We start from the raw sequence: 72,089 nt of genomic DNA, 5'->3' as shown, positions 1-72,089 counted from the left end.
ACAGGCTGAAATAAACCTTAAAAAAAATTAAAAGTATAATTTATCTTTTACTATATTTACTTTATTAAAAAAAAACACTAAAAATTTTAAATTCAAATATATATATAGTAAAACAGAAATTTAAAATTCATTAATAGTGATAAAATCTCTTCATGTTCAATATATTAAAAATATCGCAAATATATTTTTAGATTTTTTTTTATTTTTCGATACAGTCAAACATAAATTCAGACGATAAATTTTAGAAAAGGTTTAAAATTACTAAATTTTAAATTCATAAAAATTAATTTTATAACTACTTGAATCAAGAATAAAAAAAATTAAGTAACCTTTCAGAAAATATATTTTATAATTAGAAAACAGAAATGACAATTATTTATATATCATAAATGTTGATTATAGAAAATATATTATAATTAATGTTTATTGATTATTTCATGACATTATTTATATGATATTTTATTTATTGTATCATTAATGATAGATTAAATTGAAAAATAACTATAATTCATAATTGAATTAATATTTACGAAGCAAATATATATTGAAAAATCATGTCTAAATTTATGTAAATTTGACACATGTTATGTAAATTTATTTATAAATTTGTAAATGTATTTATACATTATTTATATATAATATGGTATGATTGAATTCTAGAATTTAAAATTTAAAGTTGTGGAAGAAAAGAAAATAAAGTTGTACGTGTGTGGAAACAGTTGAATTGGATTGCACCACTTTCTGAAATGGAAGGGAAATCATATGCCAACTGAAAGATACAACTACAAGGGTCACTAAAATTGGAGAAGCAAGAGTGACAAAGAAGAACGGTGAAAGATAAAAAGGGATAATTTATTAGTTTTTAGTAATTTAATCAAAACTATTACTATTCAAACTCTTATGATAAATATGAAATAAATTATATTAGAAAAGAAATATTTATTTTATGTATATTTTTTTTTATGAAGATTAGTTATTGATGATGAATATTTCTTTTTAATATCATTGTTATTAAAAATAATTTCTAATTTTGTTGTTTAGGGGTAGTTTAGGGTTTTCAATGTAATTATAAAAATATTTGAATAGTGAAAAGGCTCGTGATATATATACTTTATTTTTTTAATAAGTACCCTCCTTTATTTCTTTTTAAAATAAAATATTTTTAGTTTTTTTTAAATTTTTCTAATTTTACACCTTTAACTTTCAATTTGTTACTTTTTTCTTCTTTTTCACACACCTTTTTTTCCTCTTTCAGTTTTCACCTACATCATCTCGTCTTCTTTCAATTTCTCACCTAGGTAGTTTTAACTTTCTCGATTTTTACATTATTCTGTTCTTTCCTCACCTTTTTTACTTTATCATATGTATCCAGACCGTATAAATGGTACATGACAATATTGTAGTAAAAGCGGGGAAAGAGGAGATAATAGTAAGGAAATTGAAAGAGGAGAGAGAAAGAGAGTAATATAAAACTAAAAAAAAATAAAATTACCTATCAAAATAGGTGGGGTGAAGGAAAGGTAAGGGGGTGCATGTGAAAATTGAAAAAATAAGAGAAAATGTGAAAAAAAAAAGTACTAAATTAAATATTGTAGATGTAAAATTTAAAAATTAAAAATTAAAAATTAAGAATATTTTAAAATTTTAATTATTTTTTTAAAAAAAAGGAGGTGTACTTATATATATATATATATATAAAATAAAAAAAATAAATAAATAAAAAGTGTATATATCATGAACCTAGTGAAAATGGTATGAATTTGTAACCTCGTCCTTTGAACCAACTGGTCCATTTAAACCTCAGAGCCCAAATAAAAAAAAAAGTCCAAACAAAGAAACATTCTGATAAAGTCCTAATTGACCATGCAAACAAAATGTGTCAAAAAGACAAACAAAAAAAAATTCATACAAGATAATAGTATGCTCTTATTTATTAAATTGGGGTACATAATATTTTAACACTCTTTTCCTAAACTAATATCATAGACATGAATATGGGAAAATTGTTATTCTTTGCTCACTTTTTTTTTTCACTCTTTTTTATATTACAGAAAAAATTAAGAATAACGAGTCCATATAAAAAAAAACTTGAAATAATGATATGCACATTGTAATGAATAATATTGATTAATTTGTTAAACATTCAAAAAGAGAGGGATTCGAATTAACGAGTGTCATTTTTTTTAATCTAACAATTATAACTATGACTTTTTTTCTTCTTTGCACATTTAATATTTTTTTGCGTTGATTTATAAATATAACTAGTATTTTAATTTATGTAATCCACATATTTAATATTTATTATATTTATCTAAAATTTATAATAAATTATATATAAATAAATATTATATTGAATGTATAAATTATTTTTAAAATTTGTATAAATAGATTCTCTTAAACATATAAATTGTACTTTAAATTTATGATAAATAATTTATATTGTAGTATAATATTTTTTTATTTATTGATAATTTATTTTAAAAATACTAAAATTTAATTTATAAATAATTATGATAAATAAAAAATTGAATTAGATAAGAAGTTAAAAAAGTTAAAAACCCTCTCATAAAAAAATTCTAAAAATATTCTCACAGAATCTAGAAATTCGTATTTAATATATAAAAGTTGATATCTTCAATCTTAAATATCTTTTTTTTTATGTAAATTTATTAATTTTATACGAATATAGAAGAAAAGAAATGTTAGTTTAAATAATATTCACTAAATACAATAATTTTTTTTAGCTTGAACAACATAGAGCGTGTTTGAAAAATCATTTTTTTTAACGAAAACGTAAAAACACACTTTTCAAAGCATCAAAATACAAAGCAACTATTTCTATCTTTTCCGTTCAACGTACGTTTGTGAAATTTTAACAATAAAACAAACACGCTGATAATATATCATATACAACGTATATTTTAATTGATATTTCAAGAATTTATTTTATAAAATTAATTTAGTTCCTTGTCAAAATTGATAGTCTTTTGGGACTCAAATATTAAAAATAAAAAAGTCACATAATTGGTGGATTCAAATACAAGTTAACCTTAATTAATATATCTATCCACGGGTCAAAGGTGGTCCTTATTTTGTTTTTCTTTTTTTTGATTAAAAAAGATGGTCCTTATTTTGTTTTAGAATTAGAGATTAGAAAATCAAGTAACATATGTAACATAAGAGCCAAATTTCTTGGAAATAACGCGTTAGTAGCATTGTGTGGTGGAAACAGTTATCCTTCCGTGTATCCTTCATTTCATAATTTGACATGTCCACGTTACATATTTCATATTTCTCATTCATTTGTAAAATTTTATACTTTTGACCAATCATTGCAACCCACATCATTATCCTTTTCTGAATCTTGGTCTTCTTCCACTTTCATCCACGTGATTTAAATGGAGAACGTTTACCTTATTCCAATCAATCCTCATAGCAACAAACAAAACACAAATGATAAAAGATACATCTAAACCAAAAAGTTCAGCTCATAAATACCCACGTGACCAATATCATGCATACATAAATTAAATGCAAGAGTTCATTTTTGGTCCAATGTATCCTAGTATAACATGGTGATGGAGAATTGGAGAAGATGGTTTTGGGGGCACACCGACAAGTACGTTGTTAAGGTTAGCCAATTGAGGTTGCAATTTGGAGAAGCAAATGTGGGTGTTGATGCAAATGATGAAATAGCCATTCAGATTATGGGAATAGCTATGAAGAAACAAAAAGCTTCATCTTCTTATTCTTATTCTTCAACTTCTAAAACCTCTCTTCCTTTTCATGCTACCCAGAAACTAGGATCCACTCACACTCACACCACTTTCCCCCAAAGATTCCTCAATTCTATGACTCCAACCCTCGTCTGGGACGCACGTGACCTCCACGACTTTAATCTCATCCTCAAACACGTGTCGGAAATTGGCACGTGCCACATGACATTTCATGTCTTATATGTAAGTAAGAATATATTACCTTTAATCTTAGATGCAAGTAATAGATTATTTTTTTAATTCTAAGTAATAATCGTTAATTTTTTAAGTTATTTAAAATTAAATTTCCTTTATACTCTTTATTTATCATTATATATTCACTTATAACTAACTTGAATTATGATAATTGTTTTAAAAAAAAATAGTATATTTAGAATAAAATTTGAATTTATGATGGAATTAATTAAAAAATAATCATATTAGTTTTTTTTCTTGTTTTCGATAATTTGTCCTATGATGTTTATAAGGCTTAAATATGTTTTTAATCCCTCAAATTTAAGATAAATTTGTTTTTGGTCCCTCAAATTTAAAACTGTTGTTTTTAGTCCCTATAATTTTCAAAAATATTGTTTTAGTCCCTTAGGTCACCAATAACATATTTGAAAGTGACTAATTAAGACAGCTATGCAATATCATCCAGATTTAATGTGATATTTTCACTAATAGGGATACCAATAGGTAGATTTTATGCAATAATGTTTGATAAATTTTTTAACAAAATTTGAATATAAGGACTAAATTAAGATTTTTTGAAATTACAAGGACTAAAAATAACAATTTTAAATTTGAGAGATCAAAAATAAATTTATCCTAAATTTGAGGGACTAAAAATATATTTAAACCTGTTTATAATTAGGATTGGAAATAGATGTAATATTATGTTTCTAAATGTTTACTGTTAGATTTTTAGTTGATGGCATATATATCGATTCAAGTTTAATTTTAAAAGCCAATTAGAAATCACTATAGTTTATTCTATAAAAAGTAAGAATTTTGGGTTCATGAATGAATCTCGATGTAAAAAAAGTTGTGGTACGTTCCCATTAAATTCTCTTCTTTTACTTTATACGTGTATGATTAAAATTTGTCCAAAATTGAAATGCAGGGAGAAGGCGATGTAGTAGAATATAAGCCTGAAATGGTGGTGGTTGGAGAGGTTTCCTTGAGCGTTACTATGACGGAATTGATGGTGGGGGAAGAGATGAAGAATGTTCAAAGAACACTTCCAATCCAATTGAAGGTGCATGGTTTGTTCATGGAAGCTACACTTTCGGTATGATCCCATGTTCCAATTTCTATTCAACACATTTTCAATTAACTTAATTAATTGTACTACTTCTATGTTCATATGTTAATTTCTTAGTTGTTTACTTGTTGATTTCCTTTAATTATATGTGTCTTTGGATAATTAATTGATTATTATTACATTTGATCAGGTTTCATTGAGTTTATTGAAACTGGGGAATTATCACGATGACTTGCCGAGAACATTTGTAGACAAAGTGATAAGTCTTGTGGAGGTTGATCAAGTTGAGGAACCGAGTTCTTATGAATCAGACGAGTTAGCCGAATTTGACTCGGATGACTCATCTGATGAGTCCACCACAACCACAAGTAGTGACAGTAGCAGCAATAGCATTGTAATACACAATGCAGAGTCAAGAGTTACAAATGGGTCAGAGAGGTTTATGGACTCAGAGACAGAGACCCTTTTGGACACAATGCAGAGGAGTTGGTCCATGTTGCCATGGAGTAGAAGCTTCAAGGGATGGAGTTTTAAAAGAACCACCTCAAGGAAACAAGAGCCTTTGAACTCACATTTAAGTCATTGCATGGTATGTGACAATAACATTAACATCATTCAATTTTCCATTTTAGTTTACTTTTCATAAATTGTGACTCTCAAATTCATCATTTGGATGACTCTTGAAGAAATTATTATAAAAATTAACAAACTAATCATATACAGTAACTTATGATAGAATGGTAGTATAAACACTTTACAAGCTTAGTACATTTTAATTAAACTGTTTCTTTTTTACTAAAATTTATCCATGTACTTATCAGTCTCTATGGATGGTCTCATTTGTTAACATTTTTCAATGAGCCTAAGAAATGGTTACTTTTGTTTACATACGAATTATTTATTAGTATTGTTAACTTCTTGCAGGAACCACACTTTGATCACAAAAACTGTAGTTCAAATGGCTGGGAAAATAGGGAACTTTGGAGTAGAGATGCCCAAACAAGGGTCAAAACCAAAGTGTTTTTTGCTTCCTTTGATCAAAGGAGCAAAGAAGCTTGTGGTGAGAGTGCATGTACATCACTAGTTGTGTTCATAGCTCACTGGCTTCATTCCAACCATAACATGCCATCAAAGGAACAATTTGATAACCTTATCAAAAGGGGTTCCTCTGAATGGAAAAGGCTAAGCCACATTGATCACTACCTAAAGCTCTTCCCAGATAAGCATTTTGATCTAGACACAATCTTGGAAGCCAACATTAGGCCTCTAGTTGTTCTCCCTCGAAATTCCTACACAGGATTTTTCTCCCCTGAGAAATTTCAGTGCTTGGAAGGAGCCATGTCCTTTGATGACATTTGGGATGAGATAACAAGAGATGATGTGGTTGATCATGAGCCAAGAGTTTACATAGTGAGTTGGAATGATCATTTCTTTGTCTTAAAGGTGGAAGTTGATGCTTGCTATATTATTGACACTCTAGGGGAGAGGATTTTTGAGGGGTGCCAAAAGGCATTCATAATGAAGTTTGATGATTCAAGTTTGATGCATGAAAAGGGTGGCAGTAGTAAGGAAGAAAGTGTTGAGATAGTTTGCAATGGAAGAGAGTGTTGTAAAGAGTTCATCAAACGCTTTCTTGCTGCCATACCACTTAGGCAACTAGAAGAGGAGCAAAATAAAGGGACTGATTATAATCTTTATTTTCACAAGAAACTGCAGATTGACTTCCATTATAGCTTGTTATCATCCATGCCTTCAGCTTCTTCTTCTATTGGTGAACCTTTAAAATCCCATTTTATATAGATAGGCATTATATAACTAAGAAGACATTATTAGTCTCGTAACAAATTATTAGATAGTTCTGGGCTATCAAGTGTCTATGATCTCAACTAATCTCTACATGACATGTATTTAAGTTTCTTAACTTAAGAAAAAAAGTAATTACACTAAATTATATGTTATGTAGAGACTAGATAGAGATAATGTAATTCAAAACTGCGAAAATTTTGGCTACCAACCATAGTCCATAGAAAATTTTGTTGGGTATTGGGCTCCCTTCCTATGTGGAGAAAAGACCCAAAATTGAGAAGCTCATTTAATGTCTCACTTAACTAAGTGGAGAGAGGGTCTGAAGCACAAGAGTCAGAAAGAGGGAAAGTCAAAAGTTACTTTGAACACCAACACTTTGAGAGAGAGGAAGAGAGAAAGTCATTCTCGTTTTTACACAAGGTTGCGACAGTAAAATTGATACTGAAGGTTCGTTCACCGTTGGATCGGGCTGAAAATTTGACAGCAGGTTCATAACATTCGGTTCTTCATTCTGACCAGTTGAATCGTTGAAACGAGGTCTAAGTAGGGAGATATTCAGTTTGCACTGTAGCTGTGTATTTGGGGTTTTTCATCTTCTTTGTTCTCTATTTGTAAGCTTTATTGCTTTGTTGCTTGGCTGGGTGTTAGCACTATTTTGTACAGTTGATTGAGACTCCTTTGTACTTTTTATTGATCATAGTGGAGCTATTTCTTTGGTTTGGATGACTCGTGATTTTTGCCCTTGCTTTGAGGGGTTTTTCACATTAAAAATCTTGGTGTCTTTGTGTGTGATTTTGGTGATTTATTATTGTTGTTCATTGGTTGTTGCTCCTCACAGATTCTTGCAAGTTAGGGAAATTTATTTTCGCTACGGTAACTGTTTGAGTTTGCTCTGTGTTGTTATTGTGTTGCTATTTCCCCATCAGAGTGGCATCAGAGCTCTTGTTAGCTTTGGTTTGGGGCTATTTGACTTGCTTGAATGATGGAGGCAAATACTAAAATGATTGCTTTGAATGGCACTAATTATCACTTGTAGAAGGGAAAGATGAAAGACTTGCTATTTGTGAAGAAAATGCATCTTCCTGTCTTTACTACTCAAAAGCCGGATTCTATGTCTAAAGAAGATTGGGACTTTGAACACCAACAGGTGTGTGGTTTTATTCAAAAATTTGTAGAAGACAATGTTTATAATCACATTGCTAATGAGACACATGCTAGAACTTTATGGGAGAAGATTAAGTCCTTGTGTGCTTCTAAATCAGGAAATAATAAATTGTATTTGTTGAATTGTCTGATAAATTTGAGGTACAGAGAGAGTTCTTCCATTTTAGATCACTTGAATAAATTTCAAGGGCTCTTAGATCAGTTATCCAGAATGGGTATCAAATTCGATGATGAAATTTTGGGACTATGGCTACTGAATACTTTACCTGAGTCTTGGGAGACATTTCGGGTTTCCATTACCAACTCGGCCCCTAATGATGTTGTTTCTTTACAAGCAACAAAGAGTGGTGCTCTTAATGAAGAGATGAGAAGGAAGGCACAGGGTTCTTCATCTCAGTCTGAGGTGCTTGTCACTAAAAATAGGGGGAGAAGTCAGAAAAAAGAACCGAAGGGTTGTAGAGAAAAGAGTAGGAGTAAGTTCAGGTCCAGATACAAGAATGTGGAGTATCATTATTGTCACAAAATAGGGCATATATAGAGGAATTATTTTCTGTGGAAAAAAGAGAATTAAGGCAAGAAGGGTAAGTAGAAAGAAAAGGATCATGATGATGATGATCATGTGTCTACTGCTACTTGTGGTGATCTTGTTATTCTCAGTGACCATGGGTAGTTAATCTTGTATTAGATGAGAGCATGTGGATTGTTGATAGTGGTGCTACACTGCATGTTACACCAAGGAAAGAATTCTTCACATCTTACTCTTCTGGTGATTTTGGAGTGTTGAAAATGGGTAATGATGGTGTGTCTAAAGTGATTGGTGTTGGTGATGTTTGCCTGCAAACCAACATGAAAATGCAATTGTTGCTTAGAGGAGTCAAACATGCTCCTGATGTTACTTTTAATTTGATCTCTATGCAGATGCTTGATGGTGGTGGTTATGATAACCACTTTGGTTCTAGAAAGTGCAAACTCACCAAAGGTAACTTGGTTGTGGCTAGAGGGAAGAAATCATCTAAATTGTATTGGACAAAAGCTTTGGTTGCTAAAGACAATGTGAATGCCATGGACATGGAGACATCTTTGTGGCACCGAAGGCTTAGTCATATTAGTGAAAAAAGAGTGAATTGCTTAGCTAAAAAGGATGTTCTTCAAGGGTTAAAGAGTGTAGAATTGGAGAAATGTTCTCATTGCATGGATGGCAAGCAAACTAGAGTATCCTTCAAGAAGCATCCTCCCTCAAGGAAGTCAGAGTTGTTGCAATTGGTACATTTTGATGTTTGTGGTCCATTGAAGGTGAAATCCTTTAGTGGTGCAATTGCTTTTCATCAATTTCTCTTGATGGAAGAGAAATGGAGAAGTGGAAGATGTAGCTTCTCCTTAGCTTTCCTTATGCACGGATCTTCAATCAAGGAGATAGGACCGAAAACTTGAACACCTTTAGAAGAGGAATTCGTGAGGATTAGAAGCTCTAATCCATGGACGGAAGCATCCAAGCACAAGTCTCAAGGGATTGCACACTTCAAAGAGAAGGAAGCTAGGTTTCCTAAGGGGATTGAAGGCACTCTCTTAAGGTTTTCTCTCTTGGATGGTTTCGGTGACTCTTGAGGGAATTTGGCTGAATACAAGTTCAGAAAATTCATATATTCAAAAGTGTTTACAAAAGGTGGGAAAAGATACACTTATAGGAAGCAATTAGGTTAACTTTGGGCGGCAATTTCAAATCAACCAAATTGGCGCCTAGTTTGAATTTCAAGTTTGAATTTGAAATTCAAACTTTGGCTTCCAACGTGACTAATTCAGATGCTACCCTCATTTAGGAGTCATTTAGAAGTGATTTGAGGTGAATTTGGAGCTCACATGGCCGGATCCATCCCATGCAAACCATGTGACTCAAATTCAACTCAAATTACTTCTAAATGATGTCTAAATGAAACCTAATTCTCCTATTAATGTTTTCTTCATATAATCCTATTCTAATGACCGAAATACATTGGTCTAATGAATACAATGAATAGAGAAAAATATAAGAAGAAGAATGAGCCCAATATTGGGTATCAAAAGCCCAAAGCCCAAGAAGCCCAAAATTAAGCCCAAAACACCTAAACCCTAATCTATGGTCAAAATACAAGACCAACATGAAAATAGATTCCTATACTAAGAAAGTACAATTAGACATGGTGTATAATCAATCAAGCCCAAGTGAGAAGCACCCTAGGCCCACCAAGCCCATTGGGCCCACTAAGCTCTGAAGCAGTCAAATCTTCAAGTAACCTCCTGGCCATAGCTCTAGTGGTTGGGCCTTTAGCCCATGCTCTTCCATCATAAAGACAATGTGAATGTCATGGACATGGAGACATCTTTGTGGCACTGAAGGCTTAGTCATATTAGTGAAAAAAGAGTGAATTGCTTAGCTAAAAAGGATGTTCTTCAAGGGTTAAAGAGTGTAGAATTGGAGAAATGTTCTCATTGCATGGATGGCAAGCAAACCAGAGTATCCTTCAAGAAGCATCCTCCCTCAAGGAAGTCAGAGTTGTTGCAATTGGTACATTTTGATGTTTGTGGTCCATTGAAGGTGAAATCCTTTAGTGGTGCACTTTACTTTGTTACCTTTATTGGTGATTGTTCCAGGAAACTATGGGTCTATGCTTTGCAGAGAAAAGACAAGTTGTTGGAGAGGTTCAAACAATTTCATGCCTTGGTTGAAAGACAGTCAGGCAAGAAGCTGAAATGCATTCGTACTAACAATGGTGGTGAGTATTGTGGACCCTTTAATGTTTATTGCAAGCAACATGGTATTGCACATGAGAAGACTCCTCCTAAAACTCCTCAGTTGAATGGTTTAGTAAAGAGGATGAATAGGACATTGCTTGAGAGGGTGAAATGTATGCTCTCAGATGCTAAATTACCCAAGCATTTCTAGGGTGAGGCACTATACATGACGGTGCATGTTATTAATCTCACTCCTACTATTATTCTTAACAGTGAGGTGCTAGATAAAATTTGGTTTGGCAAGAATGCAAGCTATGATCATTTGTGTGTCTTTAGTTGCAAGGAATTTATTCATATTATAAGGAATGAAGATCCAAGTTGGATGCGAAGACAAGGTAGTGCATCTTCATTGGTCATGGAAGACCAAACCATTGAAGACATTGATAAGGTGGAAAAGACTACACACGAAAAAGATAGAAATCTGACTGATGTTGATCCTATGCGATTACCTATTCACAATCTAGATAATGTTGATGGTAGTGTTCAACTTGGTGAACAACATGATAATGTTGATAATCAACAACTTGGAGATGGAGTAGATGTTCCTATTGATGATGACCAGGAGGAGCATGAAATGTCTCATGATGAGAATATTGATGATGCACCTGAACCACATCAAGTTCAACTCAAGAGGTCTAATAGATAGAGACAACCTTCAACAAGGTATTCTTCTGATGAATATGTGACCTTGACTGATGGTGGAGAACCTGAATGTTTTGAAGAGGCTTTGGAAAGTGAAGAAAAGCAACAGTGGTTGGATGCAATGCAAGATGAGATGAAATCCTTGCATGATAATCACACTTATGACTTGGTAAAATTGCCTAAGGGCAAGAGGGCCTTAGAAAACATGTGGATTTTCAGGGTGAAGCAAGAAAGTAATTCTACATCTCCAAGGTACAAAGGTAGATTAGTGGTGAAAGGCTTCAAGCAGAGAAAGGGTGTTGATTTCAATGAGATTTTCTTACCTGTGGTGAAGATGTCATCCATTAGAGCAGGTTTGAGTTTGGCAGCTACTCTTGATTTAAAGGTAGAGTAAATGGATGTGAAAATTGCTTTCCTTCATGGTGATTTAGAGGAAGAGATTTATATGAAATAACCTGATGGCTTTCAAGTTAAAGGTAAGGAAGACTGTGTATGTAGGCTGAGAAAGAGTTTATATGGTTTGAAGTAGGCTCCAAGACAGTGGTATAAGAAGTTTGAGTCTCTTATGTGTGAGTAAGGCTTCAAGAAGACTACTTCATGAGGAAAACAGGTAATGAATTATGTTGCACATCCAACGCAAGCAATTCCTGGGAAAGCTCCAAATTCGACTACAGGACCCGGTAGAGTCTCGATTGGAGGCTATGGGCGTGGCTTTCGACAGCCTTTCAACAATCTAACCAAAACCCAGTGGAGGAGACAGCAAAGGATGCGCAAGGCTACCTTCGAAGGCGTCAGGGGAAACCGTTTCTCAGTTCCTGTACCTCAGAAAGGGGAATCATCTCGAAAGTTCCTTGAGGATGATGAAGACATGATAACCGATTGTTTCGAGAGTGGTTTTGAGGACTCCCTAGAAGACATTTGTGGGATAGTTTCCATTCTGCCTTCTGAGTATGCTGGGGCCATGGAGGCCGTGAATGAACAAGAGGATATTCATCGAGAAGACTTCTTTGATGACCCCAACTATGAATCCAAAATCATATAGGTCAATCAAATCTCGAGGGTTATCCCCAAATTCAATTCTGCTGTGTTCGACTCTCCCATAGAGGAAATGAAAGGACACCTTAAGCCCTTATTGTTGACATTGATGATCGAGGGGCAAAAGGTGAATAAGGTCTTGGTTGATGGAGGTGCAGCTGTGAACATCTTACCCAAGACAATGCTGAAGAGGTTTGGGAAATCCTTGGCTGATTTGAAGCCTCACAATATAATGATCTCGGACTATGCAGGAAAATCTTCGCATCCTGAAGGCATGATTTTGCTTGATGTGCAGATTGGGAGTGTAAAGAGGACCACTATGTTTATAGTGACGCCATCCAAGGCGAATTTCAATGTCTTGCTAGGTTGAGAGTGGATTCATGGGGTAGGTGCTGTTCCTTCCACGGTGCATCAAAAGATCTTCTTCTGGAACGATGACGAAGGGTTGGAGGTCCTCGAGGCTGACCAGAAAACATATGAAGTTGGTATGTATTTTGCTGATCAACAATTGACAGCATTTGCAAAGACCAAACCTTTCGATGCTTACAATTCTAGAGTGATGGATGAAGAAGAAGGGATTAAGAAAACTTTCTGCTGGGACGTGAAAAAAGGGTTTGTGATTCGAGCCGAAAAAGATTCGGCTCCACTCGATGAATGAAGGGTGAAGATCCTTACTCGAGCTTTTTAGCTCGAATATCGACCTATGTGGCCGATCGAACGGCCAACATGGCCGAGGGAAATGAAGGTGAGGAGGCATGTTTAAAGGAAATTGGAAAAAATAGCACGGTCATTTTGGCCGAAGAAAAACAAAAAAAAGAAAGGGAAAATAGCTTTCGAGGTCGAAAAAGATAAAAAACAAAGAAGAGAAGAAAAAGAAATAGACTTCGGAATCGAAAAGAATGAAGGAAAAGAAAAAATAGAGAAAAACTGAGAGGACCAAGTTGCCTCGAGACAAACAGAAAAAGAAAAAATAGAAAGAGACCAGGAGGTCGAAAAAACCAAAGAATGCAAAGAGCAAGAACTAGAACCCAAGTTAGACTGTATTTTTGATGATTCACCCCTGGGATTCGAAAGGGCTGCCAATGAAGAACATAAGCTAGAATCCCAAGACCCACTTGAAGAAATTAATCTGGGAACTGTCAAAAATAGGAAAGTAACTTATATTAGCAAGTTCTTGCAAGGGGAGTTAAAGGAGGAAATAATTCGAGTTTTGCATGAATACAAAGATTGCTTTGCATGGGATTACGATGAAATGCCAGGATTAGATCGAGAGTTGGTAGAGCATAGGCTACCCATGATCCCAGGAAAGAAACCTGTGAAGCAAAGTCCTCAAAGATTCGCTCCTGAAGTAATTGAAAAAATCAAGGGAGAAATTGAGAGATTACTAAAAGCGAAGTTCATCAGAACTTCAAGATATCCTGAGTGGATCTCAAATATAGTGCCGATTATGAAGAAAAACGGGAAACTCAGAGTATGCATTGACTTTCGAGATCTTAACATGGCAACTCCCAAAGATGAGTATCCTATGCCCATTGCTGAAACTATGATAGACGCTGCTGCAGGTAATGAAATTATGACTTTGCTCGATGGTTATTCTGGATATAACCAAATTTATATTGCAGCTAATGATGTATCGAAAACTGCTTTTTTATGTCCAGGTGCTCTAGGCGTCTATGAATAGGTGATGATGCCATTTGGATTAAAAAATGCAGGTGCTACTTATCAGAGGGAAATGAATTTAATATTCCATGATTTAATTGGTAAGTTTGTACAAGTATATATTGATGATATGATTGTTGGGTCGAAGCAAAAAGACGATCACCTAAACCATTTAAAATTATCTTTTGAGAGAATGAGAAAACATGGTTTGAAAATGAATCCTCTAAAATGTGCTTTTGGTATTACAGCAGGAGAATTTCTGGGGTTTGTCATACATTAGAAAGGAATTGAAGTTAATCGAAATAAGACGAAAGCTATCATGGAGACTAAACCTCCATCGAACAAGAAAGAACTTCAATCTCTCTTAGGTAAAGTAAACTTTCTGAGAAGATTCATATCGAACTTGTCTGGTAAAACTAAAATATTTTCTCCTCTTCTACGTTTAAAAAAGGAGCAGGAATTTCGATGGAATGAGGAGCACCATAAAGCGTTAGATGTAATCAAAGTTTACTTGGCTCATCCTCCAGTGCTTGCACCACTCTCTAAAGGGAAGCAACTAAAGTTGTACATTTCAGCTAGCGATTCGACTATTGCGGGCATGCTGGCGCAAGATGATGATAATGGCATCGAGAGAGTCATTTATTATTTAAGTCAAATGTTAGTAGGAGCAGAAACTAGATATACCCCTTTAGAGAAATTATGTTTAAGTCTTTATGTTGCCTGTACTAAGTTAAAGTACTATATTAGGACTTGTGATGTTGTAATATTTTGTCGAAGTAATATAATTAAGTATATGTTGTGTAAACCTGTGTTACATTCTCGAGTTGGCAAATGGGCACTTGCGTTAACTGAATATTCATTAATTTTCGAGCCGTTAAAATCAATTAAGGGGCAAGTAATTGCAGACTTTCTTGCAGATCACTCGAAAGAAACTGAGGAAATTAATTACTTAACCACCAAGCCTTGGGAATTATTTTTCGATGGCTCGAAATATGAATTAGGCACTGGGATAGGGTTATTAATTATTTCACCTGAAGGGATTCCTACTAAGTTATCATTCAAAACAGATAGAGGATACTCGAATAATGAAACTGAATATCAAGCAGTCATTACTGGACTCGAGATCCTTAAAGAGTTAGGTGCTAAGAATGTAATAATTCGAGGTGATTCACAACTGGTCATCAAACAATTAACTCAAGAGTACAAGTGTTTAAACAAAAAATTAATTGAATTCAAAACTCGAGTTGTGCAGTTACTTAACGCATTTGATGAAGTGCAACTACAACATATTCCTCGAGACTCGAATATCATTGCGAATGAATTGGCTCAGATGGCATCAGGGTATAAAGTAAGTAAGGAATGTCTAGAGTATCTAATTCATACCGAAAATGAATTGATAGGCCATCTAGAGGTTCTAAGTGTTGGTTCTTTGAATCAACAAGATTGGAGAAGCAAATTGGTCGAATATTTGCAAAATCCCAATTTGAAGGTCGAAAGAAAAATCAGACTCCAAGCCCTCAATTATGTCTTGCTAAATAATGAATTATATAGAAGAGGTTTCGATGGAGTTTTATTCAAATGCCTTGGAAATCATGAAAGTTATATAACTATGGCAGAAATACATGAAGGCATCTGTGGAGCATATCAAGCAGGTGAAAAGATGAAATGGGTGTTGTCGAGGAAAGGTTTTTATTGGCCAACTATGATTAAAGATTGTATTGAATTCGCAAAAACCTGTGAGGAGTGCCAAAAATATGGACCAATACAAAAGGTACCTGCAAGTGAACTGCATTCGATTATTAAACCTTGGCCATTTCGAGGTTGGGCAATCGATATAATAGGGAAAATACATCCACCTTCCTCGAAAAATCATAAATATATATATTGGTGGCCATAGATTATTTTACGAAATGGGTTGAAGCTATTCCATTAAAAGAAGTTGAGCAAAAAGATATAATCAATTTTGTCGAAGATCATATTGTTACAAGGTTTGGGATTCCCCAAACAATCACTTCTGATCAAGGCACAGTGTTTACAGGTCGAAAAGTTGCTCAATATGCTGAATCTCGAGGAATTAAATGGATGACTTCAACACCATATTATGCACAAGCAAATGGTCAAGTAGAAGCCGCGAATAAAGTGGTGATTGGTTTAATAAGAAAACATATCTCGGGTAAGCCTCGAAGCTGGCATGAGACTCTTGTTCAAGTATTATAGGATTACAGAAATTCTCCGAGAGATGCTACCAAAACTACCCCATATAAACTAGTGTACGGGCACGAGGCTATTCTTCCTATATATATTAACTTGCAATCAATTCATATACAGAAACAGAATGAATTACCGATTGAGGATTATTGGAATTTAATGTATGATGAATTGATTTCTTTAGAGGAGGAAAGATTAATTGCATTGCAAAACCTAGTTCAACAAAAAGAAAGAGTCGAGAAATCGTACAACAAGAGGGTTAAAACACAATGATTTCGAGTTGGGGACTTAGTGTTAAAGGTGATTCTTCCCATGGATCAAAAATCTCGATACCTAGGTAAATGGTCTTATAATTGGGAAGGTCCCTTTGTAATCGAACAAGCATATTCGAAAAATGCATACGTTATTAAAGAGATAAACTCGAGTATGAGCAAAGTAATGAATGGGAAATACTTGAAACATTTTCATAAGAGGGCAGAATATTAATTGTTCGATACAAGCCAAACATAAATTAAAGGAAATCGAAGAGCAGAAAAGAAAATCTAATTATTACAGAATTTGGACTTAAAATCTTTAAAAGCTGGGTAAGCCTCGTCCAAACTTTTTCTTCGAGAATTGCATTGGGTTTCCAAGTGTTTCTTTTGTTCCAATGTCCTCGCAAGTCGAGAGGATATGACCTTGCCTTCCTCCTTAAGACCTGTCTGACGCTGCTTGATGTCTTGACTTTGAACTTTAATGGCATCCTTCTTCGAGCGAGTCTTATCTAACTCATGCTGTAGAGCCTTGATAGTGGTTTCAATGTCTGCTTCTTCTTTTTGTAATTGTTGCAAAGAAGAAATTATTTCTACGGTTGAATTCTTGATTGAAATCAAGTTATTATGGAGGTTCTCGAGCTTAGCCCGGTCTCCTTCGCTTTCAAACTCAACATGAGCTACTTCTTGAAATGCAGTGGACCATTGAGTTCGAAGGTCCCATGCGAGGCTAAAGGGTTTGACAAACTCTTGCAGCTCAAAATGGACCTCAGGAGGAAGGTTCGGGTAAGATAATAGATCGTCCATCATTTGTTCAACCTCTGTCTTGAATTCAGGAATAAGGAAGGCCTGATCAAGATCTTCAACATACGCCTTTGATCGAAAAGAATCAAGTAAAGGTTTATATGATGGAGTCTCAGAAACTTGCTCGACGGTTCTTTCTTTTTCCTTCTCCGACTCAGAAGGACCACTTGTCCAATTATCCAAGACCTCGAAGATACTGTTAATATCTTCGTCTTCATCATTGAAGAAGCTCATCAAGTCCAGGTCCGGAGAAGGAATTGAAGAAAGGCCTTGGACAGAAGAGGTAGCACCGCCTTGGGTCGAAGGGGAAGTAGTGAAAGGCCTGGGAGATTCGGTCGAATCTGTACAAAAAAAATAGAAAGAACAAATATACATAAATTTCGAAAAGAACCACTACAAACTAATAAGGTTGATAAGGCATATACCCTTGTTCGGACTCAAGGGGGGTTGCAGCTCGAAAGAGGGTTCACCTTGGGCAGAGTCCTGTAATGTCTTCACAGTTGTCGAAGGTTCAGACTCAACAACCTTGTCCCCTTCGACCTGGGGAGGGACTTCTATCGAAGCCACCACAGAGGCAATCTCAGCAATATTCAACTGAGGCGTGGTCAACTGCGAACAAGTTATGCAATCAGAAGATTAAATGGAAAATCATAGAGGCGAAAGTTAGAAAAATTAACTTGTTGGGCTGCCTCAATGACAGGAGGTACATCTCTCGACAGGCCTCGAGAGGAATCAAGCTGGATGATTTCAGCATCCTGTGAGAAGTTAAGTGGTGTTAGGGAAGTCGAAAGCACAGGAAGAATGAAATTGAGCTAAAAATTAAATTACCTTGGGAACGGATTTCATGGCGTCTTGAAGCAGCTTCTCGCCAGTAGGTTTTCGAGGTTTCTTAGAAAGAGGAATCACTAATTTCCCCTTTCCTTTATCTGGCTTCTTGGTAGTCGAAACCTACGAGTGAAAGAGGCAAGTTAATGATGAAGACTCGAAATAGGTAAGAATCACAAAGGATAAGAAATAAACGAAGTAACTTTTTACTGTTTTTGTGCTGCCTTAGTTCACTTTTTGTTTTTTCGAGGTCTCAATCTAAAATGCAAGAATCCAAAAGGTAAGCAAGGCTAGAGATTCTAGAAATTCTAGTGAAAAGAAAGATTCGAAAACGAATTATACCTTAGAGCGTATTGAGACCTTATCAGTAACGGTCTTCCATTTTCGACCCTTCAAGGATGTCCCTTCGACATCCTCATCGTCATTCTCCCAGTCGAGAGTTTGATCAACATGTTGTGGAACACGCTGAGAAATAGCAGCTGTAAACATGGAAAAAGAAAGAAAATTGAGTGGAGTATAATCAAGAATTCGAGAGATTCCCTAGTTTTAGTCATTTACCAAGGGGAGGATTAGTGTTATCGACCCAACATAGAGGCCACCATCTCCTTCGGGGAAAATCATACAGGGAACATCGCGCGTAAGTAAGTCGATCCTTTACGGGGATTGCTTTATGATCAAGGTAAAATGGGTCGAGTGTTTTTACCCAAGGAGGATAGGATAAATACTTGGCTAAACCGAAAAGGGCATTTGGAAGAGGAGGTATCTTCTTAGGGCAAAATTTTTCGAAATTGATTTTTCCTTTAGGGTTAATTACCTTTTTCGAGCGAATGTTCCTCTGTAACATTTTTGATAGAGACACAGATGCATCGAAGATAGTACGACCAACGTTGTCAGGTCGATAACATACTTTAAAAAATTGCTCAAACTGATAAATAAGGATTTGATTCTTGAAAGTACCTGATTGCTTGGGCCCCTGTGAACAAGAGAGAGGAGAATTTATCAGCTTCTTCAAAAAGCCATCAAAATCGATGAGTTTATCTACAATATAATAACACCACCATCGAAGATAGCACTTCGAAACTAAGAATGAAGGAGAGAAGGTGGATGGTGTAAGTTTGAGTTCTTTATCAGGGCGAAGGATGAACTCAAGGACCTCTTTGTAATTCCCTTCTTCGACACAAATATCTGCATCGATGCTTTCCTTACGTCGAAGAGGAAGGGGTTTCATTTGGCAAAGTCCAAACTGTCGAGCAAAAAGTTGGGGTTGATAGGGATAAAGCCTAACATCTTTCTACCTCATGCCGGAGATAATGACATCCCATGACAAAAACCCAAACCACATGTCAGTCGAAGAGGGACTTATGTTTCCAACCTGATTATTTTGGCGAAGCCAGGTTGGACCTATTAAATTTGGTCGAATAAAAGGGGCTAAGTCTTCAGTAAACTCAGTGAAGCTAAGAATGGCTCTGACATATTTTTCAAAATTATCGACCAAACGCTTCCGAGGGGTAAGGGTCGTCAAACGAGCCCCCTCGAGTTCACAGATGGGAATTGGAATGGAAGGCAAACGAAGTTTCTTATCGAAGATCGCGTTAAGCCATAGTTGAAGTAGCCATAAAGGGCCGGAGAGATTCCGAGGCCCAGATTCTCGAGAAAGGCTCTCTGAAGCTTCATCAAGACAAGTGTATAGAGAGGCCAAAAGAAGTTTGCTTAAACATATTTTCTTTTTCGAATGAAGAGCTTGGGCTAAAACATAATAATATTTTGGGACTTGGAGTGAAGGAGTGCAGAAGACACATGTTGACAACCAATACATTAAAAAGGCAATGTGCTCTGAAGGTGAAACAGGCGTACCAGGTTGCCCCATATGCGCAGTAATAAAAGTCAAATAGGTCTTTTTGTCCCAAGAGATCGAAATATCCTTGATCGAAATTTCCTCTTCAAATGCGTCAGGGTGAAATCTTTCCCCAATAGGCATTAGTCTGGTTATAGCAGCAATATCGAGCAAGGTGGGACAAATGAAGCCACAAGGAAACTCGAAAGCCCGAGTTTCTCTATTCCAAAAAAAGAGAGCAGAAAGTAGCATCTGGGGGTCGAAAAGGTGAAGGTCGAATTTAGCTAGCTGGATGAACTCAAAGATACCAGTTTCTTTCCATTCAAAGTGCATGGAAGCTTCTACGCGGGTTAGCCAAGATGAATGCCTATCTTTAACAGGAGGGAATGCTCTAAAAATTTTAGTAGTATCCCTAAAAAGGGTTAAGTCTATCTCTGGGGAATAGATGAAAGGTAAGGTGGAGGAGTCTTCAGGCAAAAGAGTATTACCAAATTTTTTCTTATGCTGACCAGCGAAAGGACCAAGAAAAGCGTGAATAGAACCACTTTCTAAAGAGAAAGGGAGAAGTACCTGGGATTGAAATATCTTCAAACTGGCCTCCTCCATGCCTGGGATTGGAACGAAAGTGTCATCGCCCTCCTTAACCTTGCAGACTTGAGCGTTGGCCATTAGCAAAGGAGTGCCTTGAGTAGTGGTTGCAGTGGCCATGGTGGTTACAGGGACAGTCGCCATAGTAGGAGATGTGGTAGTAGCTAGAACTGGAGATGAAGCGGAGACAGCAGTAGGAGAGGCGGTAGAGGCTATAGTAGCGGAAGTTGACGCAGAAGAAGAAGCCATAACGAACAAAAGCAAGAACAGAGAGAACGGCCGGAGAAGAAGATCAAGAACTAGAGCAAAAGAAGGAGTGATGAGCAAGAAAACTTGGGCGCGAAGGAAGACAATGGTGAAAATAGTTTAACCCTAAGGTAAAACAAGGTTTTGAACGTTTTGGTGGGCTTGAGTCAAATGGGCTTAGCAAACAATGAAAGTAGTTTAACCCTAAGGTAAAAACAAGGTTTTGAACGTTTGGTGGGCCTGAGACTAATGGGCTTGGTAAATAAATTCAAATGATTAATTTGAATATCCGTAACAGCCGCAAAAAAGATATTTCCCCAACGACAAATTTATGGAGTAGAGTGAACGCGCGCCGTCAGGGTAATCAATGTCCCATCAAACAGTCATTAGCATTTAATGAGATAGAAAGTAGGTTTTAATTGAAGAAATATAACGTCACACTATCCGAACGTTAATGGCAACCTTTGATAGGAATTCAATTCTTTCGGATTGATGTACACCTCAAAATTGAATTCCTAGGGGGGCATTTATTGAGACTAATCGAAAACCATAAGATTCGAAAAGTTGTATCGACTGTGCTACTCGAGAGAAATATAAACGTCAAATCAACACCTGTTGAGAACGCATGAGGAATCCTATTTGTTTGTGCTCGAGGTATAGTCGAAAAAATAAGGATTACTCGAAAATAGACGGTTTTCTGAGGCTATCTCAAAACAATTAGGTAGTTATACCATAGCGGTTACTAAAAGACAAATCGAAGGGATAAAAACACGTGGGATAAGCAGTTATTGGAAGTTATAAACACGTATCTGATATGGAGAGCAGTTAACCACCCACGACGCATGCATGCAAAAGAAAACGTCTCTCGAGAATTTCTATAAATAGGCAAAGGTTGGCCTTTTACGAGGTCGAAAAAACTCATACTGTCAGAACTAAATTCTCAAGCACTCTCTGCCCGCGCATATGACTTTCGTGCACAGAATCGTTTTTGGGTATGACTAATTCTTGGCCATTTTTACCTTGCTTTTTAGGAGTAGAATTAGTGTAGCTCTTTTAATTTATCTCTTGTAATCCATGAAGTTATATCATTTTGGCATTGTAATTCTATAACAGTATGCAAGTTGAGCCATGATTTGTATTGCAAATATTTTAATTATCCATTCTGTTCATCTTAGCATTCATATGTCTGGAAATTGTTGTTTGTTAATTGTTGAAGAATAATTAAAAACAAGTAATTACTAAAATTGTCCACTCCATTTCCTGTTCTTAAATCAAAAGTCTAAATTGAAACCATTCACGTGCTAGTTCGAATATAAAGAGTCCACGAACGAATTTCACCGTAAACAGTTATCCTCCACTAAAAAAAGAATTATACAATTATCATAATAAATAAAACATATAATTAATATCTTAAAATTTGTGTACATGAATATAATAAATCACATTTTTTATATATTACTAACAAAATAAAAACACTTTATGTGAAATTTATAAAACTATAGAAAAGTTACAATTTATTAAAAAAATCGTTTTTGATAAATAAAATTATTAAATTATCCTACATTAGAAAAAAAAAAAAAAAGAGAATATACCTTAACCAAAATAAATATACGATAAAAATGTCTTTAAAATGTGTTTACAAAAACATTATATATATTAATTATCAATTACAATTTTAAGAAGAACTCAATATGATTATCGATAAACGAAATCCTTCCACCAAAAACAAACTCATTGACAGTTCAAGAATCTGAGTTCATCACACTTAATTGGTAAAATACACCCTTAGTTGACATCTCAAAAATGGAAAATACTAAACAATACGAAAAAACTTTCTTAAACGGTTGGAAGCCTTTTATTTTTGTCAGATCTTATTTTACACTTCTTTAATTCATTAATTAATAGTTATCTAAAAGAAGTGATAAAAGATTAATTTAAACGTGAGAACACTCATGTTAGGTACCAATAAAGTCTCACTGTCTGTGATTACACCTCAAAAGAACATGATATAATTATGGGTAAGATATCCTTAGACCACGAAACAAACCACTCTGTCATGTTCCAGAATCCGAGTCCATCACACTTAATTGGTAAAGAGATATTTTTGATTATTTCCTAGTTCACATCTCAAAATGGAAAATACTAATCAATTCTAAACAATATATCATCATCTAAAACTGTATGAAGCCTTTTTATTTCCGTCAAATATTATTTTACCCTTTTAATTAATATTCTCTTTACATCAATTGATATTTATTTTAGAGAAGATCTCGTTCTATGCATCAAAGAAAAAAAAGATCTCATTCTCCTTTCGTACATGTTTTCCTACTTGCTTTCGAAACCAAAAAATAAAAACAATAATAGCACTGCTGCTAAAAAATAAACAACCCACCAATTAATCCATAAGTTATTGATTTGACTGAAATTAAATTCAATCAAATAAAATTTAGATTTGAATTTTCTCAGATACATAAAATACATACATATTGAGAAAGAAGATTTTTCTAAAATTAACTAGCTAAATTTTTCGACAAAATAATTTAGCTACACCCTTAACTTCCAAAATAATTTTTTGACATAATTCAATCAAATAGCATGATTATAAAAGAAAAATAAACAAGTAAAATAAGCAAATTCCAAAACCACAGCCTTAACTTTCAAAACTTGTTATTAATTCTCGATTATAAATATTTGTTTTAAGGCAATACCATTGCAAATATATATTATATATACATCAAACCTTACTGGTTACAGAAAAAACCTTAAGCAACAAACCCTAAACTTGTGAACTTGTGCGAGACTAAGTTAAGTTCTGACAGCGTTGGCGTACGTGTCCCGAGCATGCAGAATCCAACATCTGAACGCGCATGCCACGCATCCGAAAACCAAACATTGATATTAGAGAACCCACCACACTCCCACAGTCAACAAAAACCAAAAAAAATAAAAAACAAAAAACCAAAATTTACAAAATTCTCCAAAATGCTATCTCCCAACCCACTCTTTCTTCTATGCGCACTCCTTCTATGCTTACCTCTAGCCATAGTCTTCACCACCACCCCCAACACCAAACACACCACACACCCCACCACCCCAATCATCCTCAACATACCCAAAAACAACATTAACATCCCCCAAAAATTTAGCAAAAAACGCACCACCCCACTTATCCTTAACACACCCAAAAACAACCTTAGCATCCCCGAAAATCTTAACAAAAAATTATCATTGGCTCCATCGGGATCGAGGATGCCACCATCACTATTGTTGCCGTACTTGTATAAAGACTACGACGACGCGCTTTTGAAAGCCGCCACGCGCGTGAACGAAAGGCCCACTAGGCCCAACAAAACGGCGTTCATGTTCATAACCACCGTGCCACTCCCCTTCGCGCCGCTATGGGAATCTTACTTCAACCAAACCTCAAAAAATCTCTTCAACATTTATGTCCATGCGGACCCCACTTTTTCATATGACCCACCTTTCTCAGGCGTGTTCCACAACCGCGTAATTCCCTCCAAACCCACGAAACGACACACACCCACGCTCGCCGCCGCCGCGCGTCGCTTACTCGCCCACGCGCTCCTCCACGACTCGTCAAATTCGATCTTTGTGCTCCTCACACCCTCGTGCATCCCCCTCCACTCGCTCAACTTCACGCTCCACGCGCTGCACCGCCGCGGCAAGAGCTTCGTGGAGATTCTCCTCAACGAGACCACGCAGTACGATCGGTGGGCGGCGCGTGGCGCCCACGCGATGCTGCCAGAGGTGAGGTTCAAGGAGTTTCGCGTGGGGTCGCAGTTCTGGGCTCTCACGCGCCGGCACGCGCGGATGGTGGTGAGTGAGCGCGTGCTGTGGCGGAAGTTCAACGTGCCGTGCGAGCGGTGGTACGCGTGCTACCCCGAGGAGAATTACTTTCCTACCCTTTTGAACATGTGGGACCCGCGCGGGTGCGTGCACGCGACGCTCACGCATGTGAACTGGACGGGGCGCTGGGATGGGCATCCTCGCACGTACGAAGCGTGGGAAGTGGGGCCCGAGCTGATTCGGGGGATGAGGGAGGAGACGCCTAAGTACGGCGACGGCGGTGACGGAGAGAGGGATCCGTTTTTGTTTGCCAGGAAATTCGCCCCGGATGCGTTGCAACCGTTGATGAGAATTGCGAATGACGTCATCTTCAGCGATTGACGGCTGTGATGTGAACGTGGGTAGGGGTAAATATGTATTCATGAAAGGGGAAAGGAACCAAGATATAAAGTGTAAAAATTGAAATGTTTAGGGTTTAATTAAATACCGCTTAATTTTAGTCTTTTAATTTTTAATTAAATAATTTATTTTTTTATATATCACAAATATAAAATTTTGGTTTCTTAATTTTTAATCAAACAATTTTATGATTAAACTACTATAATTATATAATTTTAATTTTTTTTCTATTGGTAACTTAATAATTTTTATTGATGCAGTACTAATGGAGTGACATGATGCATTTTTTTTTAAAATTTAATTCTCTAATAATATAGTTTTCTTTTATTAATATACTTACATTTTTGTAAAATATATTAATTTATATTTATGAAATTATTATTTATAAATATGCTTTAAAATGTTATTAATATTAATTTATCAATAATATTATAATACTAATAATATATATATATATATAAATTTATTTATTTAGTAATAATGAATATATATCATGAAAAATATAATATATGAATAACTTAAAAATGTCAAGAATTATATAATTTTCAAATATTATATATATATATATATATAATTTTAAAATTATTATATTTTTAGTAGGAGAGACTAAAATTGAATAAATGTGATATTTGATAAATTAAAATTATTCAATTAAAATTTTTAAAAATCAAAATTATATAATTATAACACTTGAATAACTAAAATTATTTGATTAAAATTTTAGGAATCAAAATTGCATGATTATAATACTTGAGAGATAAGAAAAATATTTAAGCCAAAATTAAGTTTCAAATTCATGGGAAATAATTAATAGTGTTTGTGTCTACTGATACCACGTGTTTAAGTTTGACAAATGGGATATGCATTTCCTGGTGCATAAGATACTTAACCTAAGAAAGGAACAACTGGCTAGACAATTCATAATCAAATTGGATGAAATGTGGTGTAATTGTGACAAATTTCAAAAATTACATATGTCTTACTTACATGTCATTACTGTTTGTAAATGTGTTCACCATGATTACACGTTTTACATATATACATTATGTTTGCATATTGAAATACATCTCCAACATGTACAAAACATTGTTTAAATAGTTGGCAATGAACAATATTAGTCACAATGTAATAAACTATAAATCTACCCCAACTCGAACATCAAAAGAAATAAAAAAGGGTCTTCCAAAATCCTCGCATATACACACAAAAATGAATATGAAAGAATTTGGACTACCTAAAAAATGTTCCATGTGAAGGAATTCAAGTCATACCAAGAAAAAAATGTTCTTATTATGTGAGAACTGTCAACTTATTCTTACCAAAATTTTTGAAAGTGTTTTCACGGTGGCGGTAAGGTCCTAGTTGCTCAAATATCTATAATGGTGGTGGCACCTACAAAGACATTCTGACGCCCAAGTTAGAGGAGAGTCTAAGTTAAGAATTAAGTTGAGGTAGATTAATACCTGGTGTCCTATATATAGGTTATTGATTTTATCTATAGTCTTAGAGATAATATCACATAATTTTTTAAGATATTGATGTTGATGAGTAGAGATAGTTCTGGATAATTTGATCCTTGATTTAGGGAAATATGATATATGGAGATATGTTATATGATATATTGGAGATATATTCTAGTGATTGTGTGAAGATTCTATTGGTTAAGGGTTTAACTACTTGGAGTTTGAATTCATAATTTCAACCTTGAAGGTCTAGTATGGACGAGAAGGAGATAGCTAGCTTGACTGTAGATAACCTCCCCTGAACTTTGAGTCCTTGAGGGCAAAAGAGTTATAAGTGAGGTTGAGTTGGGTGGTTTATAATGGTACATGGGTGGATAATGCATAGACCTCTCAAGCTCTGAGCTCCATAGGAAAAAAGAGTTCTAACACTTTGGTTATAACTAATGCATGTTTGTTGCATGTATTTAATGGGTAACAAATGCAAAGTGTTGGATTTTGTACCTATTGACTAGTTAATAGTCCCTATGTTAAATATGGAAAGAGTTTCTGGTTTTGCTTGTAATTTTCTTGGTGTTTTTCTCCTCAATATTGTTTCTTGCATTTTGTATCTATGAGGTATATTTGTGTGTGGTGATTTAGAGTTTAGGGTTTAGGATTTATGAAGTATATACTTATACTCAAACTCAAAATTATTAATTAAATTAAAATAATATTGTATTAATTAATCAACATACTTGATAGTTGTAATAATTTAATTAAATATAAAAATATATAATTTAAACAGGTGAAGAATCAATGCTTTTATTAATTTTTAATTTGTTATAAATAATTTATTGTACATAATAATTTCAAGATAACGTGTGTGATTGTAATTTTTTTAATAAAATTATGATTGACCAAACGAAATATATATGTGATATTATAGTTAATTAAAATAATTTTGTAATTATTTATTGCAAGCTACATTTTTATAGTACTCTTTTTATACAACAATAAAAATATGATGGAGGTCACAATACGCACTTTTAGAGAAATTTTTTTTTTTATTATCTATTCCAATTTTAGTATCAAAGTGGCTTTTCTTCCTTTTTCTAAATTCTTTTATATATTACACTGAGATTATAATCTAGGACCTAGGTTTGATTTGAGTAAGGGACATTAGATGAGTTAAATTTATCAATATTTAAAATATGAGATACAATTTAAGTATAAGGATTTTTTATTTTACATCCTTTGATAATTGTCCACATGCTATGTATGATTTCTAACGCAGGCCATAAGTTTTTTTTTTTCTTCTTTATTTAATTAGAGTTAAACACTAGTGAGAAAATATTTTATATTAGCAACTAATTATATCTTTTAATTGTGTCATGTCACTATTAAAAATAAATATATTTATAGTGATATGGTACAATTAAAAGATATAATTGGTTATTAGTATAAATTTTTTTTACACGGGCAGTATATAAATAATTAACTTATTTAATTATTAAAATAAAATAGTAATTTAGATAGAAAAAGCAGAAGTAGGAGTTGAGAGAAGAGAGTTGACGAAGACAAGTAGGGGGAGTTAGAAGTTAGAATTGGCAAGTGGCGTCTAACCTCGTTGGCTTGCTCGAATTCTCCTTCAAACTCGCAATCCCTTGAATTCCACGACAGCCATGTCTCTGAAAGGCTCCATTTCGTCGGAGAATCTGGTGCTTCCGGTCTCCGATCCTCCCAAGGGCCAAGACCCCTACGCCCCCGACGACAAGCTCTTCAAAGGCTCCGCCTTCACCAAACGCGGTGCCTTCGCCGCCCTCTCTTACATGTCCTGCGCAGGTTCCTCCCTCGCCTTTTCCTTTTCTTTCCCCTTCTCTTCCTCTATTCCTCATCTCTCTCCTCTTTCTCTTTCTCTTTCTCCTTCCCCCAGTTCTCTTGGTCATGTTCAACAAGGCTGCGCTCTCCTCTTATCGCTTCCAATCCGCCAACGTCATCACTCTTCTTCAGGTTTTCTCTTTTTCCCCTATTTGAAGCTTTTTCTCATGTATTGCAGAAAATTCTATGCAAATATACTTCATAATTCACCTTTCTTTCAGGAAGAAGACCAAAACCTTTCTGCTTGACTCTAATCGTTGTTCTCATGCTTGATTTATTTATTATACTCCATGCTATCTCTGTTTTTAAGATGATATTTTCTCTATTTTACATTTATAACAACGACAGCTTAGGAATCTTCTGGGAATAGCAAAACTTAATGCACTACTTCTTTTAATATGTGTGAAATTGGTTATTTTACTTATAATTGAGAACAGAGGGAGTGACTCTCTTAAGGGTACTTATTTTCATTGTCATGGAGGATGGAATGCTTTGTAAATTATCAGTTCTGCTCTAAACTTGCTTTTGTCTGCTTCTCTGCATTCTCTTCCTTCTTTAATAGTCAATTAACACTTTGTTGTTCTGTATGTTTAGCAAAGTCTCTATATTTCAAAAGTTAAGTTCTTCAGAATAATTTGTTAGGGATCAATCGATCACCTTATTTGAAAGCGAAAATGCAAGAAAGCAATAGTTTTTATTGCGTGGAGAAGAGGTGGAAGAGGATTATGTTGAATCTAAAAGTTTAGGATATTATGCAGTGTCTACACTTCTATTGGCCCACTAAGGCTGGACAATTGCCAATCTATAGTTGTGAAGATCCACTTGATTCATTTCACAATTTTAAACATACTTCTATTCTTCTTCAGATGGTATGTTCATGTTGCTTTCTCTATTTATTGAGACGCTGGAGGATGATTTCTTTCTCAGCAAATGAGTCCTTACTTATATCAGATAACTCAACAAAATTTGTGTCATTGAAGACTTTGAAGCACACTCTTCCTTTGTCAGGAGCATATTTATTTTACATGGTATACCCTTCTTCCCCTTGAAAAAAGAGGACCAATATTCAATACTTAATTTTTGCTTATTATCTTTATTCACCCCTGTACTTCTCCTTAGTTAGTCACCATGGAGTCTGTTCGTGGAGTAAATGTTCCAATGTACACAACTCTTAGGAGGACCACAGTGGTATTTACAATGTTTGTGGAGTTTGTTCTGGTGGGGCAGAGGTATACACGTTCTGTCATTTTCAGGTAAATTGCCCTTTCTCCATTGCATAATATGATCTGCTGTATACCACATTTTGTTCAAATAAATATTTGATTTATCCACCCAAAATTTTAGCAACATATGTAAAGTGCATAGTTTAATGTTGTAGTAATGAACTGCATTATGTTTGTTTATATATACAGATTTGCTATGATTTATTGTGGGATATATAATTTGAATTCGTGTGATGAAATGACATGACTAACTTGATGACTGTAAGTACCACAAATCAATTATCAAAAAAGCTTAAGTTGTGCTGAGTGAAGGCACATGAATGGCATCATTAAATCTTTAACATGCCCCCTTATGCAAGGCCCTTTGGACTTGCAGTGTTGATAAAGCATTGACCTATTTTTACCATGGTTATCAATCCTAAATAGCAATGTGGAATGGAATGGCTAACCCCAAAATTGCTTTAGTGGGATGGTTTGGCATTTGAAGATTATGGAATGAATTAAATAATTTACACCATACATGTCTAAATGCTGAAAAATAAAAAATTAACCAAAATTAAAGACATCTCTCATTCTTACTTCCATGTCATATTCCTCTTGTTTCTTGCTAAATATGCAATGCATGTAATCTATCCGACTTAAGCCAAAACCCTTTGTTTTCAAATTGTCAAAAACTCAAGTTTAAAGTTAATTGCTTGCTTGATTCCTCAATCAAAAGTATATCATTTGCAAAAATCTTGCAATTAGGGATAACCTTTTGTATGCCCCTGGTAAGCACATTGAACTCCAAGGCTATATAAGTAAAATAAAAAGAAGGAATATAGAAAAAAAATCAGAACACAGATTTGTGAACAGAGACAAAGGAGAAGGGGAGAAAACAAGATGGCTGCATTTTTCTGAGATTGTGGCCATGATTCTTGCTATAGCAAGATGCAATGCTATAGAAACAGGTAGCAATTGGAGGCCACTAACTGTTCCGCCGCTATAGATGTGTAATATTGTGCTATTGATAATTTTTTTACCATGACCTGAAATTTAATTTTTTTAAAAAACTGGGAGGTGGGAGACGACATAAAACTCCTAACTACTTGGTCAGGAGGCTTTGAAACGATATCATGACCTAACTACCCTAAAAGCTTAAGCTATGTCATACTTAGTCTATGCAATCTATATTTGGTGTACGTTGGAAGTTATGTCAGATGCACCCCCTGATGAACTTTAAAAAAAATATGTATTTGCATCAAGCATGATGTAACTGCTTTTCTGTTCTTTTGGTTATTTTCCCCTTTTCATTTATAATACAATGAAGTTGTTCCAATTGTATTTGAATGAGCATCTACCTGATTCATTCATTTAACTGAAATTTATAAGGCTGTTATCAGTGTCGGCTTGATTGTCTTTGGCGCATTTGTTGCGGGAGCACGGGATTTTTCTTTTGATGCTTATGGATATGCTGTTGTTTTCATGTCAAACATCGCCACAGCAATATATCTTGCAACCATAGCCCGCATTGGTTGTATTCCTATAGTCTCACTCTCTCATAAAGTGGAAATTTTGTACCTTCTTTCCTTCTTAGCCTGCATTTTCTTATTTTTATGGTATCATTTCTTTTTGTCAGGGAAAACTAGTGGTCTTAATAGCTTTGGCCTTATGTGGTGCAATGGTAAGCTGATATATTGTATGATGGGCCTATAAAACTTTCTTACCCATTTGAGTGTAACGGAATTTCTTATTTGAAATACTTTTCTATTTTACTATAGGTATCATATGTGGACCAGTTTTACTCATCTGGACATTTGTTCGTGGTGACTTGAAGACAACACTCAATTTTCCATATCTCTTCTCACCTGGTTTTATCGTATGTTCTGCTGCTTTTGACTTTTTCCTTCAATAAGTTGTTGTATTCACTATTCACTCTTGGGCCTTACTTGGTTACTTGCCAAAAGAATATAGTATTTTGATAGGAATCCTGATTCCTAATCCAAATAATCTAGCGGGCTAGAATTTATTTAACCCAGGGGTCACCAAGGCTTGGGTATATTACTAGAAAGCCTCTGCAAGGATATTATTCCCAAAGGCATTTAGGAGAGAAGAGTTAGTCAGATGAGAGAGGGATAGGTATCTATTCTGTTAAATAGACGAAATGGAGAGTAAGGAGGAATTGTGTGTATATTTTCCACTTTTCAGCTTTTAGTTTAAAAAATCATGTCATTATTAGTATAGTACCTTAGTTTTTTTTTTTTGGTAAAATATGAAAGATAAACAAAGCAAACAACTCAAGACATAGAGTCTCTCCCTAAAGGAAGTAAAATAAAGTCTGGAGGACTCCTCCAAAATACATTGGAACCTAAGTTCCCTACACCCCAAGTAGCAAGCGTATGAGCTACTAAATTAATCTCTCGAGGAATATGACTTACGTAAACTACCCAATCCCGAGCAAGAAGTTGCTGAACACGACAAATAACATCATAATGCTTGTGCAGGTAATCTCTGTCCGTTGGCCGATCTTGAAACAACTTTACAGCTCCCAGGCAATCACTTTCACAAATCACCATCCGAAAACCACCATCCCAACAAAACACTAGGCCCTCCTCCAAGGCCAACAACTCAGCACGTAACGCATCCCCATGTAAGACTCCACGCGAAAAGCCCCCCCGCCACATACCTGCCCAATCACGGATGACTCCACCCATTCCCATAGCAGACGTCTCCCTCAACCAACTTCCGTCCATGTTAAGCTTTACCCACGGGTGCTCCGGAGGCCTCCAAAGGGCTTGGTCCTCCCATTGGCGCCTCCTAACGTTATACACACTGTGCTCCACCATGGATAATATCACCTTCCGACGGACCACCGAAATTGGCCAGAGGTCATCGTTAAATACCATGTTATTCCTAAAACACCAGACCCACCACAAGGTGATGGATAACGTAATAGCATCCTTGTGCAAGATGATCCCCTTCAGCCACTGAAAACAATCCATTTCATAAAATGACCAACCCACACTACACCCACCAGACATCAGCACCTCTCGCGAATATGGGCAATCCCGAAGAGCATGTAGAATGGTCTCATGAGGGCAAGAGCAACGCGAGCATGCACCTGACTCTGCCAACCTCCTGTCAACCCGAACCTGATTCGTTGGGAGGGCTGAGTGAAGGCATTGCCATAGAAAGAACTTAACCTTCTCAGGAATCATAACCCTCCAAAGCTTCTTCCAAACAGCATCCCCCTCCGCAGCCAGCCCCCGGGTTAGAAAACGATACCCAGATGCCGCTATGTAGCAACCCGAGATATCACCCCTCCAAGCAAAATGATCCCTCCCAAAAGGGGAATTGCCAACACTCAACTGTTGGACAGAATTTATCAGTTCAGTTGGAAGAACCGTATACAAGGCATTGAAGCTCCAATCTCCACTAACCCAGCAGTCGGCAACCGTTTTGTTGGTATCCGCGATATGAACAAAGGGGACTTTCCCGCACCAAAGCCCATTACCTGACCAGTCCTTGTACCAAAGTGATGAGTCTCCCGATCCTAGATGAGGCTTGAATCCCTCCCGGAGTGAGGGAAGGGCCTTAAGAATACTCGACCAGACTGAAGAAACACCCCGCTTGTGTTGAGCACTCAGGACAAAAGCTCCATGTAGGTAGAGGTTGCTGAGGAGTTGAACCCAAGGCTTCTGTGGAGCCGAAAGCAGGTCCCAAGCTAGCTTCCCCAGGAGTGATACATTCACCCTGCGCGCCTCTCTAACCCCAAGCCCACCTAACTCTTTAGCTTGAGTGACAACATCCCAACTCACTGGAGACCAAAACCGAGTATTGTCAGACTTAGCCCAGAGCATGCGACGACAAGCCTGATCTATTCGATTACACACTGCTTGGGGAAGCCACAATGATTGCATGCTATATACGGGAATTGAGGAGATGGTAGACTTCACCAGACACAATTTCCCAGCCTTATTGAGAAGCTTGGCCTTCCAAGCTGCCAGTCGACCCTGAATCTTATCCATCACATCATAGAAATCTGCACACCTCGGCTGACCATGAGTCAAGGGAACACCTAAATACGTCCCGATCCGAGCTGTAAAGCTAATCCCTAGCAGTCCTTCCAAAGTTTCAATCCTCCTCTATGAAACTTTCCTGGAGCTCACAAACTTAGACTTAGTCAAGTTGACTCTTAAGCCTGATAAACGCGAAAACTCCTCCAAGATTGATGCCACCAAACGAGCCTGGTCCTCTGAGGCTTGACAAAACAGTAAGATATCATCAGCAAAGAAAAGGTGTGAAAGTGGTAGCCCCCCAGGAGATAGCCGAATCGGTTTCCAAAGACCCTCCTGAAGCAGTTCAGATATCCGAAGGGCTAGGCGCTCCATGCAAAACACAAACAGATACGGAGATAATGGGTCTCCCTGCCGAAGTCCTCGAGATGGGGCAAAGGACGGTAGTGCGCTTCCATTCCAAAGGAGTGAAATCGACGAATTCTTTAACCCCCACATAATAAGTTGAACTATGATTGAAGGAAACCCATACTGCACCAGCGTAGCCTCCAAGAACTCCCACCTGACCCTGTCGTATGCCTTTTCAAGGTCAATTTTTAAAGCCAAGGAACCCACCCCTGAACCGTCTTTCCGAACGAAATGAAAGGCCTCCTGAGCAATAATACTGTGGTCACGAGTCCCCCTCCCAGGGATAAAACTACCCTGGAAAGGACCAATGACGCCCTGCAAGAACGGTCGAAGACGAGCGACAAGTACTTTGGAAATAACCTTCCAAGCGACGTTGCATAAGCTAATAGGACGAAATTCTTTAAGGCTAACCGGGTGGTTCACCTTCGGAATCAACACCATTTGTGTCTCCAAGAGTGATAGGTCCGAGTACCCCAACCGAAAGGCCTCCCTCACTGTACGCCATAACTCATCACCCACAATAGGCCAATATTGCTTGAAAAAGAACGGTTGAAACCCATCCGGCCCTGGAGCCTTGAAAGACTTCATGCTCATCACCGCCCGACGGACCTCCTCCTTCGTGACTGGTGCAGTTAAAGCAGATCGGGCCTCAGCTCCCAAGGCAGGTGAAATCCCAGTAGGCATGTCTAGAGACCCTTGATCTGTATCCGCCGAAAAAAGCTCCTTATAGAACCTGACTGCCTCAGTCTTCATAACCACATGATCAGTGTGCCAAGTTCCATCTGGTAGAAATAACCCCTGTATTTTGTTCCGCCGTCTTCTCGCGAGTGTTTGAGCATGGAAGAAAGACGTGTTGCGGTCCCCAAACTTCACCCACTTCTTTCTAGATTTCTGAAACCATAGATATTCCTCCTGAAGACAAGTTTCATCCAACTCCATTTGTATAGCCTTCTCCAAACGCGACAGGCTCTCTGAATCCCCTCTCTCTAGTTGAAGTTGTACCCCTTTAAGACGACTTTGGAGAGCCTTCTTCCTAGAAATATATTTCAATCTTTTTCTCCATGATTTTATTTATACACTTAACATATGTATATTATATTTTTATTGCATATTGTTTTATATTTATACAATATATTTGTATATATGAACCCTGGGGCTGAACCTCAAAGGGTCAAACCCTTAAAACTTTTCTTATATTGTTTCTATGATTGGTCCATTTTGAGAATGTTGAATATAATACAATAAATATGTTATATGATTATATCCATCTTAGTTGATCAGTAGTTGCAATTGGATTATTCCATTTTCCTCACAAAAGAAGCCATATAAATTTCAGTTTTAATTAATGTTCCTTTTTGACAATTGTCTGAAAACATTGCCAATGTTCCATGTCTGTCTGGGACTGGGTCTTCCTTTAATTTATTTGATTGGATGTGGTGAGAATTGTGTAAAATTTGATACTTTTCCTGCAATTAAAAGGTCTGCATTTTTGTTCATATAGAAGAAATTGCCTTCTGTGTATATCAATCAGCACCCAGCTTTAAACTTGGTTTCCTCTTAGTTTGAAATTATGAGAAGTTGTAATTTTTGTATTTTTTCTTCTTCTGCAGGTAATTTTGCTTTTTTCCTGCATATTGGCATTCTTCTTGAATTACTGTATTTTTCTCAACACAACTCTAAATTCAGCTGTGACGCAGACAATTTGTGGTAATCTGAAGGTATGTATGCCTTGCTAGCTGTTTTAACTTTGCATGAATAGTGCACCTATAGATTTATAGATTGTCAGATATGATGCAATAAGACTTTGCTTTCAGAGGATGATGGCGTAGTACAAACTTTTTTGTTGAAGGACTGTGTGCAATGGATTTGTTTTACAAAATTGACCAATATAGTGGGAGAAATGGTTGTACTAGTACTTTTTTTGGCTATAAAGTTTTTCAATTTGGGGAGATTCTTCTACTACATTATGGTGTTATTAAATGAAAGACTAAGTGTAATCAACTGTTAGTTTGCTTGAGGATACTGATGCAGATGAGAGAGGGGGGATTTACATAAAGTGGCATACAATTTGCTTGCAATCTTATTTGGAAGTAAAGAAATGAGCTTAATCTCGGGATTTTCTTGGGAATTTCTCGTTTCAAATTTACATTTGCTTCATGAGCAGTTGGGGAAAAGAAAAGGAACTTAATATGTTATTATGTACATCATACCGGCTTAACGTAATATATTGGTTTTAATTGGATTAAGAACGTACCTTTTCCACATAATGCCATGGAGACTGATGTGCACTCCTTTATACCTTTTATATGTTCTAATTTTATTTGTTTCATATTGATTTCATCAGTAAAGATAGTTGGATTGCTCAGGATAGTTAGTTAAGATGATGGTTAGATTAGTTAGTCTCTCCTCCATGTATATAAACCAAAGTATTAATTTTGTAATTTATACAAACTTCGTTTTGTATCAATAATACATCCTTTCAACCCTGCAATTCTCTTTACTTATGTAGTACGGATTCGGATATGACACAAACAAGGGGATACAGAAAAATAAAAAAGTATAGGGCACGGTGACACAAATAATGTGAGAAAGTGATATCCTCCTTAGCATTGTTTAGGCTGGGAGTGTACCATCTCATAAACAGCACCCATGTCTACCTGAAATCCCCCCACACATACCTCGCCAAACCCTTCCACCCCTTCCCCTACCCTCATAATGTCCCCCTATATCTCACCCTCTAGACCTCTGCCATCAAGTCCCACTGCCTATCCCTTGACAGCCTCCTCTCCTCCCTCTCCACCCTCCTCTGCCTTCTCCTTGCCGCTCTCCCTTGCCTCTTCCCTGCCAATGCCACCCTCGTCGCCTCTTGCCTCTAGGCGCTCCAGATCAGCCTCTCCCTCTACGCTAACACCTTCATCCCTGAGGGCTGCCACTGCTTCCTCGACATCACCAGCAGCATCGAGGGATCCTTGTAGTGCGATATCGATGTCTCCAAGCTACATGCTGTTGTGATCCTTGATCTCGCGTTTTTGATTCACACAATCTTTGTTGTGCTCCTTGTGTTGCTTACCTGTGCACTTGGAGTGTTGGGTCGTGTCTGTGTGGAGGTTTCCCTTTGTCCATGTTAGAGTGTCTGATGATTGAACTGTGTCGGATTTTGGTGGGCCATGTCCGACACCATGTCTGACACCGTGTCCATGCTGTGTCTGTGTTGGATTCATTTCTGATACAGGAACGCTGCCGTATGAAGGCATGTCTGTGCTACATAGCTCTTTACATTCTATCTAATTTGGGCTCTGTCATGTTTCTCAACATGGTATTAGAGTTCCCCATGGTATCAACCATAAGGAAAAAATTCTCTTCTGCGGCATTGAGCTACTATTAGCTCATTTTTCTTCATCTTCTTTGTGATTTCCTCACTTTCTCGGATCTGTTCACTTGCCTTTCTGTATTTCGTTCACTCTGATTTTCTTGCCATATCAATAATTCTCCCTGTCATTTCTCTCTTCAAAACTCAGATCCAGGTCCTATCTCACCATTTTTTCTCTTATGTTCTCTCCGATTCTCAGTCCCCAATCAGATTCCACTTCCCCACTCCTTCTCAATAAAGTTCCATTCATTCACTGCACTATATGCATCCACAAGATTGCAAATTTGTGATTTCATCACTAGCACTGGCAATGTTGTGGCCTCATGGACCTCCATTTTAATGCATCATCATGTTTTTCACTCATCCAATAGAGGCCAGGTCGTTTCACTAATTGTTTTATATTGAAATGCAAACACAATTCTGAATCTGATCTTGAGTATGTGGTATCAAGAGTCTTTGAACTAGGAGGTGCCCTCTGATTCAAGTTGTGGAAGGTCTGGATGGTGCAATATGAAGGTCTCATATTCTGGTTTGTGATTCTGATTTGAAGATTTCGACTTGTGTGGAGTTGTTGTGTTTCTGATGCTTTGGTTAGTGGTGAATCTGGTGATCTATTTGAAATTCTTGCAGTTGTTCTTGCTATGAAGTGAATCATTTTGCTAATGCTGTCCTTCTGGTGAATCCTGTACTACTCTAAATCTAACTTTGCTCTCTGTTCTTTGCTGACTCTGGTTACAGTTCATTAACTACCTAAAGTTGTTTCAGCTCAAAATCAATTCTTCAATGTGAAAACCAAACATGTAAATTCACTTAAAATCACGTTATCCGGTATTTCAACATGATTTTGGATGAATCAACATGAACCCAAATACACATTATGAAGCATTGGGTGTAATTTTTGCTTGGTGATTGAGCTTGTTGCGTAAGTTGGCATTGATAAACACACCAACATTTGAAATAATTTGATCTTTTGACATTGTATTTTGCCAATGTTGTTATGCCTCAGTATAAGCACCTTCTACCTTCTAGAGGGAGTAGAGGAGGTGGCGGGGGTATAAGAAAATTTTAGGGTTTAAGATTATTTACATTAATTATTCTCTTCGCATATATAAACCAAAGTGTAGCTCGTTTTGTATCAATATTCATTCAGTCTCTGAACTTTTCTCTATCTCTCTAATTTGGGCTCTCTCTTTTTCTCAAGAGTCATGATTGTTTTATGCTTTCTAATTGTTCTGTATTGATGTCTAGGATCTATTTACTATTGGCCTTGGCTGGATAATTTTTGGTGGGCTACCGTTTGATGTTGTGAGTGTTCTTGTCCTTTCTGTTGTTCTGGTGTTCCCAACTGAGTATAATATTTTTATTGATGGTAGAATGTGTTTTTATTTGACTTCAGTGGAACGTAATTGGGCAGTGTCTCGGTTTTACTGGATCTGGTTTATACGCCTACTACAAACTCATTGGCAAATAACTTATCAAGTCCTATAGATGAAGTCTTTTTCCAATTTGGGAGTGCCATTTGCTTCAGTCATCTTCCCATCACCGCATCCCTCGAAAATGGAGAAGAATCTGAATCAAACTTGGGTCTGGTAACATGCGAACGACTAATTTATACTTCTGGGAAGTTTTGCTAAATACAAGTTGACATACATACAAACAGTTTCTGGGGAATCAGACGAGAAAGGCTTTCAAGGCTTTACTGTATTCAAACCTCTATTGATCTAATAGTATGTTCACCCATTGCATTTTGATGAATCTCATGCATGGCTCCTTGTAAGTTGTAACTGTTAACAAACACTGTATTTTAATAGCAAATTCATTGCGGGGAGAAAATTCGACTAAAAGACAATATAAGTGTTTACTAAATAATTCCAAGACAGGGGACTAATTTTCACTTAAGCATATCTGGAATTGTTCATAATTAGCTTTTTTTTGCTTTGGTGGGGGACACCCGTAGTCCCTTACAAGTTTGAGCCATCTTTTGTAACTTGAATTCATTACAAATTGTATGTGTGTTGGTCCTTGGCTACTTTATGCATGTGGATTTGAGTTTGTTGATATTTACGTGCATGTAAAAAATACCGATGGTGGATAGGTGTCAAATTAAGAATGTAAATTTGCTTTCTTATAATATTAGATATTAAATTAACCAGTGGCCAAAATTTTAGGGGTTAAATTAATGTTTTACTCCATTTTTATTTGGCAATATTGTGTTGGTTACTTTAAAGATATATTACCAAGAGGAAAACTTGGTTACTAGAATTATAATTCATGGAGTTTTATTTGAATATATTTCAGTTTATTAATAAAAATTGAATACCAAATGATTTCCTTTTTAATTTTAAAGGTAAAGCCTTCAAGCGTAGTTCCACACTAATATAATTTTGAAGTTGTTTGGTAAGAGTGAAAATGGAAACAAGAGAATATAATTTTTCCTTGTTTAAAGAAAAAAAATTAAAAATTCAGTCTTTGGTAGAGGGAATTGAGGGGAGAGGTGCAAAAAACTGAGATTTATAATTCTTCCTTCATTTGGTGTAAGAAGACAAGGGAAGGAATGAGTGGAAGAGAAGTTATCTTACTTTCTATACTTTTTTCCCTCTTAAACTCAAAATATCTTACTTAAGGACTCTATATGACATGACTTCAGTCACTAGTCCAACCTGATTTAAAGGGGCTTTTGACGAGTTTGACTTTAACAAATTGGACTTGATGTATCTTAAGAATAGGTTTGAATTATTTTTTATGTCATCCCAACTTAGTCCAACACCATATATTTACTATTTTGTTAAATAATTATGTATTAATAATATAATTTCTTTGATTAATAAATCATGTTTTGCCTAACATAATATTATATTTATATTGATATTATTTATTTTGAAATATATATCATAAAAAATATCTTAATTGTAATTGTAGATTTTTTAACTTCATAATTTAACTATATATAATATTAAATTAGTATACTATGCTAACAAGTTAGGTTGACTCAATCTTGTCACCATTCTTTGAGTCTTGATTTGATTATATTTAGGTTCACAAAATTGAACTTAAACTTCTTTTTAGATCAGATAAGGACACAAACATATCTATCTCAACTCGTCGCACTAATACTTATATCTTAAAGTCATCCAAAGTAGTTCTAAAGTCCATCCATAGCAACTTTAACAACAATACCAACATACTTAAGAAATAAGAATGAACATTTACTAACCAAGTGATCCCAAATCTCCACATGTAATAATTAATTAATTAATTACTAATAATATCACATCATCACCTAAAAAATGATGAAAATCAAACTCTAAAGCATGTGAAGAAATGACTGAAAACAAAAAGTATATTAATTGTAAAATATAATATTTAAAATAATTATTACAAAACCAATAAACTTATAATTGTATATTGATATAAATTATTATTCAAATTATTCTTTGATTCTCATCTTATTTAATTTAATCATTTTGATCTCTATTATGAAAATGTCTAATTTGCCTACTTAATTTACTATAACAATGCAATATTGTCATTTTCATCCAAATGAAACTATCTGGATTAACTTTTTGTACAAGTCACACAATAAAAAAAACAACGTGTATCGTTATGTGTACAAATATTTAAAGTCGTTTCAATTTGATAGAGATTACCACATTGTACTATTTTATAAAATTAAAAAACAAAATTAAATCGTTTAACAATAAATGGGTTAAATTAAATAAATTGAGAGATGAAAAGAGTAATTCAGCCTAAAATATTTCATGTATTATTAATTTAAAGGAAGTGTATTGGTTTATGATTTCATAAGATTTTAAAAGATTTTTTTGAGTAAAAAAGTATTGGTATTCGATCATGATTTTATATTACTTAAAAATAATTTATTGGTATTCAATCTGGATTTTCAAGATTTTTTAAAAAGTTCATTAAAATCCATTGATATTCATTTGAGACTTTTTATTACTTAAAAAAAATCCATTGGTATTCAAAAATTTAGAGATTTTAAAGGATTATTGTATTAGAGGGATTTTGAAGGACTTTTTAGTGGTATCTATAAATACCAAATTCATAAAACATTTCCATCTAAACCCATCAGATTTTGAAGGATTGTTTGAAGTGACTTTTCAAGTGCTTCAAGAATTTTCAAGTGAGTTTTTCATCTGTTATTTTTACTATGCTCATGTCTTCTCCATTTTTTTCTTTTGCTAATAATACTGCACTATTGTTCCCATTCTATTCTCCTATTTAGTGAAACTTTTATATATAAATGATAGTGTCATTGACTTGCTCTATTTTTCTCTTCGTTCTCTTTAATTGACTTGCTCTATTTAGTTGAGATTGTTTCTCAATTATATAACACAGAAAACGTTTGAAATTTCAACTGTAGTATTTTTTTTATAACACGCGTCAAGAAAAGGGAAAGGTAAAAACTAAAATTGATATTATGATCTCTATAATCAACTATAGATCTTTGTAATCAATTTAAATTTATTAGAATATATATATATATATATATATATATATATATATATATATATATATATATATATATATATATATATATATATATAAGATGAATTTGAGTTAGGATCTTGTGAGTAGAATGATATAAGAATAAATCTTAGTTGGGAGAAGAACCCTTTCAGCACAAAAACTACGATCTCTTTCCCTCTCTTGAATTTGTTATTGTTATCATTCCCTTTTATGACAATAATTATTTATTATTTTATTTTTTTACTATGATTTTTTTAATTTTTATATTGTAAAATTAGAATTTTTATATTTTAAAAAAGAAAATTAACATAAGACATTGCAGTATCTTAGAATTCAATACTAAAAATATTTATTCATGAGAAAATAATTGAAAGCAATTAAAAAATTAAAAAAAAAACATTTTGCACCTGTAACAAATTTTAGATACAATTTTTTTTCTCCTAGTTGATGTTTGTAAATTTCTATTTCAATATTAGCGGTTAATGAAAATCATAATTTTGAGCCTATTATTAAAACTCAAGAACAAGAGTGAAAAAATGCCAATGCTTGAGGAATAGTATAGCTATGGATATATGGGTGAATGTTATTTAGAAAGACATGATATTATGAAGAATTATTATTATTATTTAAGACATTGTTATTTTTTTTTTATTATTTTTGTATTTGGTTCTTTTTAAATTTGAATGTATGAAAAAAAATCTTGAACTCTTATCGTATGTCAAAAATCTACGAAATTCTGCAAAGTTCACAAAATCTCACAAAATCCATTAAAATCCTAATTTAAAAGTCATGCAAAATCCATTAAAATCCTTATTGAAAATCTTGTGAAATCCTACAAAATCTTAAAAATCATAAAAATTCTACAAAATCTTTTAAAATTCACGTAACATTTTTCAACTAATTTTTTTTTTAAAATCTTATACACCTCCTAAAAATTTGACAAATGGCATGATGAAGATATGAAATTTGAATTAGTGGGTAAGGTGTAGGCAGAGGCCCAAAAGAAAGTGAAAGCCCAAGGCGAGGGGAAAAGACCGTTGGCGCGCGTGGAACGGTTTCGTCTAGTCCTCTGTCTTCCTCGATACAAAAAGCTGGAATTAGAATCTCTCCGACAGAAGCAGCATCGCATCAACGAACTACACCAAAGTTCGAAAAGCAAAACCCTAACTCCACCAATTTCCGTTCCACAATGCGTGTGGTTCCGCTCCAAGAATCTCTCCCTTTCCCTTCTATAAAGGCCTTCACACGCTCCCTCTAAGCCATCGCCATCATCATCATCATCATGAGGTTGCTAGACCCCAACGCCAAAAACCCTAAGAGCCCTCGGAGATCCTCTTCGCTGGCCATAATGGAAGGAATTTTGGCCAGGAAAACCTTCTTCTACGGCAAGCTTCCCTCCCAACCTCTCAGACTCACCGTCCTCAAACTAGACGGTTCCTCTTTCCGTAATCATTCTCATTCATTCCTTCACTCTCACTTGCTTTTTTATTTTTTTATTTTTTTTTTTATTTTCGATTCGATTCGATGCAAGAGTTTCCTCGCGTTTCGCAGATATTCAAGTTTCGAAGACGGCCACCGTTGCGGAACTCAAGGACGCAGTCGAGGCCGTGTTCAGTCACGTGCCTCACAAGGGGCCAGCCAAAATTTCATGGTACTAACTAACACTCATTTATCTCATCATCAAATTCATCATGTTGTTTAATATTTACGTATATACTTTAAATTAGTTTAAGATGTAAATATGATTTTAGTCCTTTATGACTGAATTTCTTTTTAGTCTCTTATATTTAAAATCGGTTTTTTTAGTCATGTATAGTTAGAAATTTGCCAAATATTATTGCGAACAAGGTTATCGGTAATTTTAGGAATTAAAACAAAATTTTTAAAAATTATAAGGATTAAAAATAATAATTTTAAATTTGAGAAAAAAAAAGCATATTTACCCTAAATTTGATGAGTTAAAAACATATATAAATCATAGTTTAAATATATTTTTAGATTTTGTAAATATCACCATTCTGCTTTGACCAAAGATTTGTCGCTTTTTAAAATTGTTAATGTGATTATTTTTAGGTTATACATATAATTTAGTCTCTACACATATTTTTGAATTCTCATTTTGGTTTCTACATGTAAAAATTTACTATTAAATTGTCCCTATACATGTAAATGCTATTGATTTTGTCTTTACATGAAATAACAATGTGTAGTGGGGTTAATGGTGTCGGTAACCAAGCCAAATTGGAGGTAACGTTTAACAAATTGATTAATAAGGTTTTATATATAGAGACCAAATTGAGAATATGCAACATGTATAAGGACTAAATTATGTTTAATTCTTATTTTTATAAATTTGAAAACTAGTTTCTATCACATGTTTAAATATTTGTCATGTACATACACCAATAAGATTTATTTATAGGAATTATTAAAATTCATGTGGATGGAAGAAACATGGTTGAGAGAGAAGATTTCACTAAAGGGTTATCCGAGTAGATTTTCAAAGAAACTTGGTCATGAGATAGATATTTAACACTATTAAGTAATAACATGGTCATTCAAAAATAATTAACAATTTTAATAGTTTTTACTTTGACAATCAGTCTAATAAGAAATCATGACAATCAATAATCGAACGGTAGCTATTTTAATGGTCACCTAATATGTTTTTGATTGGTTGGTAGTGAAATTAAACTCTGTCATTGGATAGAAATTAAACTCAATTTATAAGAACTATAATTAGTTATATTAACTGGATTAACAAGGATATGAAACCTTTGAATTTTATGCTGACGTAGACATTATTTTAATTTGTATATTACCTTGGGATGTGTAGGGTGCATGTTTGGGGGCAGTTTTGCTTATGCTATGATGGACAGAAGCTAGTTACGGAGAAGGATTATCTTCGAAATTATGGTATCAAGGATGGTGACCAGGTTTGTAACTTTCTAAGATTTATTCAACAGTCGGCTTCATCTAAACCTTTCGATTATCACACTTGAATGAATCCATGTGCTTCTGTAACACTTGTCCTTCGTACTCGTAGTTTGGAGTCTCTAGATATTTGCTTTTGTCATCAGTCACATTGGTTTGTAATTCGTTCTTATATAGATTTGGGAGAATATTGACATTCGGGTTGGAAAAATAGCACAGATGGAAGTTCTGTATGGGGTTGAATGCAGTCTTCCTAGTTTTGCAGACGTACTATTATATTTATATCTCGAGTCTCAAACTACTTGGTGGCTTTGGACGATATCTTTGATATTTAAAGTTTTCTGCTTTTAGCATTTTATGGTTTCAGTAGTTATTTCATGGTTGCGTTCTGCAAACGTATATGAGAAAGGAAATTTGATGCCCAATTGATTTTAGTTGGCTCTTGTTCTAGTTTCTTATCAGTTATCAAAGTTAAGAACCAAATATCCTGTCAACGTTAGGACTTACGACTGCTTCTCTTTTGTTATTACATATTATGTGTTCTAGTTAGAATTCTGTTGCTTATAATATGTCCTCTCTATTTTTATTTTGTTTTGCATAGCTTCGTTTCATTCGCCATGTCTCAAACAATTGCTGTGTTCAAAGAAAGCGGTTGAAGAATAGAGTTGTCTATTTGAAACAGCACAGAAGGTAAAACTTTTCCAGATTTTATCTTTTTTCCAGGTTATCCTAGTTGAGTCCTGGCCTGTGCTGTAGTTTGTTCATCATAATTCTTTATTTATGGCTTAGTTTTAAAATGTTGGCTAATTACGTTAACCACATTGTCGTTAGTCAAAGGAATTGTGTTACGCCGCTACCCAAGGACAGGACCATTGAGTTTTCTCCTTGAATATTTGATTTCTCCTCACCGAATAGCATCATCTTATCACAGTTTGCTAATTACTGCTTTTCCATCTGCATTCTGGAGTAATATGTATGCAGAAGCTCTAGTCAGGCATTAATCTATTTAGTCCACATTGGGCATTTTGAAACAAAAAGAATAGCATCAAAATAAGCAACAACTGAACAAAACAACACACCCAAAATAGTTCAGTACCTACTGTTCCTCTGGATGTGTTGCATTAAAAAAAAAGTGGTATTCTGTAACAAGTCCTTACACTTGCCGGACGATAAGGTGCAGGTCAACACAAGTGAATAGCTATCAACCCGAAGGAAATTGTAATGATGATGAGACTGGTTCTGATGATGAAGCCACAAAGAATGCGAAGATGGAACATCATATTGAAGAAGAAAAAGGACCAAAGCGCGTTGGAAAGAACAAATTAGTTGGCTTTGTGGGAGAGTTGTTCTCATACACTCCACTAGCAGTTGTGAGAAGGACTACAACTAGAAGCAGGATTTGGCCATCCACAATTCCGAGACGTTTACTGGGTAGTTTTAGAAAGATTAGAAGTTTTGTATTCTTTGGCAGGGGGAGGGACTATTCTCGGAGACTTCCATGGAGACGGTAGTATTAATATTTGAAAGAAATGTGTTTTCTAGCCGCACAACATACATTTCCAATGACGCTGGCAACAGAGGGGGATCCTTGCAAAATTTTTGGTTCATATGCAAATGATGTGCGTGTGGAATTGTATTGCTTTATTGACTGAGATGGCAACGAGATGTAGATATTGCATATTTTTAGTGATTCCTGTTGTATAAACAAACGGGTTGGAGTTGGGGAGTTTTCAATGTGCGTTTGATTTTATGATTAGAAACTTCACTGGCTTCGTCAATGATATTTGAGCAAAATATCAATTTAAGGTATCTGTTGTCACGATAAAAAATGGATTTAGTTCCAAACTTATATAGTTTGATCCTTCAATCTAGACACGAATATACGTCCCTCACTAGTCACTTCTGGGTAGTAATTACTTTTTCGCCAAAAAGAACATGCGACAACATTTGTTTGTTATTACTTTTGTATGTCAATAATCGGTTGTTTCTTTGTTATGTGTATATTGCTGGTTTGAATTTAATATTTTATGTATATATATATATATATATATATATATATATATAAATCTTTCACCTTTATGCCAATTCAAGTGGGGCTATTTTTGTAGTTGTTACAAGAGATTGTTTTGCGTACCAACGAGCACCCTTCTTAATATATTAAATTTAAAAATTAATGCTTATAAATTTTGCACTTTAGAGGTGGTTAATTAAGTTCTTTAATAAAGATTAATTATCGATAAAATTATTAAATCTTTTGTAATAATAACATGATTATAAAAAATTATAGAATATTTGATGGAAGAGTTTTCAAACTCAATAAAATACTTGCAAGTTATGTTGTGTCCAGCACCGTTGAGAGTTAAGTTATATTAAGACGTTACACTTTAATAAAATAAAATATGAGTTAATTACTTATACACTGTTAGTGGAAAGTTTTTTTTACATTGACAATCAATTATATCTCTTAATTGTACCATGTCACTGTATTTTTACAGTGACATGCTACAATTAAAAAATATAATTAGTTGCCAGTATAAAAAAATTTTACACTGACAGTGTATAGGTGATTAACTTGTAAAATATTATACCACACTTGATAATATTAAGTCTAGAGATTTCTACAAGTGAAGTCTTATAATTAAACATTTTATCTTCTTGATTGCACTTTATAGTCTTGGTAATGCTCAATTTGTCTCCTTGGTTGATCCATTAATATTGATAATCATGGTAGTTGAATAGAGATTTCAAATGATGAGAAGTCTGGAATTTGAATTGTAAATTGAATTGTATCATGAATCATGATCAACAATAAAACATCATTCATGATTTATAATCGAAACATATTTTATTAGCATTTTAACATATAGGAGCACATTAAAAAGTGATATATAATTTCAACAATGAGTCAAATAAGACAAAAGTTAGGACAAGGACAACTGCATATCATGTCCTTTAGGACAGAGAGAATGTCCTCATCATAAGAGAGAGAGAGACCTACAAAACATGTCTCGAACAAGGAGAAAGGAGACCTTATCCTCATGTAGCTAGCAAAACACAGAAGAGTATAGAAGAAGAAGAAGAAGAAGAAGAAAAAGAATGGGACAAGTTCAGCATTTTACTTTGCATTGCATACTACTGAGAGAGAAATGATAAAGAAACCAAAACACTAAGTTTGGTTTAATTGAAATAGCTATGAAATAGAGCAGGGAGAAGAAATATTTCTTATGAAATATTTTTAGTTGTTTGTTTAATACGAGTTCGGTCAGACAAACAATATACAAATATGGATCTTACATCTTTAAGTTTCTTCTCAAAATTGAGTGAAAATAGCGAAAAGAGATGAGATGTATTAGTTATTTTATTTGAATGATTGCATATTTTACTTGGATGGTAACATTATTTGTGTTTTAAAATAAATTGAGGGGAGGGTTCAGGTAATTGAGTAGAAGAAAATTTTGGACACTATTCCTTTCTTTTTCAAAAGAAAAAAAAAGTTGCAAAATCACTCAAAATCTAAAATTTTGTATTTCAAAAACTCACAAACTGCGGTTTTATTGTCTAGAGATTATTTTGATTATAATATAAACTTCACTCTTAAAATTCAGGATGAATGCTACAAATACAACTCATATGAGAAGGGATTCCAAAACATTTATTTTTGTAAAACTATGGAAACGTATTGAATAATATCCTAACCTGAATTTACCCATTACCATCCATATTCACCATTTAAAGAATTTGGAATTGGACAACCCTTGTCACAATCATGGCCTCTCTCACTTTCCAAACCCAACCCTCAAATCCCTCTTTCTCATGGCATCATCCATCCACTAGGGAAGTTCATAAACGTGATGATTAGGCAGAATGTGGGCAGGTGCTAGGAGTATATTTAACTAAGCATATACAAAAGCATTTTATATTGATGCTATATATTTATTAAACTCTTAATTTAATATTATATTATTTTTGTTTTTTTTTCCTTTTCCTTTGATCAAACAAGATTACTTTTCTCTTCTTCCTCATTATAATATCTTCAGTCACTTCCTTCTGAACCAAATAATAATTTTGTTTTCTATTCATGCACGGTTTGTGATGATTTTTTTTTAATTGTATTTCTATGTGGGTCACCATGGACAATTGAAAGAGACTGCAGGTGATTTTTGCCTAATGAATATGGTTAGTTTTAACATGTAAATCAAGTAGACGTACGTTTGATGTTATGCAAATCGCTGCATCTCTATGGCTCTAATGGAGAATTTTATGTGGGTTGTTAGGAATGTTGAGGTTGACAAAATGAAAATTTACAATGCAAATATAAATAATACCAAATTAGAATAGTTGAATAAAAATTATTTGATGGATTTTACTTAAAAATACGTATTCGAAATTTATGATATGCGATCTTTATTTGGGTATATGTTTGAAAAATTAATTTATCTATACCGTTATATAAAGAGATACTTTTTTTAATAACTGCTTAAATTTTCATTTTTGTACAGACTTGTTTACCTTTTTTATTTTATCAAAATATCTAAAAGGTTTTGAGCATTAAAATTTCATTAATTACATAGCAGTTTCTTTTAAAAGATTTCATTTTTTTTTTATTTTATCCTTTACAATGAATACTTATAAGTCATCATTTTTTTTATAGAGATAATATTTTTTTAATAGAAACATGAAGTGTCTTTGTCCTATTCATAAGGATAATCATAATTATAGATTAAATATTTTTTTAAATTATAGATAAATGTTAATAATTATAACAACTTTTTTTATCATGAAATTTATTTGTAATCATATAATTATGAATAAGGGATTTTGATGGAAATTAACTTGTATAATTTTTTTTAATCATCAAATTACAATATACTTAAATCATTTTACAAATTTAAATAAATTCCAACTAAAAATAATTCATATGTTAAAAAAATAATCTAAATTATATTAATAACATTTCTCACCTTTGTCTTGTCTCTCTAAACCGTGAACAAACTCATCCGTGACATGAAATATTATCACCCGCTTCATTATTCTAACTTTAAGGATGTCACAATATTTAACCATGAAGTTTATTTTAATTTCTTAGGCCATTTTTTTTAAATAAAATAATTTATTTATTTATGTATTTGTCTAATTTGTTAAAAGTTTTTTTTTTGTTTTTTAAGAAGTAAATGCTATTTGTTTTTTTTTTTTTTAAATATCTCTTTTTGTAGAATGTAACATTCTAAATTCTCATATGAAAATTTTCACTCCTTATGAATAAGATTTTTATTAAGTTGAACTAATATAAATTATATATAATTATATTATAAGATGATAATTTTTTTATTACAAATTTTAATTTTACTCTATAGAAAAATTTTAATTATTGACTTGTAGTGACTAGTTAGGATAAATGAGTTTTTATCATGATTTTCAATAATAGAAGGATATCTCACCTTAATCAAATATATACTCATTTAAATTTCCTAAGTTAAATCTCCAACTACAAATGAACTCAATTTTTGTTGTTGTAAGACCCGCACAATCTTTCCCCCTTGTTGCTCCTTCCCTCTCTTTCCCCCATTTCCTTCTCCCAAACCTCATTCATTTTCTTGTTGATTCTCAAGAATGTTGAGCAATTGGTGTGCTAGGAAGCCCAGAATCGGATTCCTGTTCCATTTTTCTTCATCTTTTTCTTCCTTCTCATTAGCTCGGAGCTTGGATTTTCATTCCGATTTGAGGTAAGGAAAGCTAGAAACTTATTTTGATTGCTGATTGTAGCATGGTGATGTGTTGTCTAATGTGTTGAATGAATGGGGATGAATTTGAGTAGTATTTAAGTCGAGAGTTGAGGTGTTGGGTGGAAGTGATAAAATGTGATGATTTGGGTTGTTTGGTGGTTGCATGTGGTTGTTGTGATGATTTTCAGGTTGTATGTTGATACTAGCAGTGTATTGTTGGAGTTGCATGTGTTGGGTTCTCTTTGATTTTTAGGAGTTTTGATGAAACTTATGAACTTGGTGGGCTGATGTTTGAATCCGCACCAGGCGCACCTTCATGGCACTGGGTGGGCATGCATCAGAGCCTTGAGTTTTACGTTCATGTCGAGCACAAAGTGGGTTGCATTGGGCAAGAAGTGAGACTGAGGCCTCTGGATGAATGGTGTTGGGCGTGGAGGGGATGATGTTGAGCACAATATCAGAATTTGGAACGCTTGTGCCTCTACCAATGTGAGGCTGGGCGTAAGGTGATCACGTCGAGTGTGATTCACCAAGGGTGCTCTTTGCCAAGCTTATCACCGAGTGAGACCACTCGTACTAGGCGCGAGAGGGCCCTGGTGCCGTCAGGTCAACCTCGTTGGGTGTGACTCTTCTCACGTTGGGCGAAACTCCATTTGTAGGTTTTTATTTGACCCACATCGGGTGTGGCCCTTACCTCGTTGGGCGAGATTCCCTTGTGGGAGTCTCTGCCAGTCCCACATCAGGCGAGATATCCTCGGCACAAGGCATGAGAGAGCTTAAAGCTCTCTAGCTGAATCCATGCTGGGTGAAATAACAATTTCGCCAGGTGTGGCTCTATTTTGCTGTGAAAAGTTATAATACCAATGTGAGGCTGGGCGTAAGGTGATCACGTCGAGCGTGATTCACCAAGGGTGCTCTTTGCCAAGCTTAGCACTGAGTGAGACCACTCGTGCTAGGCGCGAGAGGGCCCTGGTGCCCTCAGGTCAACCTCGTTGGGTGTGACTCTTCTCACATTGGGCGAAACTCCATTTGTAGGTTTTTGTTTGACCCACGTCGGGTGTGGCCCTTACCTCGTTGGGCGAGATTCCCTTGTGGGAGTCTCTGCCAGACCCGCATCAGGCGAGATATCCTCGGCGCAAGGCATGAGAGAGCTTAAAGCTCTCTAGCTGAATTCATGCCGGGTGAAATAACAATTTCGCCAGGTGTGGCTCTATTTTGCTGTGAAAAGTTATAATATGTTGTAATGATGAAAAGGAGTTGAAACATGTGGTATAAGTTATTATCATGTGTTGAATATGTTTTCTGTTGTTGTAGTTGTTTATATGTTGTGTGTTGATTTATTATGTGTTGAAAAGATGATGTTGTTGAAGCATGTTGTGATGGTTGAGTTGTAAGTTGTGAGATGCATGTTGTAATAAAGTTATGAAGTTGTGTAGATGTACGTAGAGATGATGTATAAGTTGTTAAGCTGATTGAGTTGTTAAAGTTATGAGTTGAATGAGCTGATGAGTTGATAAACTATGTTGTTGTGTTGTGATGATGAGATGTGTTGATCACTTAGGACTAGAGGAGATATTTTTGAAAGTTGCTCATCTCATTGTGTGGATTGAGAGTGTTGTGGTGCTTTGAGAGCCTAATTTGTTGAAAAATCCTCCTTGGGAAGTTGTCCCTCAGAGTGGATGATGTGTTGTTCTCCTCTAGGACTTATTTGGTAACATGTGTGGGCAAGGTCGAGACACACGTGTATAAAGCGATCATAGTATAGGGGTCAGGTCAAACTATATTGATTACAAGCGGCCAATTCGAGTAAAGTACGAAGTCAAAAGCTTAATTCCTAACCGAATATTGGAGGGTTGTAGTATTTGAAGGATAGTCGGTGGGCTAATTCCATAGGTGGTTTAGTTAAGATAACTAATACCGTGGTAGGCCTAGACTCAACTGCTCTATCCTGACATAGTAGTATACTTCCTTGTTTAAGTGACAAAATCTGAGAAATTATTATCGTGTTGTGGATTGATATCCAATTTGTTGTTGATCTAGCAAGTCCAAAAAGCTCACTATGTTGTCGATTTGGTAGGATCTAATTACTTAAACTGCTCACCCTGTGTTGTAGGAGATCTCTAAGTTGAAATGCATGATTACGCATATAAATAATGTGCTGAACTGTGATGATATGTATTGCTGTGTTGAATTAGTGTCGAAATGTTGTTGAGATGTTGTGTGTTGTTCATGTGTTGGTTGAATTGTTAATAAATAAGTTGTTGTGTTGATTAAAAGTTGAATTGTTTTGTATGTTGTATGTTGTGATGTTAAGTTGTAGAGTTGTTGTTTATGTGATGATGTTGTGATGATAGTAGAATGCTTATATATATATATATATATATATATATATGCACGTTGTTTTTCTTTACCTAACTTACCCTTGCATGTTTTCATGTGGTTTGGACAACGAATATCATATATATGATGTATGAGAGCAAGATAGGGATAGGCCGGAGAGTAGCAGTGGAGCCAACAAGTGGTGTCTGGAGTTGGATTTTATTTTGTAGACTACCGGTTGTTGGTAGATACTTTTGTGTAGATATTTGTATATAGTTGTTTGATAAACAACATAATTGTATATATTTCATGAGATGTAGATGTAATTATATTATTGTTTAGTATATGATATGAGTTGTTTAGTTGTTGTTGCGTAGTGTAGCGATCATAGCGGGTCGTTACATTTTACTATACATGCATGGTCATATTAGTTAATAAATATTATTATAATAATTTATTAATCATAATAAAGTTAAAATAATATTTATTGCTATATTAACTATTATTATTATCTATATACATATTATTAAACTATATATATATATATATATATATATATATATATATATATATATATAATACTGTGCAAGTCACGAAAAAAATTATCACTACAAATAAGTAAAAGGAACATAATAAAATATATAAACATATACTATATTATAATATTATTTATAAAAATGATTTATATAAACTTGACATCCTTTTATATGACTAGAAACAAAATTTAAATAAAGTATTTGCAAACAAAAATTAACATGTTAAAATGAATTCAAGATCACAAACAACACATATAAGATGTAAAAGAAATAAAAACAATTAAATAATATATCAATATTAGCTAAGTAGTATAAAATAAACAAATAAAATGAGGTTAAGGACACTCTACAAAACTATTTTAGTTATATTATATATATATATATATATATATATATATATATATATATTAATAGATGTCTCTTCCCTCTATCTTAAAACTTGTTGTAGAATTCACTTTGTTTCTTATAGCAATTTGGCTGGTATACTGCTTTTATACTCTCTCTTTTTTATTTTTCTTACTCGAGTAAAAACTAACCAAAAGAACTAGAAATGTAAAGGAAAGGCGTGAGAAGCTATACCTATTTATAAAACCTTAGGTGTGATACAAAGTTACTTCTTCCAAATTCCTTAATAAATTTATGATATTTACCTTGTCTTATTTCTTTATCCATTCTACTATTTACTTCCCTTATTTTTTAAACCTTTATGCACATGTTACTCTTTCATATATTTATAGATTTCTACTACACATATGCTTATTATTTTAATCTTATCATTTGTTCTATGATTTTTCTTAAACACACACATATATATAATACTTTGAAACCCAATAATAAAAATTATTGTTTATAAAAGAAATATTGTCTTATAATGTATTATTATATATAATTGATATCAATTTAACGTAATAAAAATCTTACTCATGAAGAGTAAAAATTTGCATATGAGAATGTAAAATGTTACAAGAAACACTTTAAATTTTAAACAAATTGGTCCTATATGATGTGTAGATTCACATTTTGTTCGAAAAAAAGTCAATTGGTCGAAATAATATTGGACTACGTCCCTTTAAGCAATATAATATTTCGAATTCAAGTTTTTTGAATTGAGAAAACATGATTGAAAAATGAGACCTCACTAAAGATGTCCAGCCAAATTTTCTAACGAAAATTAATCATTAGTGAAAGTGATAGATATTTCACACCAATAACATAATTATTAAAAAAAATTACATTTTGTTATCGTTTTTTAGATATCATTAGAAAAATGGTTAGATAGTTTTACATGTTATCATGACATAAACAACAAGTGAGTTTGATTCAACTATTGTTTTTTTACTTAAAAGTAAATTTTAACATTAAAATAAGAATTAAAAAAAAAACGAAGGTTAAGGTGAACTACCTTAATAAGTGGTCCATCATGGTCCACTATTTTTTTCCCCTTAGATCAATATAAAACACAAGGTCTTAATATGTATCATCCATATTGTATTATAATATTTTAGGTCCTCTTCATCACCAATTACTCATACGCTACCTGACGCATTGTCTAAAGACAATTTCCCTTGGCGACACCACCACCTTTGCCCCCCTTTTCCTTGACCTTCTTCTCTGGGTCTAGTTTTCAATTTTCATGTTTGTCACAAAAATAGGCAAATAAGTGTAGATTGCATTATGGTGACAAATGTGCGAGAGTGTGGAGCATGACGCAAGAATGTGTAGCACAAAATGATGCAATATAAAGGTGCACGAGTGCGAGCCATGGAATAACATAAATGTGTTTGAGTGAGAGACACGATGTGACACAAAGGTGCATGAGTGTGAAACTTGACGAGGCAAAGGAGAAACGTGGGTGAGGACTTAACGAGTGTTTGTTGTGCCACTTTCTATTTTCCGTTTTGCCACTTCTCTCACCCTCTTCTTCTTGATGCACATAAGTTCAAATTTGGAATATGGTGATTGCATGCAAGTGAATCTGCCTCAAATAAAGCATGGTGGCTTTGTTTGAGTGAGGAAGGAAGAAAGTGAAGTGGTCAGTTTTCATCACTGTCGTTGTTAGAGAGATGAGTGACATGGTTAAAGAGCATCAATGACAAAAGGAAAAAGGAGTCTAATGGTCGGTGATAAGATTGTGGAGGAGAAAAGACAATGTTATGAAGAAGGGGAGAAAAAAGGGGGAAACCACCACTAGAAGTAGTTTCCAATGACAATGCCCCGTTGATGGCAACATCCCACGGTAGTTTGTTATGATACAATGTGGAGGTCACATCTTAATACTTTTTGTTTTAGATTAACCTAAGAGGACAAAAATAATGGATTACCTAAGAAAATAATCCACCTTAGCCATTGATAAAAAAAATTGCCCAAACAAATTTTGAGTAGCTAGTTGTGACTAAAGGTGACAAAAGAATCTATGTATCCATCATCTATTTAATTCATCCACAAGCAAATTCATTTGATCCATCCATTACAATAAAAATAAATAATAGATTGGATTCATTCTATCCATTTAATTTTATGGATGATAAGTGATTCATCCACTACTTTTCAAAATTCATTGGATTGCGGTATGAAATGTTTATTGGATTGAAATTTTAAAAGATTATTTTTGACACAATTATTTTTTTTGTAAAATTTTAAAGACTATATAAAAATGTAATAACTTATAAAGAAAGGAAATAAAAAATAAAGTATTTTTAAAATAAAAATTATTTAATTTTTAAAACATTACTTTTATGGATGAATTGAATATCCATCCATAAAAAAAATTGTTAATGGTTGGATTGAATTTTTAAGTTAATTTTTGATGGGTCTAAATGAATTAATAGATTGTGTTTATCCAATCTGTTATGATTTGTCTAAAAAATTATCCAATTTATCCATTTGTCACCCTTAGTTGCAGCTTAAAACGTCTTTGAATGTTGTTAAATGGTTGATATTTCAAGCTCATGTTTTTAGATGACATGAAGTTTGTGATCTTAAAATTGAGGTAATCTTTTTGATATGATAAAACTTATGACTTCTTATAACAAGGAAGTAAAAACACTTATCCAATTCAAAAGGAAATTTACATGTATTTGCTAGGAAGGTACAAAATTAAATTATAGAAAAAATTGGTAATGCAAAGTTTTGATTAATTGATGATGAAGCTCATTGATGAATCTAAAAGAGAACAAATTAAATGACTTTTGTTATTATATTTGTTTAAAAAAAAAGAGGATATGTCAAGGAATGTTTTTGATATATGATTCATGTGCTAGATTATATGGATCATTCATTCTTAAACAACAAATTTGTTCAATATGATGGAGCTAGTAATATGTACGGAGAATAGAATTGTTTACAAGCTACTTATGCAATTGAAGCTCATTAGATTGTAAATGATAAGATTGAAATTGAAAGGAGAGATTGACACATTATAAATACCTGAAGATACTAGATGGAGTTCCCATTTCAATTTAATTTGCAACATTTTTATGCATGTATATATTAAGAAACTGTTTTGTTCTTCGAAGCCTTAGTGTTAAATTATCTACTTATGTTCAACTAGGTGGTGTCATGTATGCCCCTTGAAAGATTTACAACAAAAATCTAAAGATATTTTGAATGTTTAGCTTGGTTTTTAGCACAAAATCACTAGTTCAAAAGCTAAGAGACTTTAGTTGATATGCACTTTTAGAAAAAGTCAATTCTTGTGATAGCCATGTTATTGAAACTCTTGACGTTAAGTGTTTCTTTCTACGGTATAATTTGATCTCACCATCAAAAGAATTGTTACAGTTGAATATCATTACCACAGATATATTTAATATTGTCATAGACTATTGAAAGGATTAAATAGTAGGTTTAGTGAGCAAGCAATTGAATTTCTACCATTGAGCACAATTTTAAATCCTAAAGATATATTCGTCATTTAATGCTAGAGACATTTGACTCTTCATTGTGTAAACAACAATCACATAATGTTTTTTCTTTCAACTATGAGATTTAAAAAATAAAATAAAATAAAAAAGGATGCATAATAATAAGACATAACATATTTTTTTCACTAATTAGGTGATATGACAAACACGACTTCAAAAGGGAAGATTTATTTTTAATCTTCTCTTTTTTATATATATTTTAAAACATTAACTTTAGTTTTTACCTATTTGACTTTTCTAAATTTAGTTGTTAAATCTTATATGTTTGATAAGTTTTCATTGATATTGTTAAAATAATATATTTTAAATATAAAGATATGATTAACATTGAGTATGGTTGGCAAAATATTTGAGGTGTTTATAAGTTTTTTTATTTATTAATTTATAAGTTATTTTGATTAAAATAAGTTGATTTGACACATGAGTTTATTTTTTAAGTTTATGTTATTTTTTTTAAGTTAATTGAAGTAGCTTATAGTTTATAAGCTCATAAATTTTTTTCTCTTCATTTTTTTTATCATCATTAATTTACTTGAAATTTTATATTGTCATTTTTAATTTAAAAATAATTTTACTTACATCAATCTCATTATTAAATAAATAAATATGTCATTTTACATTGATTAACTAATCAACTAATTTTACCAAATACTTTAATAATCAACTTATAAATTTTCAGCTCCTAAAATATAGCTTATACAAGATTTCAATCAATTTATAAACTAATTTTATCAAAAACACTGTTGATATTATATTTTACAGATTTCATCTCTCCATTTAGAAGAAAAAGAATGTTCTAGTTCTTACTATTTTTGAGAGGGGTGTTGCTATTATTTTGTTATGCTTTATTTTGTTTTTGCCACAGATTATTGGACACTTATGTATTGGCTGCACTTGTTGTTAATCAGAATCTCTCTTCAATATAATTATATATTTCTTTTGTTATTAAAAAATATTAATTATATTTTTTTAAGTTGTGATTTTCTTCATTGGCCCTTAGATAAAATTCCTGATTTCTTCTATGCTCGGAGATAACCAATGATTATAGCATTTATAAAGAACCACAACTTTGAATTTGAAGCAAATCATCAAAGGATGTTTGAAACAGGGAAAGCATGCAAAATGAGAAACGTTGTCTTTTGATTTATTGGACATTTTTTTTTAAAATGAGATGGTAAGATTTGGCTCCTCTTCTACATCTAGTAACCACTTTCGTGAAAAACATTTCTAAGTTTTAGTTAATTATAATTAGAGATTAATTTTTATTTTTAACCCAAGCTTATATATGAAAATTAGTATTTTCTTTTTATGAGTAAAATGCTATACAGGATGAGTTAAAATCGGTATTCAGCACTAATGTGGCAGTTGTTTTTCGCTTATCTCATCTCATACACAAATAAAAAATATTTGATTTTAATAAAAATTAATATGCAATTTAATTTACAATAATGTCTAATTTTATTTTATATCAATATATCCTCTTAACTAACACTAATATATGATTTTAATTTATAGACTTAATTAAAAAAAAACATATTCGTTAAGATCGACTTAATAATAATGCTGAGTAAGAATGATTTCTATTTAAATTTTATTACTCTATTACAAAAAAAAAAAAAGAGCTCTATGTGTACAAAAGTTGTGACATTTTTCCCCTAAATTTTTTTATGTGCCAGTGAAAATCTAACATTTTTGAATTAAAATGAATATTTTATTATGTAAAAATATTATCTTAATATGTTTAACTAATACAATAAAATATTTAATTTACAAGTAATATTTATAAATATTTTTAAAAATATTTAACTAATTAAACAAATTTTAATCATTCTTAAAAATTATACAATTCCCATACCCATAATTCCAAGCACAATTTTTTTTCTTTCTATCAAAGGCTCTTTAAAGGTTAAACATTATATGTAATCATATATTCTTAATTTGATTTACATATAAAAAAAAAACCTATTAAACTGATTTTTATACATTAATTCGGTCTTTATTAATTATTACCATTAACCTTTTTTTTGTTGGTATCCTTAATTTAATATTTATAAGTTGTAAAAATATATATAACATGTTGGTAATCTAATCATTAATGATAAAAAATAAATTATGAATACGTTATATGCATAAAGGTTAAATAAAAAAAAATACTAGCTAGAAAGTTATTCTTATTTGACAATTACACTAAAAACATTAAACGTATAACGACTAAAGTTAAAGTCATAACATTTGTATGTATAAAACTTATTTAATAAATTTTTATATAGAGAGAGAGATTAAATTAATAATTCACAACTTATATATAAAGATTAAATTAAGAAAATAAAATAAAAGTAGAAACTTGTAAGTTAGGCTTTTTGACCAAAGTGGGGTCATTGACCAAGTTATTTACGTAAATGGGGCTCTTTTGAAACTATTTACGCCTTTGGGGTTGTTTACAACAGTGTCGCTATGGGCCATAGCGACACGCATGCCACGTGGCAATTTTGTGACTCCAAAGAAGCCATGAAAGCCATATTGACGAAGTTGTTGCAGCCCATAGCGACATCAACAGCTTGAATGAAGTCGCTGTAGCCCATAGCGCCCCATATTTTAATTTAAAAAAAAATAAAAATAAAAAAATATATTAAATAAAGAAATAAATGAAAATAAGTTTATAAAATAGTAATTAAAATATATATGATAATATAAAATAAAAGAATTTAAAAAATAATATAATTAATAATTAAAACAAATTAAGTTAATAAATAAAAAAAACAAAAAAATCAGTGGCGCTATGGGCTATAGCGACACTATGTCGCTATAGGCCATAGTGACACTGTAAAAAAAAAATGAATATTTAACTCGTAATAATTAAATATATATAGAGAAAAATAAATAAATTATAGAGAAAATAAAGTTATAAATAGAAAATAATATTTATTTGTTAAAAATAAATAAATAAATTTTAAAACAAATTAAGTTATTAATTTTAAAAAAAATAAAATGGTGACGCATCAGAATATTTTCATTTTCGATGAAGCAAATTCACTGCAAAAAAAATGTACAGCATCTTCAAATGTTTAATTACATATTCGTAAATAAATTAAAATTAATAAAAAACAATTTATTTAATTTTTTTAAAAAAAAATATAGTGGCGCTATGGCCTATAGCGACACAGTGTACAAAATATATTTTGACTTAAATGTACACGTGTCACAATCTGATCCATTATTACAAATTCAACGATTTAAATGTGTTAAATTACCCTAACTTTCCCTCTACAAAGTTAGGGGATGTATTTCCCATGAGCAAGGTGCAGTGCGTCTCATTAAAAAATAATTTCAGTGAAAAGTGGGGTCTCCCATTGTATTGAGTCCAAAAGCACCGAATAGAGAGAGAGAATGTGTGGGGTCTCCATCATTCGTCTGCGTCTCATTAAAAGAAACCAAATAAATGAATAAAAAATTCTTATATATACAAATTAATATTTATTTACTAATATAAAATATAGAATTTTTTTAAAAAAATAAGTTAATAATTAAAAAAAAACAAATAAATTAGTAGCGCTATGGCCTATAGCGACACTGTGTCGCTATGAACCATAGCGCCACTCTTGTAAATAATTAAAATACATATTTTAAAATTACGTTTTTAAACAACCTATTTTTATTTTTTATAAATATATAATAAATAATTCATTTTTTATTTTTTAGTTACATTTAAATTATTTGTTTTTTTCTTTTTTTTTTCTTACATGGTGTCGCTATGGGCTACATCATTTCTGTTGGTCCATCCATTGTGGTGGCCCAGCCCATAGCGACACTGATGTGGCTCAGTCCAGCCCATTCTGCGCTAAAAAAAAATGCCACGTGGCAATAGTGTCGCTATGGCCCATAACGACACCGTTGTAAACAGCTCCAAAAACATAAATAGTTTCAAAAAAGCCTCATTTACATAAATAACTTGGTCAACGACCCCTATTTGATCAAAAAGTTACGTTACGATACATTGAAAAATGTTAGAAGACAGAAGGGAGAGCAATGCGTGCAATGCAGAGTACTCCATGCTGATCAAATCCTACGTGTCACTATCAGGGAAGCCAAATTACGAAATTACCCTTTTGTGATTTAATTTTTAGTAATAAATAAAAATGTGGCCTTGGGTTCCCACCTTGTTGGTTTGTTTTGTTATGGTTCGCTTCTCTGACTCACTTTCTCGCAGCGTTTTCTGTTTCTCCCAGATTCCATCGCAAAGGTTGTTTCTTTGACTCAACACTTTCAATTTCTTCCAACTATCTCTCTCTTCATTACCCTTCTCTCTCCTCCTCTTTAAATCTTCTTTTTTCTCTCTCACTCATGCCACACTTCTGATTTTCTCTCTCTTTTTATACAAGCTCCTCAATTTTCATTTCTTCAAGGGGTAAAAAAATTATTATTATTATTTTTTTTTTTATCAATTTACATGCTTTTGTTATGTTGGTATATATTTGAACTGTTTTTTGGTTCTGGGAGTTTGCATGTGCTGATTATGGCTTCTATGCATGCATGTGTTGTTCTGTTTCCATGTCAAAATTGGAAAGTTAGGTGGCTTCTTTGAGTTCTTCACAGTTTGCTTTTGGGGGGGGGGGGGGGGGTTTATGTTTCAGGCATTGAATGCCAGCATCGTTTAGAATTTGGGTCACACCATCGAGAAATGAGTGTCTCAGAGTCTGTGCTAGTTAACTTGCATTGCAAAATATGGTTTTCTCAATCTCAGTTTAGTCAAAAAGTTTTTATTTATTTTTTCTTCTATTCTGGTGTTGGCAACGCAGGATTTCGTGGTGTTCCTTTATTTTCATTTGAGTCTGATTTGATTTGTTCTGCTCTTGTATCTCTATTGAACTTGATATCACTGCATAGGTTTTGCAGCTGAGTTTCGATATGTGGTTCAACTGATCCATATCTCATGGTTCATTTGGGGTGCCATGTTGTAATGAGTAATTTGTAGTTGACATCAATATGTGAATCGTGTCCTATGATCCTATCTGTCAGATATTTACATATGTTTTCAAATTTTTAAGTTTATTCTGTGTCTTGTGGGAACATGATTAGGGCCATAATGGATAGAGAAGGAAAAGATAAACGTTCCTTATATTTGTTACATTATTATACAATAGAATGCGTTGACACGCCTGTTTCTAGTGTCATTTCTATGCTAGAGTTATTTGCTTATTTTTTGATAACTATAAATTTTTGTGTACACGTGCATGTTCAAAAGCTCATATCTTAATGATCACATTTGAATAATTGGCATGGGGTTTGTTCAATGTGCAAAATTATTTAATGAATATTACACTTTCAGTTTCAGAGTCAAGAATGTCTAAAGAAGTTATTGCTACTCCGTCAGCTGCTCCTTTTGAGTATGAGATATTGGATAGTGATGCTGAAATCCTTAGAACTGTTAAAGCCTCATCCAATAGCGCAAATCCATGGATTGAACCTGAAAGGTTGAAAATTAGACACAGAATTGGTCGTGGCCCCTTTGGTGATGTTTGGCTAGCAACTCATCATCAGTCAACCGAAGATTATGATGAGTACCATGAAGTTGCTGCTAAGATGTTACATCCACTCAGAGAGGATCATGTGAAGATTGTATTAGAGAAGTTCAATGAATTATATTTGAAGTGCCAAGGAGTTGCTAGTGTTTCCTGGCTACATGGAATTTCAATCCTAAATGGAAGGGTTAGATTTGGACTGTTCATTTGGTTCAGCGTGTAGGAGATTTTTAGGTATCTTTTTGACTTCTATCTGGCTGACATATTTGTTTGAGTTCTCAGATATGCATCATAATGAATTTGTACGAGGGTTCAATTGGTGACAAGATGGCGCGACTCAAAGAGGGAAGGATTTCGTTGCATGATGTTTTAAGGTGATGTGTTTTCCGTTTATTCAATGAAATACACTTATCCTTTTCTTTGTGTAGGAAGAGGAGGAAAATAATTGGTTGATACTATGGGCGTGTTACTGGCTGCAGGTATGGAATCAATCTGGCTCAAGGTGTTATTGAACTTCACTCTAGAGGGATCCTCATTCTCAACCTTAAACCATTTAATGTTCTTCTCAATGGTAACGATCAAGCAATTTTGGGAGATGTTGGTATTCCCACTCTTTTGCTTGGCTCCTCATTCCAAAGCTCAGATATGGCTAAGAGACTTGGAACTCCAAATTACATGGCTCCAGAGCAATGGGAACCAGAGGTCAGAGGTCCTATATCCTTTGAAACAGATTCTTGGGGATTCGGTTGCACCATTGTGGAAATGTTGACTGGTAGTCAACCTTGGTATGGATGTCCTGTTAGCAGAATATTCCAGTCGGTTGTTGAAAAGCATGAAAAACCCAATATTCCAAGTGGCCTTCCTTCTTCAGTTGAGAATATCCTCAGCGGATGCTTCGAGTATGATTTGAGGAATCGCCCTTTAATGGTGGATATTCTGAGTGTCTTTCAAAGGTCTGTATATATACTTTTTAATATTTTCCTTAAAAAATGCTATGACTGTGTAAGGTTTTGGATAATTTCATAATTATAGTTCTGTTGGGTCTGGCACATGTTATATAGTTGCATCCGTTTAGTGTGAGAAGGTCCAGTACAGGGAGTGTATGCTTTTATGAGGATTCTAATCTTTAGCATACAACCATAAATGAATGGTCAACATTAGCTCCTCTTATGTGGCCACTGGATACAACTGATCCCATCATCTAGACTAACTTCTGGATCACAGATTCTCTATCTCATGAAAGTTTCTTACCCATGGTTGCATGCCTTACATTGTGGTCTTTAAGATCATCATCATATTTTTGGATCATAAACTTTGAATATGAGGACATTTTGGAAGTCCATACATGATAACATGAGACCATTTTTTCTGGTATATCAGAGTCATGTATTTTTTCTGTAGTTGTTCAGAGCTAGTTGTTAAATTTTAATAATTTTTTCTAAGGCTTCTGAACACCATTTTTTTCTCTGCTGCCCTCTCCAGTGTCGTGATTCTACTTTTTTGTTGCCATGGAATTGCAGTGTTAATGATTCGGTCTTTTGACATGTATTTCATGCTTCATCATATGTTCAGTCTATGTTTGTTTCTGAAATATAGTATCAACTATCAAGAGAAAGGCCTTGTGGAAATTATAATATCTTTGGATCTAGAGCTCAAACATGATCAAATGATTTATTGCTACTGGTGCATTTTTTTGTCTTCACTAGGACGAATTAACATGTTTTCTCTACATTTGAGTTGACATTACAGTCATTAAAAGTTCACTAATAGGCATTTAGATGGAGAATTTCTATGATAAGTCTAAGTTAATGTGAAAAGTTCCATGAATTTTATGAACATCCTCAACTGTTTTACAAGTGAAAGTAAATTATTTTTAGGGATACTTCTTTAGGATAGGCACTTGATATGCAGGCATTTAAAACAAAGTTGTCAAACTATCTGCTGTAATGTGTGTCTTCCACTTGTTGGGTTGTGTGCCAGTAAGCTACAACATGTATTCATTAAATACTTTCAAAGGTGTAGCTTGATAAGATTCCTATTAGTAGCCAGCCGAAGTAGGAAAGTATATGTTAGAAGGAAAAGTCTCAAAGAATCAAGTGGCTTGCATCTATTTGTTAGGCCCTGTTATTTGGTTAGCTCTCTAACTGAATTAACAGAGGTAGGAATAGAATGGAGGAAGATAATGTAAGTGAATTAAGTTAGTTAGTCAGTTAGTTTTGGGTGGTGGGAGATACCGGACTTAATTTCTGGAGAAGACACGATTGTACATCATTCTTGCTCTTCCTGATGCTAGATAGCCTGATCAAGAGTTGGAGGAGTATACTCAATAAAATTTACTTTCTATTAGTCTCTGTACCAGAACCTATCATACTCTTTCAAAAAATCAAGAGTGTATCAGCAAATCCTTGTGTTCTAAATTTTCTAGTTATATGAATTTTTTATTCCCGGAAGGATGAAAATTGTCCGTAAACATAAGATATATGCTGATTTACCAGATCATGATTGCAATGGTCCCGAAGGGAAACTCAAATAGTGGTATGCCTTATGCTAGTAAAAAATTATGTGGGACATGATGGTACAATAATTAGTTTTTGTACATTTTCTATGTTAAGAAGTGGTATTAGGAAAATCTATCATTAATATAATTATTTATTTTTTAAAAGTCATAAATCAATTACAGATATGTACACCACCATGTAACATTGTGAAATATTCAGTTGACTAGAAGAAGCGCCAATGCATAGCATTTATTAAACTCATCTATTGTAGCTAGCTTCTAACTTCTGAATGCTTGATTGTGAAATCTGGACATTAAGTAAGGGAAGCAATCAGTTGAGGATTAGTGAAACTGTTCTACATTTTTGCTTCTACTAATCAGTAATAGTGCATGTACCAGAAAGAAAGAACCACATCAATAATCTTTTATAATAACATGGAATTGTCTGTATTTAAGAACAGCTATCTTTTTAGTTAATTTCTATTTCTATTTATCTCCATGAAAATTAGATCTTTTGAATTTTACTCAATTGTTGATCATTCTGCCCTGCAGTGCTCTGAATGAACAGACCAACGATGAAGGATGGAGATACCTAGGAAATCTCAAAGTCATCCCGAAATCAGGTAGCACTGACTGCACAGAGTGGTTCCTCTCAAAGGATCATCTTCAGGTGGGTGACATGGTCCGGTCTAGAAAGCCTTTTAATTCACGCACATCTCAAAACATGAACATCCCAGAAGGAACCGTCGTTGGTTTAGAGCGTATCCCAGATAACAGGTTCCCTCTCGTGAAAATCCAAGGTATCCAAGACCCTGTCAGAATTCCCGCATCATATCTCAAACGTGTCACACTCGGCCTGGCAGCCGGCGATTGGGTACGCTTGAAGGACGAAAATGAGAAGCACTCGTCAGTCGGTATTCTACACACCATTGACCGTGACGGTAGAGTGGCTGTCGGGTTTCTTGGGCTGCAAACTATCTGGAACGGAACATCTGACGAACTTAAAATGGCAGAACCGTACTGTGTGGGCCAGTTTGTCAGGCCAAAAGCCGGCGTTTTGAGTCCTCGGTTTGAATGGCGCCGCAAAAGGGGAGGAGCCTTTGCTGCTGGGAGGATCTCATGGATTCTTCCAAATGGGTGTTTGGTGGTCAAGTTTCCAGGAATGCTGCCCTTTGGCAATGAGCCAAGCACCTACTTGGCTGATCCATCTGAGGTTGAAGTGGTGGAGTTTAGGACATGTCCTGGTGTGATAGAAAAGTACCAACATGTGGAGGATCATCACTGGGTAGTTAGGCCTCTTCTGATTGCATTTGGTCTATTCACTGCTTTCAAATTTGGCATATCAATTGGAAACAAAGTGAGGAGGAACAACAAGGTCAGTGCAGTAGAAAGTGAAAGTCAACATGTTGAAGCTAAGAATGTCAACTCTGCTATAACTGCAAAATCTCCCAGTGCTGTGAATTCAGGCAACAAAACATGGGTTGTTCCTGCGGTTGCTAATATGCTTTTTAAGGAAGGTGGTGGTAACACAACCAATGGTCGGTAGTTTTTTTTTTTAATTTTTTGTGTTTCTTTTTATCTCAGAACAGTTAAAGTAATAAACATGATTTAAGATGGTAGGTAGTAATTATACATGAATGTCATCAGGGCTGGGTCTGAATGTAGACACTGTACATATTCTACAACAGGATTAGCTCTGTGCATAGTCTGCGCCAATGCTTTGCAGAATGAACACAAAAAATTCGTTATCTGCTTCCTGATATTTTTTTTTGAAAAAAAATGAAGGGTAGGACTTAGGAGCGAAATAAGCAATGAATCAAGATGCACCTACGTGTTGGTTCTTGAAGCATTGATAATTTGATATAAGTTTTCGTGTTTCTTTCTCCTTCTCCTCCTTTTTTTTTTTTTTTTTTTTTTTTTTTTTTAATGCTTTGGAATATTTATTTTTTGTGGTTTTGAACAAAACATGCCAAGATACTTTTGGATAATTTTTTGTTTGGCGAGGAAATTTTCTTGCATGCTATGTCCATTCTGGGTGGAGTTCGAGGGAGTCTACAGCAATTTCCATGGTGGAACAATTTCGTGATAAAGGATAGGCTTGGTTAAAATTTTGGTTGAATTAATTTTGAATTTTTAAGTTATTTACTATATTTAAAAATAAAAAAAAATCAAAGGAGACTACAGCAATAATTGACTCTCTTCTTTTCATGGTGAAATCATTATTTATAATGTGTAATAACAGGGGGTTTGACTTATTTTAAATGGACACATTTGCGAAATCAAAATTTTCAGAGTTTATTATTTGTTTTTCTATTTTATTACATATATTTTTAGCTATTTGTTTTTATTAATTGAATATTTCTTATAACATTATTTCAACTTTTGCCATTATAATATCCATTTTATGATAGTAAAGTGCAAAATTAATTTTATTCATTTTTGCACTTTCAATAATAATAATGAAATCGTCTTTTTATTTAAATGTTACAATGTTGGGAGCAACAATCTTATAGGGGCGTTTGTTTCATAGAATAATATAGTATTTTTGAAAATTATATTTTTATTTTTAGGAATAATAAATCACCAAATTTTATTAAGAATATAAGAAAAGATGTTTATATCGAATTAATATTTTTGAAAATTTAAAATAATTTAAATAAAAATAAAAATTAGAAGGATTACAGAAAATGACTTTCAATATTCTTATGAAAATATTATTTATCCACTCCTTTATTATGAAAATAAAACTTTTCTACTCAAAAGTAACATTTCCATTTCATATTTCCGGGAATAGAAGAAGATATCCTTATGCAATGTAAATTGAAAATGTTTTTTCCTGCTTTATATGGAACCGAGATTAGTTGGAATGAAGTTACAAAAGAGCATACTTACCACTATAAGAATCGTTCAAGAGAATATTTAATTACATTTTTAATTCTTCTTATTTTGATTATAAGTTATTTTAATTTTCTAATATTTCATTTGTTTAAGTCTATTTATTCTAAACATTAAGCAAATTCATTCTTCAATCAATATTTTTCAAACTGAATTTTCAAATTCTTATTTTTCACAAAAAAATTAATTAAAAATATAAACTCTCATCCAAAAAAGTCTAAAAAATTATCTTCTCTAAACCTTAATCTCACCACATCTTATAACTTTTTTTTTTTCTTTCAAAATTTCACTAAATTTATTATTTATTTGTTTTAAATTTTTTCATATGCCAAATTCATTATAAATCCTTAAATATTTGGATAGAGAATCATATTTGACGATTTTCAATTGAAGAAAACCAATGGACAAACTAAATCTAGTTAGTTTTAAAAATAGGTCTTTATTTGCTCGAAAATAACTCGATATATCAAAATTACACGATTGAAAGTTGAATCTAAAATAATCAAGAGTGTAATTACATATTTTATTTATTTTTTGTTTAAACATGATTTTAGTCTTTTAAATATAAATTAAATATGTTTTTGTCCCTTTTTAAAATTGATTTTTTTAATTCCCGTATTATTAAAAAAAACCTTATTTTAGTCTTTCAAATTATAATTAACATATCTAACTATAACATACTAAAATAATTATATAGTATCAATCTATTTTAATGAGATATTTTCACTAATAATACTAGTAAGTGAATTTTGTGGGACTATTTCACAAATTCATTAACGAAATTTAATCATAAGGACTAAAATAAGATTTTTTTTTTTTAAATTATAGGGACTAAAGATTAATTTTAAATTTAAAGGACAAAAAATAAATTTATCTTAAACTTGAAAAATTAAAAACATTTAAACTTTTATTTTTCTTTCAATTTTAACATAAAACATTAGCTTGTTTTATTTTTTATTTTTTAATTTTAGAAACTTGAATAAGAATCAATGAAAATAGTATAAATAAAAGTGAATTATCAGTCCTGTATAGAGAGGTGGTTGGTAACCAGAATGCATGGTTCAATGTAAATGGAGCATCTAACATTTCTTTCTGGGTCAAATATATACATGTATGTTTGATAGCAGGCTAATAGGCCCAGTAAATTTAACCAGGCCCAACCGTAACATTGTTAACCCAGCATGGATGAGATATTACATTTGATGGCCATTTAGTTTTGCTTCAGTATTGTTAAAATAAATCTGTATCCTACACGTGTAGAAATAGAATGCTTGGACCGTTTTATTTGCTCTTTATATGCTTCTGAAATTGTAAGTTTGGGGGCAACAAAGAAAAACATGTTTTTATCTCCGTTCTTAGAATAGTTACTAGTGTAGCGGCTAGTGATTTTGATGAATTTTTTCCTGAAATATTATTTTTTTTTAAATTTTTTTACCCAAAAAGCATCTGTTTCAATTTATTTACACTACTAGTATCCTTTATTGTTCACGTTTAGAACGGGCCGTTCTAGATGCAAAAATAACACATGACGAATGGATCAGAACGGGTCGTTCCAGATTCAAAATTAACACATGATCAGTGAAACCAGAACGGGTCGTTCTGAATCTGGAATGGGCTGTTCTGGTCACTTCTGATGGGCCAACATATGAAACAATAGACGTGAGCCCACATTGAAGGATCATCCAATGCAAGGCCTATTGTTTCACACACGAGAATACATGGAATGGTACATGGCCAATTCCATCTATTTCCTATCTGTGCCACAACTACTACAATTCAAGCTTCGACATGAAGATTATTGACTAATAATAATGACAAGCCTAGATAACCTGCACATCACACTAGGAAGACATGTCCAAATAATGTATAATTATAATAGTTTATAAGCGACATAGTGCATTAAAAGTAAAAATGCATAACATTAAAATTCATATTACATTGATAAAGAGACATAGTGCATCAAAAGTAAAAAAAGATAACATTAAGATAGAGTGAATTATATAAGTTTTTTAATCTCCGTAATAGTATCCAGTTCCACAACGAGGGCAACATCTGTTACGGTCTGGATTACGCTGTGGAGGTTGTTGTTCAAAAGGATTTAGTTCATCATCAAGCACTGATTATTGAAATGTTGTTGAAGAACTACCAGGTTCATTAGCAAATTTCGGTTGGTAAAGAGATTGCATGTATAATTGTGCTAAAGATGGAGTTCTAAAATCTACTCCAAATAAATTTGTAAAAAAATCCTCTGAAGTTGTTGCAAATGAATGCCTTCTGTCAATTATGTTTTCTTGTGGGGTGATGTTGTGTAGAGGATTTGATACATGCTGATGAGTCTCTTCTTACAATCGCATGAAAGTTGCACTAGTTTCAAATATTGTGGAAGTCTTTCGTTATTGATGGGTCCTTGGATCTTGTAGTAGTCGTGTCACAGATAGAAAATAAATGAAATTGACCATGTACCATTCCATGTATTCTCGTGTGTAAAATAATGGGCCTTGCATTGGATAACCCATCAATGTGTGCTCATGTCTATTGTTCCATATGTCGGCCCATCAAAAGTGGCTAGAACGGCCCGTTTCGGATTTAGAACGGCCCGTTCCGGATTTAGAACGTCCCGTTCTAGTTCCATTGATCATGTGTTAATTTTGAATCTGAAACAGCCCGTTCTGATATCAGAACGACCGTTTTGATCCATTCATCATGTGTTATTTTTGCATATGGAACGGTCCGTTCTGATATCAGAATGACCCGTGCTAAACGTGAACAGTAAAGGGTGCTAGTAGTGTAAATAAATTGGAATAGATACTTCTTGGGTAAATTTTTTTTAAAAAAATAATATTTCAGTAAAAAATTTTGATTTTGATAGATCGGATGAATTCGACAAATGATAATTCAAAAAATTAAATTAGCTTAAATTTTTTTTTGGGTTCTAATCGATTCGAATTGAATCAATTAAAATTTGATGTTAACTTAATTTAAGTATTTGATTCAACTTTTGAGATCTGAACTAAACCAACAACTTATATATTATTATTTTTATTAGTTAACATAGTAACTAAATGACTTTGTGCAGTTGGACAATTAGATGTATATTAGTAGATTTGATTTCTAATAAACAATTTGAAATATTATAAACACTTTGGTATCAAAAATCATTAGTTCAAAAATGGTTTGATACTTGTGTTACTTAACTAAGGATCAAGATTCAATCTCTAATTTGTGCATGAAATCACTATTGAAATATCAAATTACTCTTATAAAGACTGATATGGTGGAATTTTTTTTAAAATTTTTCATTAGATATTCAATTATTCGAACTTAACCAATCCTTTTAATATCAGATTGATTTGATTCGGAGTTAACTAAAAATAATTTTTAAATCAAAATCAATTAAAATTAATTAATTCAAATTATATTTTCCTTTAAACCCTAATCAACCTGGCCTAGAAACACTCTTAATATCTGTCGTTTATCAATATTCTAAAACATTAGATAATGAAAAACATTTCTTATTTTATTTAAAAAAATGTTTAAATATCCTTTTTAGTATATATAATTTTATGAATTTTATCTTTTAATCTTTATAAAAAATACATTCTATTTTAACCCTTTTCTTACTATTCATTCTATTTTAACCTCTTTAAATATCATCATGTATTTCTTTTTAATTCCTTTAGTTTCATATAATATCCCTATATCAATAAGCAACTGGAATTAAAAGAAAACAAAAATAATATATATTAATACTAAAATAAAACATTTTTAATAATAACAACTGAAAGATAAAGTTCATAAAACTACAAAGATTAAAAAAATATTTAAATATTCAAAAAATAATAACACATTTTCTAGTGTATATATAGATATTGAACATACT

General features: G+C 33.5%; 4 protein-coding genes and 1 pseudogene across 10 annotated transcripts; all 5 read left to right on the top strand.

Moving 5' to 3' along the window:
• Positions 1 to 3,450: 3,450 nt before the first annotated feature.
• On the top strand, positions 3,451 to 7,554 carry LOC109811085 (uncharacterized). Its single transcript, XM_020374719.3, has 4 exons — positions 3,451 to 3,959; positions 4,882 to 5,049; positions 5,213 to 5,611; positions 5,947 to 7,554. Exons 1-4 carry the CDS (start codon positions 3,573 to 3,575, stop codon positions 6,820 to 6,822), a joined length of 1,830 nt encoding a protein of 609 aa, XP_020230308.1. The 5' UTR covers positions 3,451 to 3,572; the 3' UTR covers positions 6,823 to 7,554.
• Positions 7,555 to 23,602: 16,048 nt separating this feature from the next.
• Positions 23,603 to 25,227, top strand: LOC109811089 (glycosyltransferase BC10). Its single transcript, XM_020374722.3, has one exon. The coding sequence runs from the start codon at positions 23,695 to 23,697 to the stop codon at positions 25,039 to 25,041; it is 1,347 nt and encodes a 448-aa protein (XP_020230311.2). The 5' UTR covers positions 23,603 to 23,694; the 3' UTR covers positions 25,042 to 25,227.
• Positions 25,228 to 28,056: 2,829 nt separating this feature from the next.
• LOC109811075 (UDP-N-acetylglucosamine transporter UGNT1) lies at positions 28,057 to 39,277 on the top strand. 4 transcript variants are annotated; one of them, XM_083063042.1, is made up of 10 exons: positions 28,058 to 28,343; positions 28,435 to 28,511; positions 29,138 to 29,407; positions 29,499 to 29,632; positions 30,985 to 31,115; positions 31,221 to 31,265; positions 31,363 to 31,460; positions 35,616 to 35,723; positions 38,624 to 38,680; positions 38,772 to 39,277. In XM_083063042.1, exons 1-10 carry the CDS (start codon positions 28,184 to 28,186, stop codon positions 38,844 to 38,846), a joined length of 1,155 nt encoding a protein of 384 aa, XP_082919168.1. In that variant the 5' UTR covers positions 28,058 to 28,183; the 3' UTR covers positions 38,847 to 39,277. The 4 variants fall into 4 exon arrangements, with proteins under 4 accessions (XP_082919167.1, XP_082919168.1, XP_020230294.1 ...); XM_020374706.3 differs by having other exon boundaries at positions 28,059 to 28,343; positions 29,246 to 29,407; XM_083063041.1 differs by having other exon boundaries at positions 28,057 to 28,343; positions 30,985 to 31,265.
• Positions 39,278 to 42,869: 3,592 nt separating this feature from the next.
• On the top strand, positions 42,870 to 46,606 carry LOC109811087 (U11/U12 small nuclear ribonucleoprotein 25 kDa protein-like; annotated as a pseudogene). The gene is made up of 5 exons (XR_014429724.1): positions 42,870 to 43,308; positions 43,415 to 43,514; positions 44,700 to 44,799; positions 45,399 to 45,487; positions 45,978 to 46,606. The product of XR_014429724.1 is annotated as a U11/U12 small nuclear ribonucleoprotein 25 kDa protein-like (transcript).
• Positions 46,607 to 61,433: 14,827 nt separating this feature from the next.
• LOC109811099 (protein KINASE OF THE OUTER CHLOROPLAST MEMBRANE 1) lies at positions 61,434 to 67,191 on the top strand. Of its 3 annotated transcripts, none has more exons than XM_020374739.3 (5): positions 61,434 to 61,538; positions 62,625 to 63,004; positions 63,100 to 63,191; positions 63,297 to 63,770; positions 65,867 to 67,191. In XM_020374739.3, the coding sequence occupies exons 2-5, from the start codon at positions 62,639 to 62,641 to the stop codon at positions 66,858 to 66,860; spliced, it is 1,926 nt and encodes a 641-aa protein (XP_020230328.1). In that variant the 5' UTR covers positions 61,434 to 61,538; positions 62,625 to 62,638; the 3' UTR covers positions 66,861 to 67,191. The 3 variants fall into 3 exon arrangements, with proteins under 3 accessions (XP_020230328.1, XP_020230329.1, XP_082920041.1); XM_020374740.3 differs by lacking the exon at positions 61,434 to 61,538 and adding an exon at positions 61,546 to 61,703; XM_083063915.1 differs by lacking the exon at positions 61,434 to 61,538 and adding an exon at positions 61,945 to 62,038.
• Positions 67,192 to 72,089: the final 4,898 nt, after the last annotated feature.

This window comes from Cajanus cajan, chromosome 9 (genome assembly GCF_000230855.2).
Source record: "Cajanus cajan strain Asha chromosome 9, NIPB_CcT2T_4, whole genome shotgun sequence".
Taxonomy (NCBI): Eukaryota; Viridiplantae; Streptophyta; class Magnoliopsida; order Fabales; family Fabaceae; genus Cajanus; species Cajanus cajan.
This window is presented reverse-complemented; position numbering and strand designations above follow the sequence as displayed.

Coding starts and splice junctions, on each gene's coding strand:
- LOC109811099 (XM_020374739.3), top strand. CDS start 62,639: ATGTCTAAAGAAGTTATTGCTACTCCGTCAGCTGCTCCTTTTGAGTAT. Junction 63,192..63,296: donor TCGTTGCATGATGTTTTAAG/GTGATGTGTTTT, acceptor TACTGGCTGCAG/GTATGGAATCAATCTGGCTC. Junction 63,771..65,866: donor ATTCTGAGTGTCTTTCAAAG/GTCTGTATATAT, acceptor TCTGCCCTGCAG/TGCTCTGAATGAACAGACCA.
- LOC109811085 (XM_020374719.3), top strand. CDS start 3,573: ATGGTGATGGAGAATTGGAGAAGATGGTTTTGGGGGCACACCGACAAG. Junction 5,050..5,212: donor TCATGGAAGCTACACTTTCG/GTATGATCCCAT, acceptor ACATTTGATCAG/GTTTCATTGAGTTTATTGAA. Junction 5,612..5,946: donor CACATTTAAGTCATTGCATG/GTATGTGACAAT, acceptor AACTTCTTGCAG/GAACCACACTTTGATCACAA.
- LOC109811089 (XM_020374722.3), top strand. CDS start 23,695: ATGCAGAATCCAACATCTGAACGCGCATGCCACGCATCCGAAAACCAA.
- LOC109811075 (XM_083063041.1), top strand. CDS start 28,184: ATGTCTCTGAAAGGCTCCATTTCGTCGGAGAATCTGGTGCTTCCGGTC. Junction 29,633..30,984: donor ACACGTTCTGTCATTTTCAG/GTAAATTGCCCT, acceptor GGCTGTTATCAG/TGTCGGCTTGATTGTCTTTG. Junction 31,266..31,362: donor TGGCCTTATGTGGTGCAATG/GTAAGCTGATAT, acceptor ATTTTACTATAG/GTATCATATGTGGACCAGTT.